The sequence below is a fragment of the Sarcophilus harrisii genome, chromosome 1 (assembly GCF_902635505.1).
Source record: "Sarcophilus harrisii chromosome 1, mSarHar1.11, whole genome shotgun sequence".
Lineage (NCBI taxonomy): Eukaryota > Metazoa > Chordata > Mammalia > Dasyuromorphia > Dasyuridae > Sarcophilus > Sarcophilus harrisii.
Window position 1 is genome coordinate 135052215 of NC_045426.1, and position 72089 is coordinate 135124303.

General features: G+C 33.6%; 2 protein-coding genes across 10 annotated transcripts; both read right to left on the reverse strand.

Moving 5' to 3' along the window:
- Nucleotides 1–7631: 7631 nt before the first annotated feature.
- On the reverse strand, nucleotides 7632–22015 carry TMEM267 (transmembrane protein 267). Of its 6 annotated transcripts, XM_023496107.2 has the most exons (5): nucleotides 21879–21964; nucleotides 21412–21452; nucleotides 18625–18741; nucleotides 15154–15541; nucleotides 7632–9779 (listed from the first exon to the last, which is right to left on the reverse strand). In XM_023496107.2, exons 4-5 carry the CDS (start codon nucleotides 15463–15465, stop codon nucleotides 9447–9449), a joined length of 645 nt encoding a protein of 214 aa, XP_023351875.1. In that variant the 5' UTR covers nucleotides 15466–15541; nucleotides 18625–18741; nucleotides 21412–21452; nucleotides 21879–21964; the 3' UTR covers nucleotides 7632–9446. The 6 variants fall into 6 exon arrangements, with proteins under 6 accessions (XP_023351875.1, XP_003759953.1, XP_031820589.1 ...); XM_003759905.4 differs by lacking the exon at nucleotides 21412–21452 and having other exon boundaries at nucleotides 21879–22015; XM_031964729.1 differs by lacking the exon at nucleotides 18625–18741.
- A 1313-nt stretch (nucleotides 22016–23328) lies between these two features.
- Nucleotides 23329–56506, reverse strand: C1H5orf34 (chromosome 1 C5orf34 homolog). 4 transcript variants are annotated; one of them, XR_002769360.2, is made up of 15 exons: nucleotides 55986–56504; nucleotides 51571–51846; nucleotides 51319–51408; nucleotides 43832–44463; nucleotides 42440–42529; nucleotides 42124–42247; nucleotides 39905–39996; nucleotides 38766–38835; nucleotides 37060–37215; nucleotides 35829–35923; nucleotides 34909–35010; nucleotides 31921–31961; nucleotides 29319–29514; nucleotides 28733–28831; nucleotides 23329–26855 (listed from the first exon to the last, which is right to left on the reverse strand). XR_002769360.2 is itself a non-coding variant. In XM_012541408.3 (14 exons), the coding sequence occupies exons 2-14, from the start codon at nucleotides 51763–51765 to the stop codon at nucleotides 28801–28803; spliced, it is 1914 nt and encodes a 637-aa protein (XP_012396862.1). In that variant the 5' UTR covers nucleotides 51766–51846; nucleotides 55986–56504; the 3' UTR covers nucleotides 28366–28800. The 4 variants fall into 4 exon arrangements, 3 of the variants coding, with proteins under 3 accessions (XP_031820612.1, XP_012396862.1, XP_012396863.1); XM_012541408.3 differs by lacking the exon at nucleotides 23329–26855 and having other exon boundaries at nucleotides 28366–28831; XM_031964752.1 differs by lacking the exons at nucleotides 23329–26855; nucleotides 34909–35010 and having other exon boundaries at nucleotides 28364–28831; nucleotides 55986–56506.
- Nucleotides 56507–72089: the final 15583 nt, after the last annotated feature.

The window sequence follows — 72089 nt, forward strand, 5'->3', positions numbered from 1 at the left end:
TAGTTTCCTTTGTCTCAGTTTCCTTAGCTGTTCTGTTAAATCCCCTTAGTCATAAAAACCCACTCTAGTCCATTAAGGTTGGGAACCGTTTACTCTAAGGTTATAAATTGCTAGCAAGATAAACAAGAGAGCAGAACTCCTGTCCTCAAGAATTTACAATATCCCTCTAAAATATTCCAAGATACCTCACTGACATCTTTATCTCTGGGTATTCAGACATCCTGTCTCTAGGCTTTTAGGAGTTATGGTCTCCCCCCAACCTGACAGAAGCCTTCGAGCCTTTTTTACCTTCTTTGTCTCTAGGGTTATTTAAAGGAGGGGACCACTCTTATTCTTTGCTTCATTCTTTGAGATGACAGCCCTGGGACCAAAATGGTTTCCTTGGTCCCAGTATATCTTTATCTTTATCTGACTGGATAATTTGAGATGAGAGTCCTGTCCAGTCAATTATACTCTCCAATTAATAAACTATTGAAAACTCTCTAATCTCTCTCCTGCCTCAGTTTCTCCGGCATTACACTTAATAAATGTTATTTCCTTTTTTCCTTCTTTGTATACCACATATCAGCCTGAAAGGAGTGAATTAGGACTTGGAGCCTGCAAGCAATATGGAAAGTTCTTGGTCTGGTTTGTTTTAGACGGAAAAGGCTATATAAACACTTTTTAAAGGATTGCTATCATTACTGGAATTTATTGGAATTATTGGGACACAGTAAGATCCCGAACTAGGTACTTTGGAGACTAATTATTAACTAATTTCTTAGGTCAATGTGAACACACTCAACAAAAGTGATCACTGGAATATTCTCAGTATTTTGTGGGAATCTAGAGAAAATAAGTATACAAGAGAAGATAGTTAATTGACTGAATCTAATAGAAAAATAGAACTAAATATGGAAATGGGACTTTAAATAAAGTCAAGGATCATTAAAATGTCCAAAAGAGTAGCTAGGACAAGTCCATTAGTAAAATCTTCTAAGGAACCAAGGTGCATAAATGCTGGGACCAGTTCAGAAGACAGCCAACAATATAATAACTACAAAATTTGGCTATTTTCATCTTAATGATGGAATAGTATAATATACAGTATTTGGATCATATTTCTTCAATCTAAAATAAATACTTGAAAGTTCAGCTGGCAGATATTTAAATAACAGGAAAATTAAAAAAAAATACAAATAATAGCATAGTACCAGGAAGGCAAATTAGAATTCAACAAAATCAGCAAACCTAATGGCTTCTCCAGAAGCTACTAGAATGAAATAAACTCAAGATAACCTTTATTTCAAGGAATTGAGATGTAAGTAAAATTCTGTGACAGTTTGCTCTAGGAAGTGATGAAAGCCTTTCCTTTAGAGATCTTTAGACTAAGACAGAAACACATCTAAAGGTAGTTTAAATTGCACTGCCTCCATGCAGGGAGATATTTAGGCACCTCAAAGTCATCTGACTTTGCATTTTCTGAGGTGGATGATGAAAAGAGGAAATCTTTAGTGGATAATTAAGAAAGGAACCTCTTAGGCTCTTGCTTTGCATCTTTGTGTACCACTTAAAAAAAATCAGATCACCATTTTCTAATCTTGTGATTCAGGACTAGAGGAAACACCACAGATAAATTAACTAAAACATCAGGAGCTTTTATTCAAGTTTTGGACAATGAGCTCTATTCAGTAGCCCCTAAATCGGGCAAACAAAGAGCAAACTTTCAATCCATCTAGAAGTGAACTAGTAAAAATCTACAACTCTTAAAAGATTCTTCATTCAACTTTCTGGATGAATAATGATAATAATTATAATATAACCAACATATATAAAATATAGAAATATAATAGCACCTACAGATTGTTGTGAGCACGAAGTGTACTAACATGTAAATAATAATAGCACTCATTTCATATATACATAAAATTTACATATGCACACACATATATATGTAAAATTAAGCTATATTTAAATATTTATCTACAGAGTAATACAAATAGATAACTTTTTTGGTATCTTTTGATAGTCTAATAAGGCTTTTTAGAATCATATTTTTAAAGGCATAAAATGAAATACAAAGGATGACTACTAACAGACATTAAGAGCTACCCTTTACATAGCATTGTAAGATCTGCATAACACTTTACACATATTATCTCATTTAATTTTCACATCAACCCTGTGAAGCAGAAGCCATTATTTCCCCCATTTTACAGATGAGGAAACTGAGGCTGAAAGGTTAAATGACTTGGTGTCTTATTGAAGAGACAGTAACCAAAATATTTTTGAAAACAACTTCATGGGCCCCAGGTTAAGAACTCCTGATATAGTAATTTAAGTAATTGTAAATTGCTTTACATAAGCTATTTCATACATATGTTTTTTCAACACTTCAGTATGATCACCAAGATCATTCATCAAAAATGAAGACATTTTTCTGCCCCATTTAAATCCAAAGAAAATGCAGGTTGGAGAAGATGATGAGGTAATTTCCACAGGTAAATAGATTGGATACAGACAGGCTATCATTTGGAGTGAAAGATCACCTGAAGGGTGCAGGCTCCTCATGGGCTCCCCAAGTTTGATAGCTTTGTGCAGGCTGCCTCTACCCACCCTGTGTATTGTTGAGCTGCCATTTAAGAAAAGAAGCATTCAAGCTCTGGGTACACCATTGCATCAGAACAGATTCTCATCAGTTTTAAGACAACTTCCTTCTGTGAGTTTAAAATTCAGCTTGTATAGACTGGAAAAGCAAAGTTGTTGTACTTTATCAACTTCTTATTTATTTATTTTACTACTTTTTAATCAGTCCAGCCCGGTATTGACTGTATGATATGGTATGACTGTAAAATAGATTGGACTTCTGGAATGTTTGTCTTGTGGAAAGAACTTAAAAGAATATCCCATGAAGTGGTGCCCATACTTATCAGACTGCGGGAGTAATAAAGCATGGCACACAGTCCACCTAAAGGTTCTGCAGAAGGCCATACAGAGGGATTTGAGACGGTCACCTATTCAATCAGCCAAATATTTACTTAGTTACTATAAGATCATACCACATACCTCTAGGAGCAGCAGAAATTAGGAGAATTCTGTTATATGTAAACTTTATACTTACATTTCTATTCAAAGAAACTTCTGCTTTCTTGTTTTAGGCAAGACCTGGAGTCAGACCCAAATTCAAATCCTGCCTCAGATAGGTCCTTGCTATTTGACACTTACTCTCTCTCAGCCTCAGTTTCTTCATTTGCAAAATGGGGGGTGGGGGGTGGAATAGCACCTATTTTGCAGAATTGTTGTAAAGATCAAACAAGATAATATGTTAAAGCATTTTGCAATCCTATAAATTCTAGGTATTTTTATAATTCTCGGTAATAGACAATCAAGTGAAGATGTAAAGTTTCTCTATGTTAGATCTTTACTATTTGTAAAGTAATTAATCAGCTGGGAGGACTTGGGCATGGACCAAAATAAAAAAGAAAATTGAACCCCAAATGACCTTTAGAAATCCTAAGAAGAAAGACTAAACTGAAAGGGACTTAAAGAGGCCATCTAGTCCAAACCTCTTATATCATAGGTGAGGTAAAGGAAAGTCCAGGAGAGTGAGACTTACTGGGGATCACACAAGCTAGCAGGCTCCAAAAACAGGAGTTGAGCCCAGGTTATCTGACTGCATAGCTCTTTCCGTCATACCATGCTGCTTCCTAAGTATTCCTCATCCATGATTTCATGAACTTTAAGGTTCAATATTAAAATTCACAGCAACTACATAGTTCAAACTTGCTAAATTCCATGGGCCAGATTCAAAATAGACTGTAAAATAAGATGACATCATAATTTTGTTGTGGTTGTTTTAGATCTACAATTTCTTTGTTGTAGGCAACTATTTGTTAAGAAACAATCTCTTCCAATGCAATTTATAAATGTAGAGTTGTTTTAGGGAACAGAAAGGCTAAATGATTTGCTGTGACAGAAGCCAGATTTGAACTCAGCTATTGCTGAGTGATGCCCAACATTTATACTTCTGTAACTTGAAGAGTCTGTTTTCTTACTATTGGAGATATTCACTATATATTGGTATTGTGACTTTTCACCTTATGGATGTTTTTTTTTCTCCAAAAAAATTCTCTATTATTAAGTCCCCTACTATGTGCCTGTTTTCAATGTCTCTTGATTTTACTGAAGAGGATCTGGAAAGTCCTTGGGCTTGGGGCATTTTAGCATAATGTCATCTAGCAGTAAAGATTTTTGTAGAAATTTGTCATTGATAGAAAAACTCTTATTAGAACTCTATAGGTCATCCTCTATGACACTGTCAAACAACACAAATGTTTTATGACTTTTTTGATGCTGACATTAATTGGGTCATTAAATGGTTTTTGTCTATTATAAAGTACATCTTCTCATGCTCATAGCCATCACGAACAATGGTGAGGGTTGGGTGAGAGTGAAGTCTAAACAAACAAATATTGTTATTGATGCATGTTATCCTGCAGTATAATACTTAGGAATTGAAAATAATGCCAAAGAAACTGATGGAGAGTGAGCAAGATAAAATGATATTGAAATTTGGGTATTTCATTTGGTTTATTGTTTCTTCTGGAATATTCTGCTTTACTTACATGTTCTTTTGGGAATTCACAGGGTCCTCTGTCTGGGAAGTATCAATTAATTTTCCTTTGTCTTTTAATATTTATTCAGAGATATTTGTTTTCATTTAGATTTCTTGAAAACTGACTTCTTATCTTTCCTTTTGGTTTATCTTCTTTTGCTTGTGGTTTTTAAATGTGTTTTATTCCTTTTGAGTTCTTCAGTAACTTTAGTCTTTTTGTTCCTTATATTCCTCTTTCATTCACTTTCTAACTCCTCCCCTTTTAATGGAAGTTCTCCTTGAAAAATTCTATATAAATATCCCAAAAGTCTTAGTGCAGTGTTAAGCTTTAATTCCAGAAGAATTAAGAATGAAGAATGAAGACAACATTTATTAAATCCTAAGCTAAGGGCTGAAGTTATGGAAAGAAAGTTGCATAACCGTTATGAAAGAGACAACACATATAGAAGGTTTCGTCTTCAAGTCAGACAGAAAGCACAGCTGCCAAGCAAATAGTAACGAATGTTATTTCTGTATATATATATCTCTCTCTCTATATAGTTATATTGGTTTATGATGTTAAACCATTTGACAAGGCCAAGAATTTTGATTGCAAGAACTTTCTTTTCAGGATCTTCAGTATCCCCCACCCTTACCCTAAATGTGGGAATAATTTAATTTGCAAAAACCTCAGACAAAAGAAACACAAGTTTGTTCAGTCTTTTCAATTGTGTCCAACTTTTCATGACCCTATTTGGGCATTTCTTAATAAAGATACTAGAGCAGTTTGCTAATTTCCTTCTCTAGCTTATTTTACAGATGAAAAAAGATTAAATGACTTACCCAGAGTCACATAATTAGTATGTGTCTGACCTGATACTCATTCTATTGCACCAAACACAACAACCAAGGAGACACAAATGATGAAATAAATTATCATAAAAAGGAGGAAAAAAGCTATAGACATTGTGAAGACGAGTTAGCACCCTGTATACCTTAGAATCAGCCAGAGTCAGGATAAGCAAAAGTCCTTGGTTTTTAGGGGTAGAAGTGAAGAGAATGGACACAGGATCTCCACGACCTTCCTTCTCCCTGTCTATTGCCAAAGAGTGACTCTGGCTAGTTTTACTCCACCCTCTAATCCTTCCCACAATTCTCTGTATACACCAAAAGATTGAACCAGCACAGAATAGTGGGAAGGGCCATTTTCCAAGCATATGATAATAGAGTATTGTCCAATCGCTAGTTAGGCTTAAGTGCTCACTTGTCCAACCTCAGTGCATCAACTCAAGAGTTTCAGCTCTTTACAAGACATTTATTGGGTTAAAAACAAAGAAATAACAAAAATAAATCTGTTAATGGATCCTTTGTTAAGAGTACACAAAGAGACAAAAGTGAAAACAGAACTCAAATAGAAACAATGGGGGTGAAATAGGCCAGAAACATCATGGACTAAACTTACCAAACATCTTATCTACAAAAGAATTGAAATTCTTTATGGAACTAAATTTCAAAATAGGAAGATACATAAAAGGGAAGAGGAAAACATAAAGAGGAATGTGTGATGTGGCTCCAAGTCAATGGTAAACAATGAAGGAAAAAGAAATGTTTTAAGTATTTTAGGAAAAAAGGGGACTTACAGGAGAATAGGTTATGTGACAAAGGGAGGAATTAAAGCAGAGAGAAAGAAAGGAAGAAACTCTTAGTTCAGTGTTGGGAGAGGGTACCTATAAAAGAAATTCTCATTGTGGGATAAACACATTTTTAAAAAATAGCTTTTTATTAAGATGCTCCAAGTCATTATTAATCAGAGAAATGCAAATTAAGACAACTCTAAGATACCACTACACACCTGTCAGATTGGCTAAGATGACAGGAAAAAATAATGATGATTGTTGGAGGGGATGCGGGAAAACTGGGACATCGATGCATTGTTGGTGGAGTTGTGAATAAATCCAACCATTCTGGAGAGTAGTGTGGAACTATGCTCAAAAAGTTATCAAACTGTGCATACCCTTTGATCCAGCAGTGTTACTACTGGGATTATATCCCAAAGAGATTATAAAGAAGGGAAAGGGACCTGTATGTGCAGGAATGTTTGTGGCAGCCCTTTTTGTAGTGGCTAGAAACTGGAAACTGAATGGATGCCCATCAGTTGGAGAATGGCTGAATAAATTGTGGTATATGAATATTATGGAATATTATTGTTCTGTAAGAAATGACCAACAGGATGGTTTCAGAAAGGCCTGGAAAGACTTACACGAACTGATGCTGAGTGAAATGAGCAGGACCAGGAGATCATTATATACTTCAACAACAATACTATGTGATGACCAGTTCTGATGGACCTGGCCATCCTCAGCAATGAGATCAACCAAATCATTTCCAATGGAGCAGTAATGAACTGAACCAGCTACGCCCAGAGAAAGAACTCTGGGAGATGACTAAAAACCATTACATTGAATTCCCAATCCCTATATTTATGCACACCTGCATTTTTGATTTCCTTCACAAGCTAATTGTACAATATTTCAGAGTCTGATTCTTTTTGTACAGCAAAATAACGTTTTGGTCATGTATACTTATTTTGTATCTAATTTATATTTTAATATATTTAACATCTACTGGTCATCCTGCCATCTAGGGGAGGGGGTGGGGGGGTAAGAGGTGAAAAATTGGAACAAGAGGTTTGGCAATTGTTAATGCTGTATAGTTACCCATGCATATAACCTGTAAATAAAAGGCTATTAAATAAAAAAAAAAAAAGCTTTTTATTTACAAGTTATATGCATGGGTAACTTTACAGCATTGACAACTGCCAAACCTTTTGTTCCAATTTTTCACCTCTTACCCCCCACCCCTCTATGGGGGTGCTCTATGTCTAACCTGCAAGAGGTCACAATTACAGCTTCCAAAGTGATTAAAGGAAGAGACTATGTTGGACAGAGAAATCAACCCCAAACTGCTTTTAATTAGTAAAATTAAATCACTTAAATATATGCTATATTTAAGTTATTCCCCTTTGCCCAACTAATTTAAGAAATAAGAAAGAAACAAATGCCAATGTAATATTCTTTAATGACATCCTGTATTTTGATTAAATTCCAACCTGGTTTGAAGAAAAAAAATTACGAAGCATTTTAAAACTTGATTAAAAAGAAAGTAAACAAAAGACTAATACTTCTTTGATTAATTAATTTTTAAAAATAGGTTATTTTTTCTATTTGGAAACAAAAAGAGAATAAAAAGTGTCCTTCTTCATTGATGGACTTGAATGAATTAGTCAGAGCCTGTATAGAACTTAATGACAATTTACTGAACATCAATTCAGTCTGATGTAAAAAAAAAAAAAAAAAAATCTCTTTTTCTCAAGTAGACTTCATGAATCATTCATAATTTCTCACAGATTAAGGCACACATCATTACTGGCATCATAGTTCACATCCGTAAGAAAATATAAATAACATATGAAGACAATGGATTTTGTGTGCAGTAAAATATAACATGTGACGCTGAATACATTGATCTTCAAGAAGGTAGCTTTAAACTGTATGTAAATCCAAGAGTTATAATTGTTCATTTTTCCTCTAAACTTGGCCATTTTAACAGACATTGATTTAAAGGACTATAACCAAAAATAAGTTTCCTTAAATTAGCTTATTTGGGGAAAAGTTACTTTTCCTTTTAAATAGTAGGCAATTTAATTGTTTTTAATCATTTGACTGATACATTATTTTTTGACAGAGCATATAAACAAATTGATGGCAATTGAAATAATCTTAATGGCATATATGTGGATCCTATATTTGTTATTACATTATTAGTGGTTATGTTTGTAGATCAAAGGTCAATTGAAGTTCCACTGACATAACCAAAAAATCCTTTTAATTATTATTCTGTAAATAATGTAGACATATTCATATCTAGTAGTAGTAGTAGTATCTTAAAAACAAAAAACAAAACAAAAACAGATAAAATTCCAATGCATGGGATTCATGGGCAAAACGTCTAGATAGAAGACACTTTGATAAAATATTATTATAAGCATTATATTATAGCTAATACTTTATTATAGTGGGAATGTATTTCCTGAAATAGTAAATTTGTTCTAACATTGTTCTAACATAATAAATTCCACCACCAAACCACTTGATGTCAACCACCAAACCACTCTCAATACTCTATTTATATAAACTAATTCTGTCCTAAATTAACTATTAGCACCTGACAAATTGTATTTTCAGGTTAGGTAAAAATTCAAAATAAATACTAGCAGTCATTTTTACATATGAATAGCATTCAACTTTAGTTATTTCAATGCTTCAAGATTCACAGGAGTTAAGCAGCTCAACATAATGTTAGCTGTCAGAACTTGGGCAACCTAAACCTTGAGCTTCTTTTCAGAAGGAAACGGGCTGCTCAAAAGTATATAATACTCCAAAACTTCAAATCAATTCAACTCAACAAATATGGAAGATTGCTTGGAAATGGCCCCTTAAACTGCTTTTTTGGAAACAATCATGACCTAAATAATAAATAAAACCAAAACCCAAAATGCTGATGGTGAAACAAGAAAAACTGAATAAATGTATAAAAAAATCTGAGTTAGAAGAAATGAAACAATTTTTGCATATACATATACATGTGTGTGTATATATATATATATATATATATGACTAAAACTGCATTAATGACATTCTTCCTATTAAAATAATTTTGTTTACCATGCAAAACAATTCTATAAGCAAAGAAACTAAATATTAGAACTACAATTGCTGCAGAAGTGACATGTATTTTAAAATTCACTTCAATGATGAGTACATTCAATGATTACTTTTAAACAGTGTTCTCCAAAAGTTGTCACCTAGTTCCCTTAAACATCGATATGAATTCCATGTTTTATAGACATCTCTCTGGTTCTTGCTAAATACATAATGAATGAACTTAAATGAGGTAAAGATGCTGTGATTGTCACATAGAGCCAATATGGCAGGGGAGAAGTTTTTCCAAAAGGGCAAATCCATAAACCATGACGAATTCCATCCCGAACATGGTGAGAAGTCCAAGAAATAAATAACATCCAGGGAAGAAAGCACCATGAGTCTTTGAGCTGGAAAAGGTGCATAATCAACTTTAGTGCCAGTACCACAATAGGTATCAGAGTAGAACAGTGGAGAAAAGGCCTATGTGGTAGGTTCAAAGCAGCCTGGGGAGGAAAAGAAAAAGAAATATCAAGTATTGTTTCTATGTGGGAAGGGGAATTTTTTTTTTTAGATATTTACTGGTCATTTTCCAGTTTTTTTGACTGAAGTCGCAAGTAAAATTTTTCTCTATTGGCTTCATTCCAACCATTCCAATACATGAATCAAAACAACTATATCCAAATAAAGGTAGGTGATATGTGTAATAAGAGCCATTTTCTTACTTAAATAATCAGAGTTGAGGAATCATATTGTTAATAATCACATTTTACACTTAAAGTTGGATTTAACAGAAAATGGTTGACTTTTAAAATACCTTCATTATCTCCCCTTTGTTTTGTGTCAACACAAAACAGGGAATCAAATGTCATAAAATATTAGCAAAATGATTATATTATCACTTTATTTTTCCTCTAAGTTGCCAGAACCATGTAGCAATATCATGCACATTTCTCCAATATTTCAAAATATCTGTAATTTTATTAGTGTGGGTACTCTTTCCATTAATGGAGATTAAAATCTTACCACCCATTAGGAGACCGGTGTCATGGGTTGCTAAAGCAAAAAGGAAAAGAAAATCAGCTTGCTGTCTAACCTTAATCTGGGTCCATACTTTCACACCTTTCCAATCTGCTAACTTCAAAAGCTTGTATTCAGTTGGCATAAACAAGTTACTATATTATACTCAGAACAAACATGCTCTTATTCTTAAAAAAAAAAAATAAATAACCTAAACAGTTAGGAAGAATAGATGCATCTGTGGTAAGGTACTGATTCTGGAATCAAAAAGACCAGAATTTAAAAAAAAAAAAAAAATCTTTCTTCAGACATTTACTAGCTGTGTGACTCTGAACAAGTTGCTTAACTTCTGCATGCCTCAGTTTTCTCTATAAAATGTTGATAATAATAGAACCTACCTTTAAGGACTGTTGTGAGAATCAAATGAGATATTTGTAAAGTGCCTACAGTGCCTAGAACATAATAAGCACTATATAAATGCTAGCAATGACTATTACTATTAACAGATAATTAACAAAGTAAAATTATTTTGCAAGTAAGTTAGCTCTGATCATCCCATAATAAAGTAAAATACAATTTTTTACAGTAGAAAATTATTTAAATCTTGGACAGAATGTCACAGGTACATAAACAGATTCTAAAACATCTATCTCTGAATTGAGCTTTTCTATAGAAATTAATTCATTATTTTTATATATACAGAGAGCAGAAACTCTAAACTTTTTTTTAAATCAGAGGACCTCTTTATATTCTTACAAATTATTGAGTCCCCCAAAGAGATTTTATGTGGATTATTTTTATTTATTTATTTTATTATAGCCTTTTATTTACAAGTTATATGCATGGGTAATTTTACAGCATTGACAATTGCCAAACTTTTTGTTCCAATTTTTCCCCTCCTTCTCCCCATCCCCTCTCCCAGATGGCAGCTTGACCAATACATGTTAAATATGTTAAAGTATAAATTAAATACAATATAAGTATACATGTTATTTTGCTGTACAAAAAGAATCAGACTTTGAAATAATGCACAATTAGCCTGTGAAGGAAATAAAAAATGCAGGTGGACAAAAATATGGGGATTGGGAATTCAATGTAATGGTTCATAGTCATCTCCCAGAGTTCTTTTGCTGGGTGTAGCTGGTTCAATTCATTACTGTTCTATTGGAACTGATTTGGTTCATCTCATTGCTGGAGATGGCACGTCCATCAGAACTGATCATTATATAGTATTGTTGTGGAAGTATATAATGATCTCCTGGTCCTGCTCATTTCACTCAGCATCAGTTCGTGTAAGTCTCTCCAGGCCTTTCTGAAATCATCCTGTTGGTAATTTCTTACCGAACAATAATATTTCATAATATTCATATACCACAATTTATTCAGCCATTCTCCAATTGATGGCCATCCACTCAGTTTCCAGTTTCTGGCCACTACAAAAAGGACTGCCACAAACATTCTTGTACATACAGGTCCCTTACCCTTCTTTAAGAGATTTTATGTGGATTATTGCAATATTTAAAATATTATAAGTTTACATTAATGCCACATTAAACTAATAACTAATTTTTAAAAAAGCAATAATAAACCTATTATATGTGAAGACAAGTAGCATTAAAAAAAATTTCCAAAATGAAAAAAAAATGAGAAAATGGCATTGTTTTATACATTTTTTCAAATCTCTTTAATGATGGTTTAATAAAAAACATTTGGGTTCCCACATCTGTTTCTGCATTTCATCTGTTGCAATATGTTGTTGTATTGAAGTACCTGAAGAAATCTGTCCTCACACAGATGTGTATTTGGAAAGGGGAAGTTTAATAGGTAAATAACACTTTAGTATTATTACAAAATTAGTTTTGACCATGAAAATCCTTTGAAAGGGTCTTGGGGATTTCCTGAAATCCTGGGACCATATTTTGAGAACTACTGATTTACAGCATGAAAGATATAATTAAAAATTCTAGTTTAAATCACATACAAATAGTAAGTGATATCATTTTATTTGTCTTCTCAAAGTTTAGGGAAAGACTGGAGAGAGGGAGAGAATTTGGAACTCAAAAATTTTTTAAAAATAAATGTTAAAAATACCAAAAAAAAAAAAAAAAAGTATTTATTTATTTGCTGAGGTAATTGGGGTTAAGTGACTTGCTCAGGGTCACACAGCTAGGAAGTGTTAAGTGTCTGAGGTCACATTTGAACTCAGGTCCTCCTGACTTCTGGGCTGGTGCTCTACCCGCTGCACCAACTAGCTGCCCCAAAATGAATTTTTAAAAAAACATATAAATATGGACTCATAGAATTAAATGGGAGATTGTATTTCCAATGGGAAGTAAAAGTTACCCTTAGTGTGAGAATAAATAAAAAATCTGGGCCAATTACTATGTAACTATATAATCATAGGGTTATGTTGGACATTTCAGCTATTCTATTCAACTACAATTCTATCAACTACTTAGCTTCCTGATGTTTTATAGCCAGAGATGGCAATTTTCTAGGACTATTTAAAATTTGTTGTTATTGACTAGCCTTTCATTTTAAATGTTGGATACTATTAACAGGGTATGAAAAAAAAATAACAAGGAACTTATTTCTAGGTTTCTTGCTAGAATATTAATATACAACTTATTTATAGACAAATTATGAGTAATTGCAGACTGCTGCAAAAATAAATATGAAGACCACTACTCAAAAACAACCAAAAAATTTTTGCTGATATTTATTACTGATAAACTATGCCATCTACTGGTAAATGTAAAGTAAATTATTTTCAATAGTCTCTGAGGAACTGAAGGACTTACATAGTATTTAACCTGAAGAAAACTACTTGCTAGATGAATCATGGGCTTTATGATGGTTTTAAACAAAAACAAAAACAAAAAAAAAACTTAAAAAAAACTAAACCAACATTTGAATATTTGCTTGGTGCAAAGTATTATGACAGGGATTACAAATTAAAAATAATTTCTCTAACATGTAATTATTGTGAAGTTAATCTATCATATTAGTTTTAAAAAGAACAAAATCCCCTCATCTCTCAGTTCTTTGAAATATATTATAAATTGGCTATCATCAAAATAAGTATTAGACCAAAAAAAAAAAAAAAGAAATCTGTGAGACAGAACAAAGATATCAAATAGATAACCAAATGTATATAAAAGATTAGTCTTTGATAAATTTTAAAAAAGATTGAAGAATTCATTATTTAACAATTATCTCTGAAAAAAATTGGTTAATAACTCAAAATGTGTTTAGATATATCTTTTGTTTCACATGTTAGTGAATTTTAGCTGGATAATAGACAACTTTTTAAAAAAAAACTATAAAATTTGAATAAACAATTCTGCATAATAAAAGCAAAATAATCAAAAGAAAAAGATTGTCTATTTAAACTATAACAAATGAAAATCTGAGATCTAAAATATATAGAAAGGTGTCAAAATATACAAAAGTAATTAACTCCAAGTCCAAAATGGATACTCACAGGATATAAGCAGACAATTTTCAAGAAGAAACACAAAATGACAAACATCATTTGAAAAAAATTCAATCTTACTAATAACCAAAGCTGTTCATATGGAAGGGGAAATGTCAAGAATTTCAAAGAGAAATAATGAAAAAAACCAAGAATGATGGGGGTCTGAAAATGTCAGATTTCAATTTATATTATAAAGTAATAATTATCAAAAGTCTTTGGGAACTGGTTAAAAGCAGAAACAACAGATTATTCTATGACACCCAGAAACAATACAACATAGTATTATTGTGTTTGAGAAGTCCAAAGACATCAATTACTAAGGTTAGAATTTAAAAGATGCTGGGATAACTTGAAAGCAATCTGTCAGAAATTAGTCTTAGACCAACATATTATGTTGCAATAACTCCAAACAGATATATGATTTTCTTATTATAGAAAAATTAAGAGAAGAGATATTTTTTATCTAAACTGCGTTTGCTAGGGACAGAATTCTTACATTACAAAGAAAATAAGTGATCACAAAAGAGAGAATGAGTAATCTGAATTACATTATTAAAAATGAAAAGCTTCTATACTAGCAAAATTAGAATCAGAAAGGGAATGATACAGAAAAAAAAAAAAAACAACTTCACAACAAATTTCTCTGATATATGTGGAATTTATATGAATACAGAAAACAAGAGCCATTCCCCAGTAGATAAAGGGTAAAAGAACACGAAGAGAGTTTTCAAATGGAAAAAAAAAAAAATCAAAATAACAATATGAAAAATAATCATATATTTAAAAAGCTCCCAATCAATGTGAGAAATGAAAACTCTCACAACATTTAGAAGACAAATACAACAAAAGAAGAAAATAGCAGATGTTAGAAGAGTTTTGGAAGGACAGACATAGGACTGCTTTAGAATAATGAATTTGTCCCATCATTACTGAAATTAATTTGGAGTGCTATCCAAAAGTTACTTCACTGAATGTACATATCTTTTGATCCACATATACTAGTATTTTGTATATACTCAAAAACTGAGGGAAATGACCCATCTAGTACAAAAAGGATTTTTAGCAGTACTTTTTGTTGCAGCAAAGACTGACTAGGAGAATAGCTGAACAAATTGTGATATGTGAATGTAACTGAATATCATTGCATTATAAGAAATTATAACTATGACAATTTCTGAGAATCTTAGGAATGTCTATTGCAGAGAAAAATGATTAGGGCTTTTACAAATGCTACGTTGTAACAGTTTTTATAACTGCATGTCAATATAAAGTAACTGAAAAGAAAAAAATAAGATAAGTGTTAAATTTTTAAGAACTGATGGGAAGAATATTTGGCTGAGATTATTTGGAAAAACAACAAGAAAATAAAATATGTTTCTTACCTTTAAAGATAGAGATCCAGCTAGAAAAAAGTGGTCCACATCAATAAAAGAGGCTAGAAATCCAGCCAAAATTATTTCTCCAAAATCACTTTTCTTCTTGAGTCCAATTACTATTGCCCATGACCACATTCCAATTATACCATGCACTGCATTATCAGAGAGGGCTCTAAGCCAGTCATTTTGCTGAATGGAAGAAAACTGAAAAAGTCTGTCTGCTACAAAGCAGAATAAACCTAAACCAAGGCTAGAAATAACAGACAGAGTGCTAAATGTCTGGAGGAGAGCAAAGGTCTTTTCCGTCTCAGTTGCCATCACAATTGAAATGTTGCTGTATTTTAAATGCCATCAGAGAACTTATAGTCTATTGTAGTTTACATACTCACATATCCTGTAACAGAATGTATAAAACATGATTAAGATTTGGTCCAATATTCACTACTTACACATAAGATAATATTACTAGGTTAATCTCACATGTGAGAGAGGCAACATGGAATATAGTAAATAGAGGGCCAGTTCTGGGAGCTAAGAGGCCCTGGGTTCAAGTTCTGTCTCTGACACATAGTGACTACAAGACCCTGAATATTTTTTTTTAATCTTAAAATGTAATTTTAAATTTAATCTCTCAGTGCCTTCAGGAAACATTCGAAGACTATATATACTGCATGGTTGTTGTTGGTATGCCTTGATAAAGGCAATGTCCTCACTGGAAGCTCCTTTTACCAATGAAATTACAGGTCCATTAAAAAATATTCATATATATGAAATATATACACCTATTATGAGCCTCTCTATTGTCCTCTGAGTTATATTCAATTTTATTTTTCAAAGATATTATACTCTATATTTTATTGCCACATAACAATACTGATTAATACTAAACAGATAGGTCTTTACTTTCCTGGAAAATTCAGGGTTAATAGTTAAGATTTATAATTACTAGAAGGTAATCTAACCTATTCTACTCCTTCCTTCTATTCAACTCTGGACTGAACTCATTGTCTATCCATGCCACTGTCCCAGATTTACAACAGGCTTTACATATTGTTCATCTATATATATGTTGATATAACATATATTCATCCAGCTGGCCTTTCTTGTGTGAATTAAGAGACCAAATGACTATAAATATGTATAATTTTCTAGAGGTACACAGAACTCTTGGTCCCAGCATGCAGAGTTTAGGAAGAGCACTGAGAGTAACATACTTACGAGACATTCTTACAAAAAGGCAGCATAGTATAGTGAATAGGAGTGGAAAGAAGGAAGGCAATAAGCATTTATATAATGCCTACTAAGTGAAAGGAATTGTGCTAAATGCTTTTATTTTTTAAACAAATATCTCATTTGATCCTCTCACCAACCATAAGAGATAGGTGCTATTTATTATCTCCATTTTTATAGCTGAGGAAACTAAGGCAAACAGAAGTTAAGTTGGTTAAGTGTCTGAGGCTGAATTTGAACTCGGGTCTTCCAACTTGAGGCCCAGGATTTTATCCATTGAATCACCAAGGTACTGCATTTAGAATCAGAAGAATCTAGGTTTGCATCTTGCCTCTTCATATGTGACACAAGTACTTAATATATGACTAAAAACTACTTAACTTCTGAGACTTTATTTTCATTATCTATAGAGTGACAACATAAATTAAATTAACAACTTACTGAAGAGTAATAATACCTGTGTATATAAAATACTTTGTAAAATTTAAGGTACTACATAAATATCCCTGGTGATGACTCCTATTTTCTTTTTTTTTTTTTTTTTTTTTTTTTTTATTTTTTATTTTTTTTTTATTTTTTTTTTTTTATACTTTTTTTTTTTATTTTTTTTATTTAATAGCCTTTAATTTACAGGATATATACATGGGTAACTTTACAGCATTAACAATTGCCAAACCTCTTGTTCCAATTTTTCACCTCTTACCCCTCCCCCCACCCCCTCCCCTAAATGGCAGGATGACCAGTAGATGTTAAATATATTAAAATATAACTTAGATACACAATAAGTATACATGACCAAAACATTATTTTGCTGTACAAAAAGAATCAGACTCTGAATTATTGTACAATTAGCTTGTGAAGGAAATCAAAGATGCAGGTGTGCATAAATATAGGGACTGGGAATTCAATGTAATGGTTTTTAGTCATCTCCCAGAGTTCTTTTTCTGGGTATAGCTAGTTCAGTTCATTACTGCTCCATTAGAAATGATTTGGTTGATCTCGTTGCTGAGGATGGCCTGATCCATCAGGACTGGTCATCATCTAGTATTGTTGTTGAAGTATATAATGATCTCCTGTTCCTGCTCATTTCACTTAGCATCAGTTCGTGTAAGTCTCTCCAGGCCTTTCTGAAATCATCCTGTTGGTCATTTCTTACAGAACAGTAATATTCCATAATTTTCATATACCACAATTTATTCAGCCATTCTCCAACTGATGGACATCCATTCAGTTTCCAGTTTCTAGCCACTACAAAAAGGGCTGCCACAAACATTCGTGCACATACAGGTCCCTTTCCCTTCTTTATAATCTCTTTGGGATATAATCCCAGTAGTAACACTGCTGGATCAAAGGGTATGCACAGTTTGATAACTTTTTGAGCATAGTTCCAAACTACTCTCCAAAATGGTTGGATTCGTTCACAACTCCACCAACAATGAATCAATGATGACTCCTATTTTCAAATACCATTAATTTAGGTTAAATATTGACAAAGGGCTTCTGCATACTTTGAAGATTAATTCATTCTTTATCTAAAAACCTTAGAGTTTATCATTTCTTCAGATTATGTCCCTGGCTTTTATTTCAAATTAAATCAGAGTAATTATATGTTGTGAATATAACTAAATTTGAAATATGAATGCATAATGAAACCAGGAAATATGTAAAAGTTCCATTGCATATATGGAAAGTTCATGATACTTTCAAATGGGTATCAGAGCTTTAACTACAAAATTTTTTCACCAGAGACAAAAACATTTTGGGGAATGGGAGGAGGTGGCAGCAGTAGTATCACAGAGGACAGTCTTACTAAAGGAGAGTTGTATCAGGAGATAAGGCAGTTTAGTTCAAGTGTCTTAACTTGTGTCTAGAGGAGTGCTGTCAAGGAAAGGAAGAAGGGTCAGAGAGGAATAAGGAAATCAGGGATTTTATGGTGATGGGACCTTGAAAATGAATGGTAAATAGGAACAGTGAAGGGAGTAGGGTCTTGTCAGGTAGCATAAACCAGCACAGAACCATGAGGCTTGGGGACAGAAGTGTCTAGATCTTCAGGAGGAGAAGAAATTTTTCTCCATGTCAGTGACCAGAGGCAAAACCTCAGTTAATCCTAGCAAGATCTGTAATTTATGTTAGCCAAGCAATTAAAAAAAATATGATAAATTTGTAAAGTAATCGCACAAATCTGTTTCATTTCATTTTCTTTTTACTATCAATTATTTAACAAACTACAAAACTTATCATACTAACCTTATATATGTGTGAAGGTTGCAGACACCAAAAGGGTCTGGTAGCCGATGTGATGTCATGAGGGCATGAATTAGAACATCATTTACCATAAGAAATTGAGACCCAGTTTAATGGGAACTAAAAACATAAAAATGCTTATTTATAAGAACTCAGTGACAGAAGATAGCTGATATCTGTGTTTTATATATGGAGATAGAAATGGCTTTTCCTTGCTTACATTGGCTGTCTACAATTTTTGTTGGCTGCCATTAAGGTGAACAGAAATTCTAAGTAGCTTTAGTTGGACTGGTTAGAGACTGGCATTATTACTGGAAATGACAGTTCTAATAACATAGGAGTTATTTAAAAAAAAAAAAAAAAAAAAAAAAAAGGAAGATGTTATCTTCCTTTTGCCCCAACTTTCTCATGGATGGGATAAGAAAAGTGAAGGATACTAGGAAATTGGGGGAGAGATCTGAATACCTGAATACCTGTCAGAAAGTGTGAAATTACAGCTGTCAAAAGAAGACACATTAACTACTTATTAAGTATCTACTCTCTGTGATGGGCTGTTAGTAGTTCACAGAGAAAATTAAGGCAAAGCTTGGGCCTTTAAGTACCTTATAATCTAAAAGTAGACACTAATTACTATATATATGTATATGTGTATGTGTGTATATATATGTATATACACATATACATGTAGAATAACTTGCTTTATGATTTTTAGTGTGGAGAAAAGTTACCTATTCAATCCTATTCCTGCCTTTTCTCTTTGAAATGGTTACTGACTTAAGACAGTCTTTCTGTGACTTTGAAAAACTCAGAAAAAAGTATTGTAGTAAATTTATATGAGCCAAAATCTCTAACCCATTAACCAAAGTATCAGGCATGATAATCTTATGTATTTTTTTAAAAGACCATTTATTCAAGAATCTTAAAAATTTTTCCAAAGTACCAATTTAGGCAAAATGAGAAATTATGGCTGGGGAATTTCCCATAACATAGCTAATCATTAACTATAAAATAGTAAAAATAAATTAATTTGTTTTATTTTCATAGAATTATAAAGCCAGAGATTTTTAAAAAATCCTTATGATTGATCTGAATTCCGATTTCTGATAATTTAACATGTCTGATTTTGGGGGATATGTGTTTCTCTGAAAAACAAGGTTAATACACATTTCCTCTACCATGAATTGACCTTGTCTTTTTGACATTAGTTCAGCAATACATCTTTTTCTCCTCTTAGTCTCTATCATGCTTTTTCTCTTTATAATTACTCTCTAGCTGATCCCATTACCTACCATGAGTTAAAATATCAACACTATTCAGATGAATTCTATATGCACTCCTAAATCACTGTTGAATATTTCCACTAGGATTTCCCATCAGCATCTCAATTTAAATGTTTAAGATGGAATTTCCTTGATAAAACTGCCGCTCCACATTTTCCTAATTCTGTTGAGAGCATCACCATCCTTCTAGTCATTCTAGTTCACTTCATCAAGGATATCCGTAACACTGTTTTTTTTTTTCATTGATGTCCTTACTCAAACAGTTCCTAAGTTTTTCAACTCTATCTTCTCTTGCAACTGTCATCCTTTTCTTTATACTCTAAGTCAATCACCCACCCTAGTTCAAACCTTCATTACCTTTTTTTCTGGACTGATAGAACAGTCTCTAATTTGTTTTCCTGCTTTTAAATACTCTTTGCCCATTCTAATTCGTTCTTCACATTACTGCCAAAATAATCCTAAAGTAAAAATCCAATCATATATAACTCTATGCATGAATAGCTTCCTATTGTTTCTAGAATAAAAGGCAAATTATCCAGCTTGGCACTGAAGACCCTCCAAAACTGGATCTAGCTTTCTTTCCCAGATTTATTTCAATTATTCCTCTTCACCAAATCTACCTTCTGTTCAAACCAGGCAACATTTTTTTCTAAAGAAAAATTACCTTGTACTTATTTATACATTACAGCTCTCAATAGAATATAAGCCTTTTGAAGTCAAAGAGGAAGGCAGCATAGTATAATGTCAGTACAGGACATGCAGTCTGAGGATCAAAAATGCACCTCTGATACGTATTACTTGTGTGACCTTGTGCAAGTCACCTAAACTCCCAAGGCTTCAGTTGCCTTCTCTGTAAAATGAAGGAGTTGGGTGAGGTGGTTTTTGAGGTCCTTCAATTCTAGAGAATCTATAATGCTATTGGTTTTTTTTTTGTCTTTGCTTCTCCAGTTTGTAGTAGTATTTAGCATATCAAAGGTGCTTAATAATTGGTGAACTGAAGTTTATAAATATCTTTTTCATCAGTTGCTCCCAAAGGAATCTGAAAGAAGGTTTTTTGGATCTAAAAATTTGATGAACATGTCATCTATGTACCTTTACTAAGTTATGCACAGTGTCCCAAAAGTCTTAGTGCAGTCAAGCTCGAATAATTTTAATAGTTTAAAACTGCACAAAAACTTTCGAAACACTCTGTATATAAACAGCACAGGGTCAAATACAATCCTTGGGAATTCTGACAGAGAACTCCTTCCAAAATATCCCTGCTAGTCCTAAACTGCTTTCAGCTGATTCCCGTGAAAGTAACTTAAAAGGATATTTATAAACTTTGTGATAATTCAGAGTGAAACAAATTCTTAAAGTCAGTCCTCCAAAACAGCACAAAACTTCGATAACCAAGTTTGTTTGTTTTTAAAAGCCGGTGGGGGTGTGGGAGGGGGGACACGAGGAAGTGTCAGGATTCAATTAGAATTTGAGCTCCTAGGAGAAAAGAGGACCCAGGGGGTTCCCATACCTTGTACTCAGCCAATTAACTTCTGCAGCTTCTCCCGCAGCCTGAGGGGATGAGAGGCAACTGGAGATGGGGGAAGGGGAAAGTTTTTCCGAACCCACCCCCCACGAGGCTGGAGGAGGGGTGGGGGGTGGGGGGGGAGGAAGCTCCTTAAGTGCTGGACAGCTCCCGGGGACCTGAGGAGCCCAGCCCGCTCGGACCCGAGCTGGACCCGACTTAGACCTCCTTCTCCGAGAGCAGAGCCGAAAGAGGAGGAAAGGCTCGGATGCTGCCCCGCGCCACAGCCTTGGGGCTTTCCCGCCCTCCCAACCTCGGGAGAGGCTCCGGGACCTCCAGCTCCAACTTCTCCACCGAACCCCCCACCCTCCTTCCGCCTCCCAAGAGCGACCTCCGAGGTCGCCCCAGGCCCATCCAGCTCAGAGTTGACGGTCCTGTAGGAGCCGCCCGCCCTCCCGGCCGCGCCCACCGACCGAATGACTCCGGCGTTGTCGGTCCGTCTGTCTGTCCGCGGCCCCGGGTGCGAGAGCAACCTCGAAGGTGCGGAGCCGAACCCGCGGCTCTTCAGCTGCCCACCAACGAGACGTGCGGAGCCGGCTAGAGAAGCTCCAGCAGCAGGCTGACGCTGCGCCGCCCAGGGGCCGACGGGATACCTGGCGGGACTCCAGAGAGGGAGGAGGCAAGTGGTGAGCGAGTGGGAAAGGAGGCAGAAATAGAGGTAAAGGAGGAGAAAGAGGCAGAGAAGAGGAATAAGCTGAAGAACAGAGGGATAAGGAGGAGAGGAGAGTAAGGGAAGGAGGATGAAAAAGAGGAGGAAGAAAGGAAAAGACTGTCTGGTGGAACGAACTCTGAGAGCCTAAGAACTTTTAACTCTTCTTTCTAAATCACGAATCATGAATCAATAAATCCTCCTGTGCCCTTTGGAGAGTTTGGAGCGTCTAAGCGGCTACAGATTTGACAGTCCACTCGAGCATCTGACTTCTCAGTTGGGGGAATGCTCTCCCAAAATTCATACCAATGAAAGCTTCAAGATGTTATCGGCCGTCTTGGTGCTTCAGCGTTCAGGGACTCTTTGGGACCGTGATGAAAGCAGCTCTGCTGGCTTTATTGTAGTAGGGAAGGCTTTGAGAACCTGAGGCATTGATCAGCAGTATTTTTTTAAGTGCTGCTCTGAGCCAGGCACTCTGCCAAGCCCGGGAGATTCAAAGAAAGGAAAATAAAGTCTCTGCATTTCTACCTCTTTTAGTTTCAACATATTGGATTGTTTTCATTGTTCAACCCTTGGCGCGATATTTTTGGATCTGTCATCTCATATGTTAAATGTAGTTTAAAAATCTGACGAGCATAATATCTAATATGCCTTCATTGAACTCGCTTGTTAAAAAAAAAAGAGCAAAGGCGTAATCCTCTTCCAAGGTAATTGGATCCATTTAACCAGTTCCAAAATTATCTCACTGTACTATCACCCAACCCACAACTTTTCTTGAAATCTAGACTCTTAAAATGTGTCAGATATGTAAACCTTGGTTAATGTGATTTGTATACCAAGAGACCTGATAGCCTAATACTTTCAGGTTATTTTAAAAACGACTTTTCACGTGGTCTGAGCCCTTATTCAGAAAACAATGATTTAGTTGTACAGTCCAAAAAGCTCTTTTTTAAGCATCCCAGGCAATGTACCAGGCAGGTAGTTGGCAAAGTGGATAGACTGCACACCAGGCCCGGAGTCAGGAACACTTATGTTTCTGATTTCAATTCAGGTTTCAGATACTTAATAGCTAGCTGTGTGACTCTGGGCAACTCACTTAACCCAATTTGCCTCAGTTTCCTCATTTGTAAAAAAGAGCTGGAGAAGAAAATTATACATCACTCCAGCATATCTGTTAAGAAAACCCCAAATGGAGTCACAAAGAGTTGGGCAGGATTGAAAAAACAACACAACTACAAATAAAAACAAAGACAGTTCCTGCCTTAAAGGAGCTTGCAAACTAATTAAGACAAGATACAATTTTAAAAAAACAGCTTAAGGGAAAATTCCAAAATTAGCACAATATATTAGGATGTAATTTTCCTCCAAGGGTCATTTATAGATGAAAATCAACAGCTTCTACATACCAACCTTCCATGTGTTTCAGTGTCCCCTTGTTTGATGGCTTTTTAAAAATCTTCAAGTAGGGGCTTATTCAAGGCCAGTCTTTTTGTCCTTACAGAACAATGTTCTTTTTGTCCTTGTTTTGTCACTGAGTTATGTGTGTGGCTGGGTGGGAAGGGTGGTAGGTTATACAGATCCTGGGCCCTATAATCATCTCAACCTGGTATATCCAGGTGATCTATATATCACATCTTACTCAGATATGTCCTCCAGAGGACCACACTGATTCTATAAGAGTTGCCAGACCACCTCAATTCTCAGTTTACTTCCATGAAATTCTGGGAATATTATATAAATAAAACAAATGAAAATAATGCTTTCTGATAATCACTTATAGACAGTTACTCAGAAACTGATATCTCAAGATGGGCAAAAAAAAAATAATCTTAGCCTGCCCCCATTGGGTGAAGGTTGACTTCTAATAAAGATTAGGATCTAGCATATAACTCACTCTTTTCAGGAAGAGGAAATCTTTCTCCTTCCATCAATTACCTAGATATTGTCTATCTTCTCTGGGGAGGGAGAAAGTTTCTTGGAACACCTCAACAAAGAACCAAACATAGTAGTAAAAGCTTCTTATTCTCCAAAGCCAGATTCATTGTGGCTCATGATTAAAGGGAACTTCTTTACTAGACACTCCAGAGTTTGCCCTAGGAAATTCAGACAGACCTTATATGATCTTGGGTACAGGGACAAAGTTATCTCTTATAGATGTTGAGCCCAAACTCTTAGGCTTAGGTCAGATACACAAGTCTGTGGGTGTGGAGGTGACTTTTTATCTAGCTGTCTACTCTATGCATGTGGCATTTAACTGTTTAGCTGGAAGTTCCCCGATTCCCCACCTCCAGTTCTGAGAATGATTCCCTTCATCTTCAATTCATCCAAAGAACTCTGGCATACATCTTCAACAGAAACAGCTTTCACCAAGTCATTAATGGCCTTGGAAACTTGTTCTTGCTTACACAAATCTGAACTCTCCTGTCTTAGCTCTGCCAAACTATCAAAAAGTATCATGGTTTAGTGGAAAGCTGTTAGTCAGGGAACTTGGGCTCTCAGGGCTGTCACATGTGCTACTTTGGTAAAAATGTTTCTACCTTTCTAGGTCTTCATTGCTTCATTGCTAAAATCAGAGTTGAACTATATGATATCTAAGAAGATATCTTTAAGCTCCTCATGTATGATCTTATGATCAAGAAGAATTTAATCCTCAGCATGTACTCTAGCCTATGGGGTTGTCCTTTTTCCTTGGAGGAAGGACTCTGCTCATGCTAATGTCATCTAACTTGGCAGGGACAGCCCAAATCAACCCCTTTAGGATGCCTTCTTTGGTTCTCCATTTCTCAATTCAATAATAAATTCTGCCTACTATGTATAAGACATTATGTTAGATTAAAAAAAGATATTGCCTTTAATGAAAACTCATACTGTAAGATCCTTAAGAAAATTTGAGCAGGTTATTGCTTTTAGTTGGGGGAGGGAGGCGTTGAGATTAGGGAAGACTTAGTTGGAGGAATGACACCTGCACTGGGTCTTGAACAGAGAGAACTGTTTTAAGAGGTAGAGATGTGGAGAGTGTTTCACATTAGGAAGACAGCCTGAATACATTTATAGTAGTGGGAAAATACAAAAGATAAAGCAATAGTTAATAGTCCAATTTTGCTAGATATAATATGAAGGGTAGTAGTCCAAAATTAAGACTAGAAAGCTAGGTAGGAGACAGATTATGGAAAACCTGAAATGCCAGGCTAAAATGTTTGCTACAGGCAATAGGGAAGACACTACAGGTTTTTAGTGGTGAAGTGACATGATCAAACTTGTGTCTTAGAATATTTTGGCAACTATTTGAAAGTCAGACTGATGGAATGCCTAGAAGCAGAAAATCTAGGGGAGTAATAGTCATATTTGACTGGGAGAGAATTGATAAGTGCCTCAACTAGAACAAAAGCACTGAGAGGAGGGAAGATGGGGAAATTTTTTATTTTCCCTTCTCTACTCTTAAAGAACTTAGTCATCTCCCTAGATACTAAATTCTGTCAAAAGACTTTGTCTTCTCAATAACTCAGAATGCTAAGCACCTACCATGGTAGGTACTCAATAAATACTTTGATCAATAGACAAGTTCCAAAGGCAACTGAAAGAAAAATTGCCTCTATCTGTATTTGTCTACAATGTGCTATCAAGTTCTTCCTTTCTAAATGACAATTAAGAAAATTTTTACATGTGAAGGAGGAAACAGATTCAGAGGTTAAAAGTCAATAGAATTCAGAAAGTGGAAGTGGATGCAGCAATTATAATTAGAATAAAAAATTTAAGAGATGAATGGGACATTGGAGAATTAGAACCCGTGTTCTTCAAGTGCTACATTACTTCAGGCAATACTGACTTAAGAGGTCTCCCCTGTTTGGCTGAATTTCCCTTTCAGGCATGAAACATCATTTATTGCTTGTTTATTCCTTGGTTTTCTGTCAAAATCAGTTTATTCTGTAAAGAAAAAAAAGTCAAGCATAGAACACTTTAACTTAAACAACTAAGTTGAAAAAAGTCTTGGACCAAATTCCAATTTGGAATTTATTAACCAGAGTATGTACTTACATGCTAGGGATAGACAGAGACAGAGCTAACTTACTAAAAAACATTTTCATAATCAATTTGTCACTAGCCTAATGGCAATTTGGCATGATAACTATTAAGGGTAAGGAGGCTGAAACTAGAAAATTCCAATTGAATTTGAGTATCAAGTCCAGAATGCAAGATAGTCCATTACTGGACTTCAGAAAACATATACAATATACATAGATGTTGAGCTTGACTGCTCTTTGATGTCTTAGTCACTAGTTACCTCTGTTATCATCATAATTACTGTAGTTGCCACCCATGGGGTCTCTCTATATTGAAACTTTTGCCCCGAAAAGTCACTTTTGGGGACTACTATTGCAGTAAAAGTAACTATATGAAACTTCTGGCACCATGAAGCCTCCCTACTTCAACCAAGGAGTAGCAAGAACAGTGTAGCAGAGAAGCTGGTATCCACAGTTACTCATTAAGGATCAGGGCCCAGGCCTAAATTCCAGGCAACCTACTACATATCCAGATGCTATTAAAAAAATAACAAGATTAAAACTTATTTATGAATACTCAGTTTTCATAGGAAAGACCTTTACAAGGTTCATTACTCAATCCATGGGTATTTGTTGATTCTACTTAGCATAAAGTTTATTTCTGATCCCCTTCGTTATTTTTGTCATTGTTGTGTAGCTTCTGATTTCTTCAAATTCCTTTTAAAATTGCTTTGCTAAATCTGGAAAATAGACAACAAATTTATTTGGAAAGAATTTCCCTAGGTATTTTATCAAGATTGTGTTGTTCCCAAAATTTTAGATTTGGGAAAAAACTCAACATAAGAAAAAGTATGTATTTACCAAAAATGACAATCTAATTAGGGTTAAGTTAATGTTACAAAAAAAAAAGAAATGTTACAAAATTTCACTGAAAGACCTTAGACCCAAATGAGGTCATCTTTGCATTAATATAGTATAAATCACTTACCACATCCAAGGCACTAGAGATATAAAGAAAAAAAAACCCCTAAAGTGCTAAGATTTTATTGAGAATACACCACATCTACAGGCAAAGGCAAGTGTTATACAAGGTAATGTAAAGATGGAGAGAGTACTTAGAATGGATAGGAGTGAAGGACAGTCAGGAAAGGGTTCATGTTAAGAGTATACCTATTCAGACAGTCTCCAAAGAAAATTAAGGATTTGCAGAGGAAGCTATGGTCGAACTTGTATCCTATGAAGATTATTTTAATAATTGTATAGATCACAGACTGGAAAGGGGGCAAACTGGAAGCAGAGAAAATCGATTAGGTTATTATAGAACAGATGAAAACTCATAAATCTAAATTAGAACAGTGGTAGCATACAGATAGAAAAAAAGGGATAAATGCAAGGGCTACATAGGTAGAATTGATAGGACAGAGCAGCTGATTTGTTATGAGCGAAAGGGGTAAAAACAAAGATTATTTTTAAATACCTACGACATACTGGTCACTGATAAATGCTTATAACTGGGTAAAATGAACCTGAATGATTGGCAATGACTATCATGTCCACACAAATAACAGAGTTTAGAGAAAGGGAGGATAGCTTTTTAGGGGGTAGGGAAAAAAGATTAGTTCAATTTTAGAGATATGTTGTTTGAAATATTACCTTAGGGTCAACTAAATTGTGTAACTATCACTAATCTAAATGATTAGAGTTGCTGGGCCCTCTCCTCATAGGAATGCTTGTTAGCATTTCTTTTTCAATTGGTATTCTTCCTTTATAAATAGGTAATTGCTAGCTAGAAAAACACCAAGGGAAAGCTATACATTTGTGATGGGAAAAGCCACACTGTCTTTTCACTACAGAACATACCCTCAAGACTATTTTCCTAACCAGTGGTCGTTATTTAAATAAAAATAATTCCTTTATGGATACTCAAGGTCATGCTGATTTTTTATTTGTTCATTTATATAGGCAACTTTCCAATTTAAGTCCTGGGTTCTTATGATCTACTCTCGGAACAAATGACCATTTTATGTAATGTACAATATTTTTACTGGTAATCATTTCTTTTTCAGTTACTTAAATTTTATACACAAAATTTGAGTACATCCTTAAAAAAAAGAATGGAATGTTACAAAAATTAATTTTTTTAAACTACCTCCTTATGATATGAACAGACAATTTTCAGATGATGAAATTAAAACTATTACTACTCATATGAAAGAGTGTTCCAAATCACTATTGATCAGAGAAATGCAAATTAAGACAACTCTGAGATACCACTATACACCTGTCAGATTGGCCAGAATGGCCATAGGGTGTCACTGGCATAAAACATTGAGACCTCTTTAGTTTTTAAAAGGAAATAAAATTCTGAGGTATTTCATAGGGAATTTGCACAAATAGGACTGAATGGTTTTTTCTATATTGAATTCTTACCCACCGTTCTCTAATACATTTACAGAAAAAAAAAAATTCACTGGATCAGAAAAACTAGGTGTAGGTAAATAAATCTTTTGTTTTGCTTATTTTGAATAAAGAAATTTTGCAGGCTAGAAATGTACTCATTCTCCAGTCTAACAATATAATCACTAAATACATTTTCCTTATACATTTGTAAACTTACTCAAGGGCAGGAACTGTCATACTCATCTTCGTCCTTCAACATTTAGCAAAAGTACATGCAGGCTATTCTTAATAATATCTGTTGCTCCATAAACAAAATCTAAGTGGGAAATCAAACGAAATTAATTTGTTCAGAAATGTCAAAGTTACTACTTGAAACAATATGATTAAAAATGAAAATTTCAAATTTAACTTACATTGTCACACATTCATACAAAACTATTTATAAGCAGTGTGAAATACACTGACATTAAATTAGAAAAATTTTTTATACCATATAAGCTACTAGCTCAAGAGGAACAAATTTTCCTATTAATTTTTTTTTGATGAGACAATTGGGGTAAAGCGACTTGCCCAGGGTCACACAGCTAGGAAGTGTTAAGTATCTGAATCCAGATTTGAACGTAAGGTCCTCCTGACTTTAGGGCTGGTGCTCTATCCACTACGCCACCTAGCTGCCCTCCCGTACAATTTTCATGATAAATTTTGTGTACAAATAATTGAAGATAATCATTTGTATCAACAAAACACAACTTTAAGAATATGATGTAGTTAAAACCCTTTATTAAAAAAATTATTATTTTTACTTTTTGGAACTGGATATTAGAGATTCAATGTCCTGAAGGATTTCTGAGGTTTTCTTCAATGCTAATGATACACTCTTTTGATTAACTTCTTCAAAAAAGCTACAGAGTTCCGAAGATTGTGGCTTGGAACTACCAGAAGACTGCTTGTTTTTTTCAGTAGAAATCTGATTTAGGACACTATTGTTCTCCAATAAAACTAAATTGTTTAATTAAGGAACATATTCTTTTTTTCATTTTTAGAAATCTTTTGACTAACAAACTGCCTTTGAAACTTATGCTTTTAGCTGTTATATAATATAGAAACTTCAGAAAAATTTTAAAGAGGAATATATGAAATCTATATAATTTTTATAATGTAAAGAAACATTAAAACCAAAATTTTGGATTAATGATTTTTTTTAATGCAGATATTTTCTTAATTAAATGGAAAAAAATGTGTAAAGAATGTGTTTACTTTGAATGAACAAAGTCAGTATATATAGGATAAAGGAAATAATGAATTGGAGAGAGAAAAAAATCTTTGAATCATATGTTTCTGATAAGGTCTGACAGCCAATAGTTATTAGGAACAAACAGATTCATAAAACCAAAAGGCATTCCCCAATATGGATATAGTGGTAAAAGGATACGAGAAAAAAAACAAAACAAAACAAAATAAAAAACAACTTTCAAAAGACCTACAAAATATTAATAACTATATAGAACACTAACATTCAAATGTGAGCAAATTACAGCTGGCAGACCATAAATTCGCACTCAGGAGTTAAAAATGGTTTTTATATTTTTAAATAAGTCACTAATGATAGTAAAGAGGAATGAAAATCAAATCACCTTTAAGTTTTACTTTACACCAAACAAAATTATCAAGCAGACATAATATAATTAATGCTGATTTCGAACTCTGCCCAAAGGGCTATCAAATTGTGCATATCCTTTGATCCAGCAGTCTCACTACTGCTTCTATATCCAAAGAGTTCATAATCCATATCCAAAGGATCATAAATGAGGGAAATGGACCCACATGTGCAAAAATGTTTGTGGTAGCATTCTGTAGTGGAACTAGAAACTGAATGGATGTCCATCAGTTGTGGCATATGAATGTAATATATATGAATGTAATGTAATGTTATTGTTTTGTAAGAAACAATCAGCAAGATGATTTCAGAAAGATTGGGAAAGACTTACATGAACTGATGCTAAATGAAGTGAGTAGAACCAAGAGAACATTGTACACAGCAACAAGATGATTATGTGATTATCAAGTGTGATGGACTTGTCTCTTTTCAACAATGAATTTAGGCTAATTCCAATAGATTTGTGATACAGAGAGCCAACTGCATCCAGAAAGAGGAATATGGGTACTGAAGGTGGATTACAACATAATATTTTCACCTTTTTTTATTGTTGTTTGCTTCATTTTTTTCCTCTAATTTTTTTTCCTTTTTTAATCTGATTTTTCTTGTGCAGCACATGCTTCAAAATCAATTGACTTCAAGGTCACAAAAATATTTACAGTAGTACTTTTTGTAGTGGCAAAGAATTGAAAACAAGCCAAGTGACACCTATTGATACTGGAATAACTAAAGTTGTGGAACATGAATGTAATGGAATGCTGAAGAAAGAATGAATTAAATATGATAAATACAGAGAAGAATGGAAAGATTTCTATGAATTGAAAAAATGTAAGCAGAACCAGGAAAACGATGTACACAATTTACAACGATTATTATATATGGAAGAATAAAGATAAAATAAATGAATGTTGTGAAATTATACCGAGTATACCAAATAAAAGATAAATGGGACTTCCTTCCCTTGCAGAGTTGGAAGGGTATAGATGTGGTAAATTACAGATAATGTCAGATTATTCTCATGTGTTAGTTAATTTTGCTAAATTTTTTTCTTTTTAATTCTTTGTTACAAAGGAGGGGGAGGGAAAAGATAATTTGAAAAATGTAGGTAATGTTAAAAGATAAAAATTTCTTTTAAAAGAAGATTGTGCTCATTTTGGTAGTATATCCACTCACTGAAGAATAACACTTACTTCTATGAAAACGAAATGAACAGGAGAGCAGAAACCAAGTGCATGTCTTCAAGGGTGGTTTTCATCATGAAGAGTTTAAAATTTGTGTGTGAGACAAATTTATAGTAGAGTTAACTTTTACTTCTGAGTACAATGACTCTGCTTAACCTGAACCTAATGAAAGCTACATGTACTATATAGCTTTCATAAGACCAAAAAATGTCTGAGAAAAACAGGTACAATGTGCACTTTACAAAAAGAAAAGCTGTTTGCTTTTCTTTCATCAACCCTAACTAACAATGTGGTGCTGTGGAAAGAATATTGGATTTAGTGTCAAGAGTTTGTGGATTCTTCTTATTACATGTGTGACAGACAAATTACTGCTTCATCTGGACCTTAGTTTTCTCAAAAACAGGGAATTATAATACTATATGACCTTCAGAGGTCCTTTCCAAGATCATAAAGTCCAATAAAATGTTAGCATTGGCATTAGAATGGAGAGTTATATTCATAAAGTATTAACTCTTAGTTTAAAGAGGTAATAGTGATGTACAATAAAAATTTACTTTGAAAGGATACAGTTAAATTTTCGCATTTTTTCAAGTTCAGAAGTAACAGACCTGCAACAACAACAACAAAGAATAAATCAAGATCAAGTGAAGTAATAGTTGTAAATGTACTTAACACAGGAGGTATTTCATAAATGCTTTTCCCCTTATACCCTCCCCTTAAAAGTTTACAACTAAAAGGTTATGTGCTTATTTCACTAATGTATTTTTGCTCAATTTTACTAACAGAAAGCTTGCATATGTGATACTATCCTTATTTTTCTAATGAGTCATATGTACACAATCTTGAATGACAATTCTATTATCATTAACTGCTACTTAATATATCTTATCTTTCCAAGTGGACTATAAGTTCTGTGAGGTCATGTTTTTATAAGCCCTTGCATCTTCAGGAGTGATTTATACAGGGGTTTGTATGAACAATAATATGACTAGTATCAAAAAATGCATTACTTTGAACAGTAATTGGTTAAAGTGTCAGGACTTAAAAATTTTTTTTTGATAGAAATCTTTCTAAAAGGTACACTTTCTTTTTTTATTAAACAGAATTTAAGAATCTTTTTGTTCATCTTTTCAAGGTTTCAAACTACCAACTATGATGAAATATTAATGCAGACCAAAGTGAGAATTAGGGATGAATAGATACTGACAATTATCCACTTGAATTCGATTTTATAATAAACGTTAATTTCAATATTACTATTCAATTATATGCTGCTTTGTCATAAAAGACAGAATGAAGGGAATACACAATTAAGTGGGAAAATCCTATATAGAGCATGCACAAAGCATCATTTTTTCCCATGAAATGTCTTTTGAAATTAAACTTAACATTCTAGATAAAACCCAGTTTCCTGGTTGGATCAGTAAAGAAATACTGAGACGCATGCAGATTGTAACAATATTGAGACACTGCCAAGGAGGCTATTTGTCCTTAACTTATGCAGAAGAGATTTCTTGTACAATGTTGGTGACTATTTGCCTATTATTTCTCTCTGGCCCTCTAAAATCAGCAATAGGTATGTTCTTAAAGCAATTATTTGAGTAGAAATTCAGGCAGCCATTTGCCTACATTGTATTTCTTCATTGATTCCTCTCATGTTTCTCCACAGCATACAGCTGGTACCCCTCATTGCTGATCCCCATACTATACATTACTGTCATCTCTAAGACAGCTAGGTAGTGCCAGGGGATACAGCACTGAGCTTGGAATTAGGAAGGCTGAACTTCATGAGTTCAAATCTGGCCTCAGACACTTACTAGCTGTGTGATCCTGGGCAAATTACTTAACAGATTAGTTCCTCATCTGTAAAATGAGTTGATAAAGGAAATGGCAAATCACTCCTGTATCTTTGCTATAAAAATCCCAAATGGGGTCAAACAGAATAAGACAGCGCTGAAATAATTCAACTATGAACTGCGATCTCTGCTCATTTTTTTTTTCGAGTTCTTTCCTTATCCCTTTTGCCTCCTGTAATTTTTCATTATGTGCCCGCCTAGTATCCTTCCACAGGTAATTTAAAAAAAAAAAAAAAAAAAAAAAAGACTTGGTCTTTTAAACTAACTTGAAGGATTCTTTTTCTTTTGAATGAAAGAAATTTCTAATATTTTGGTTGTAATCTATGGGTCTATAGTTTTTGTTTTCATATTTTGTTGGTTGCTAAGGATGGTGATGGGGAAAAAGCAGGTTTGTTTGCTAACAAAAAGTTCTTTTCCCCAGTCACCTCTGGATTCACAGAACCTGCAGAACACTGCATCCTGAATAGCCAAGGTTTTATTGAGTGAAAACTCAATAAACTTGTTAGTTTTTATTTTGATCTAATAAACATATGGAAAGAATTATGTCTTGTTTGCACTCACTATCACTACTGTAGGCTAGGTCCAAAGAATCTCACACTTGAATTACTGTGTAAAACCTTCTACTTGGTGATGTTGAATTCAACATCACCATTACAACTCACTTTTCATTCTTCTGCCAGAAAAATTTTCAACAACAAAATCTTCAATAACAATAAGTTCATCTACAAATATCACTCTTTTGCTCAACAAACTATACTGATGACATTTCATTCAAATCTCTATCTTACTTTCAACAAGGTTTTCCATCATCTGGAACAATCTTTTTTACTTAATTTTACCTCCACTATGATTTGACTCCAGTTAAATTCTTCACTTAAGTGTTACTCTTATAAGGCAAGCTCATCTTGTTCCTCTTACTTTCAAAAGAATCTTTTCCTCTCCATCTATTAAAATTTTATCTTCAAGGCTAAGTGAATTCGCCATAAAACTTCACCCAATTAATCCACCACTGATTTCTCTCCCCTCAATTTCTAGTGCACCTAACTTTTTTCTAACAGTTCTATTCGTGTTTGTCTTGTTTTTCTAACTGGAAAAAACGTGTAAGAAAGAGGACAGTAAGAAGGACTCTCTCCTACTTCTTTTGTATCATTGAAAGCTCCTATAAAAATGTTGGGCAAGGAGTCCAATACTTGTGGATTTACCAATTTATTTTAGATAGGACAATCACATCAAAGTCTCTAAAAACACATGGTACTTCAGCCTATATTTAGGATTTCTCTAATGCAGTCACAACATATGTAAAATCATATGATCATGGGATTTGGAACTGAAAAGAACTTTAGATTTCTGGTCTAAAATCTTGGCCTACAGATTATTTTTAAAATTTTGGCATAAAAATGATTACTGGGTTATGTCACATAGTTTTTTGCTACCAAGCATTTTAGTCTGAGGACTCCACTGCTAAATTATATAAAATATCATTAGTAACACTTCTGTTTAAAACTCATTCTATAGTTTTTAGGTTCAATGAACTATGAAAAATGGTAAGACAACCACATTTAAATTACTCTAACAGATAATTTATTCAGGGAAAGGGGGTAAAAAACTTTCTCTAGATTCACAAATGCAGCTTTTCAAGCTTTCACTATTGATTATGTTCCCTACACACATAAAGTAGGTAGAAAATTATCAAGAATACCAGTTTTCTTCAGTAATAGGTGATGATGGAGGATATGTGAAAATCTCCTGAAGATTAGTCTGAGTAAGACTCTTGCACCAAGCTACTACTGTTGTCACATACCTAGGTTGAACATAAGTGATTAGGAAAGGAAATCATTTAAATCACCTATTTCAGAGAAAAGAAACCTACTCTTGCAGTCTATTGGGGAAAAGACTAGTAATAAAAAAGCAGATAAAGTGTTAAGTGGTAACTTATCTAAATTTAATTCAACTTTCATTTTTATGCCACAATAAAAGATCCTTATTCACCAGGAGGAAAAAAAAAAAACAACTTGAAATATTCAACAAATTTAAAATAGAAAATCCAAATTCATTTATAAGATCATCCTCCCCAAATAAAATGAATTTCAACTTAATCGCTTTTTAAAGAAATGTATTTTTATAAGTTTCACACAAAAACTTTTAATAAATTTTAACATATATCATTATGTGTATGAGATATATATAGATTTTAAAAATTAAAATTTTAATCAGTATTATATAAATATCGAAAATGCCTGCTTCAGTCAATTTGTCAAATAAATGTGAAAGTTGTGGTCTTAAAGGCTGTCTGGATAAGGTATTAAACTTGTCAAAAAAGTAATGGCATCTAGCTACATCTTTTTGTTGTTTAAGGTATGTTCTACCTTAGACAGTAATTATACTGTCAAAATGAAAGAAAACTTTGCTATTTAATGAAATGTTTTCTTTTACCAATATCTATTTTGGGAAGCTGTTAATAATTAGATGATAAAACTTGATTTTTGACAGACAAAAATTAATTTTTAGAATTATTTATATTTTTAAAGTTTTAATTTATACTTATATAACTAAAATATATTTATATTATTATTATTATACATGAATATATGAAAGAAAAGATAAGTTTTACTATAGTACCTTTCAAATTGTCCAGGATGTTCCATTTGAATTAAATGATCTTGTCCATCTGGGAGAGTTAATTTACACCAACCTAAGGTAACACCTTGATTTCTCTAAAGAAAACGTGAGGAGATTTTTTAAAAAGCCCCACAAGTCTAAAACTGATAAAATATTCCTATTTTATGCAAATAACAATAGAGAAATATTCAGCAAATAATTGAACCAACAAAGAATTAGCAGATAATTTAAATGCAATTAATACTTTCACTTGGGATGTGGACACTTTTGACAAATTATCCTTACATCAAGATAACCCAACAAAGAGAAATAAAATGAAGTTAATTAAATTATTAAAAGATATCAAGAAAACATAGTATCTTCCAGATTTGAGTATTTTATAAAGGAAGCAGAGTTAACATTATAATGTTTCTTCATTTTTTTTTTTTTTTTTTTTTTGGTATTCTGGGGAAGAATGGACATCCATATTTCAATTGCAAAAATACATAGTTCCCAACTTAGGCAAAACAATGATAAAAGTTAGCATTTACAGAACACTTAAAAGTTCACAAAATACTTTAACAAAAAATATTTTATTTGATTCTTGCAAGAAATCCTGGGAGGATGGGTACTATTATTATTATCCTCATCTTAGAAATGAGGAAATTGGGGCAAAGAAAGATCAAATCTTGTTCAAGATTATACCACTAATAAGAATATGAAGTCAAAGTTGAACCCAGGTCCAATGTACTGAAAACAATTTGTCAAAGAAATAAATTACAATATTCAGGTTTTCAAATGACCTACAGAAGAATGTTTAAGCTGTTGAAATACAATACTTTAGTTTCTCTAATAGGAATTATACCTTGGAACTTGGACTGTCCATCCCATACAGATGATGGAATTGATTCCTCTTTTTTGGGGGGGAGGTGCTGTTCAAGACAAATAAAAGGGACTCCCTCCCGCCCCCACTTTTTCCAATGTGGTAATGCTAAGCTAAGAAGGGATTCAACAGCATTTGCTAAAGACTAGGATGGCAGAAGCTAGAGGTTTTTTTGACAGGTTTTATTCAATTCTTTATCTTTATCAAACTATTCAATTCAATTTTTTGATAGGCTTTATTCAATTCAATTCAATATTGAAAAATAATAGTGGGGAAGATTGTTTATATTTTTACACATATAATGTTGAAGAGACATACCCTGTTGGAGATCCAGAATAAAAAAGGCAGATTGCCCTGAAATATATTTACCTGTGTCTTTCTGAAATTCCAAATTAGGGTTAAGGAAACACCATCCAAAAAGATAGCAAATACTTTATCATCAGAATACACAAAAAAACTTCCTATCATGGGAATGAGTGTCTCCTTCAAAAGCACTGGCATATTCCCTTTATTTGATCCAGAAACCTAAAACCAAGTAAGTTGAAAAAAGAACATAAGTTATTCATAAACAAGATTTAGCCAACTAAAAACCATTTTAAGACTCCACCCCCTCCATGCCCAACTTGGATTAAAAAATGGCCAATCATGATTCCAAAGAACTGATGAAAGTGATGGGCTCAAGATGCACAATGAAGCATCTATTTAAACACACACGCACAAAAAACAAAACTAATGTAGAAATTGGTTTTACTTGACCAAGCATATCTGTTATGAGGTTTTTTCTAGAGATGAAGTTTGTGAGACTGAAAAATTAATCTTCTATGCAATCTCCAAAGAAAAACCATTAAACTTTCTCAATGCCTTCCATAGATTATATAATGAAAAATGATGTTTCAGAAAAATCTATGTATGAACTGATAGACTGAAGATAGCAGAACCAAGAGAATAATTTATATAATAACAACATTATACATAACTTGGAAAGACTCAAAAAACTCTGATTAAAAAATGGCTGATCTTTATTCCAAAAAACTGATGAAAGTGATGGGCTCAAGATGCAGAATGAAGCATAAAAAAGTAATGTGGAAATTGATTTTACTTGACTAAGCATATCTATTACAAGGCTTTTTTCCAGCAATAAGGTTTGTGAGACTGAGAAATTAATGCTTATTTGTTAAAAAATATGTTTTTAAAAAGAGGCTTAACAACAAAAGACTGGTTACTCATGTAATACATAAAATTCAGGAGACAAACTTGTTTGGTCTCTTTCTGCTTCTACAGTGAGAATGGGGGTGGGGGGGTGGGAAGGATACTAATAATAATTCTAAGAACATCTATGAATGTTAATTTATCTTAATTTGTGACTTTTGTTCAATCACAAAATTTTAAATATAAATTATAACTGAACAAAATAATATCACACATAAATATAATGGAAAATCCAGATTGAAATTCTTGCTATAAATGAAAACCAAAGACACGAATTAGTTTAGTTAAATTTAAGTGTCACATAAGAAGTTCTTCTCTGAGATAAAGGAGTCGATAGTATTGGATTCATTGAATGTTTAAAGATAACAAACATAATTTCATGGGACATTTAACTATCTTGGAAGACAATTTTCACAATGAACTTCCAATGTACAGAGATCATAATAATAATTATTTTTAACCCAAACACAATGCCATATATCTAGAAACCAACAAGAGTTTACTGAGTTTGCCACAAAATTTGCCACACATAAGAGTCCCCGAGGGAACAGAAGGGCAGCTTATATAAGTTTCAGTTTAGCCAGGAGGTGAATTAGGTATGAGATACCTTAGAACTGGATAGAGCTATTCCTGTGAGAAGGAAGATAGGAATGGGAATGTAGTATCCTTTGACAGGACAGGCCTATTGCTGGCTAATAATAGAAAAAACACAGAAGGAATCTGAACTGGAATTGAGTACCAAGAGATTTAATTTTTAAATTATTTCCAAAAGAAGAAAATTCTAAAAGAACAGAAGAGATCAGAGGTGGTAGATGGTACTTTGAGGATTAAGGCAATTATTTTGTTTTGTTGAGCCAAGTACATACCATTTTCCAGCAGCATATATTATAATTATGGCTTAAAGAAAGTCTAATTTTGACACAATGTTGAAGAATTCTGCAAATATGAAAAAAAAATAGTTAAATATAAGCAACTCTAGTTGCACATTCTAGTTCTTAATAGTAACTTCATTCACAGGATCAAAAAATATTTCAGATCAAAATCAATATTTACTTGCATTAGAGTTTGCCATAATCTTTTATTTTCCCCACGACTGACAATTAAGGCCCAAGAAGGGAGTTTTAGTTGCTGCCTTTTCATCTAATATTTCAGTCAGGAGATGTTCCTCTTAGATTTTCATAATTATTAAAAAAAAAATGGTTTGGATCTGTGATTTCTTTAGTATGAGAAGCTTCTGATATAGAAATTCTTTTCAACAATGCTGATTGTTTACATAAATATAAATTATAGACTTGACAGTTTTCTGGGGATAATGAGAGGTTAAGTGACTTGTCACTTGTCAATCAATAATCACACAGCCAGCATCTGTTAGAAGAATGATTTGGAGTCAGGTTCCTGAGTCTTTCTATCTCTTAATGTTATGCTACCTCTCAATTCCCTTTGATAGCTGTGCTCGAGATTTTAGTTTCATCTATGAAATGATTCCAAATAGGACTGGTCAACCAGATACCTTAAGGAAGAGCCATAATCAGCTAAAGAGAAGTCATGAAGCATAGCAATGCCTGGAGACAGCGGAAATGATGTCCTCAAAGGACTTTTAACCTTCCCTATGCCAGGATTTACTTACTAGGAGGAGAAAAATATCGATGTGAGGCATAAACTGATCTCTGAGACTTGCATTGCCTTAGGTTTTTTCCTGGTTGAAGCTTTAAATGGCAGATAGAAAATGTAAAGATATACCTGTGTCCTAGGCATGTAAGTATTTTCCTATTGATATGTCTAACAATGTATTTTTTTGGTTCAAAAATATACTGTCATTGAATTTTAGAACGCAAAGATCAGAAATTAGTGACTTTAGACTTTTACTTATGGGAAACTAAAAGGTAAAGTTGCTTATTCAAGATGAAACCATTTCATAGTACCTACCAGCTCCAGATCTTATTTCCTAAATAACACAAAAATGTGTTAGTATAGTATTTCATAAAGCTGAAAGTAGATAGCTTACCTGGTGGCCTGTGTAATAAGGGAACAAACAGAATACGAATTCCCTGGTCTATCTGGAGGAAGGTTTTTTATTGAATACATTTTCTCTTCTCTCTGAAATGTAGTTAGAAATATATTAGTTCTAAATTGGCACAATTACTGACAATTAAGAAGCATGTGATTATTAGGCCATCGCACCCTCACTGAATTTTAAAGAAAATGAAGTTTTTAATCACAAATAACAAGGCATAACATTTCTATATCCCAATATCTCTTCAATTACTCAACTGGAAATTTCAAACTTCTTGCCCCAGGGACATCTCAAACTCAACATGTCCAAACTCAATTATCTTTCCCCCTAAAACTCTTACCTCTTCCAAACTTCACTACTTCTGTGGGAGGCAGCACCATTTCCATTATCCTCGGTTCTTAATTCTCCCTCACTCTTCACATACAATCAGCTGTTAAATTTAGAACTTTCTATCTCCACAACATCTCTTCTAACTGATCCCCTTTGTTATCTTCACAAAGCTTATTGTAATTATTAGACTATTGTAACAGTCTACCTAATTCAAGTTGCTTCCCACTTTTGTTTATCCAAGACTGTTAATGATTTTTGTACTTTGAGCATATTACATTTCTACTGAAATCTATCCCAGTACGTTCTTTTTATCTTTAGGAGAAAACCTAAACTCCTTTGGCTCTGAAAGACCTTCACAGCCTGTCCTGAACTTATTTTTCCAACCTTGCTGCACCTCATTCTTCAACCTGCTCTCTGAGTAGTCAAAAAAGCTTTTTTTTCTGTTCTTCATATAAAATACTATATACTTCATGTTTTCATGCTTTTGCATTGGTCCTGCCCCTATGTTTGAAATATACTCTTTTCTCATCTTGTCTCATAAAATCATCAAATAATGACAATACAGAAAATCAGCAAAAAGATTAAATTTAGATACATATTTGTCCCCTTAAGTTTTCTTTTGAAAATGTAGTTTCATTTTCAGTGCTCTAAATTTAGTGGGGGAAAATGTTATATGACATTATATTGAATTTTTCAGGTAAACATATGAAATGCTATTACAAATTCAATATATTTTTTTTTCAAGTAGCTCAAACATCATCTTCTACATTAAGTCTTTCTTGCTGTCCTTTGTTAGTTATCTTCCCAAACTAATCACTTTGTATTTATATTTTTGAATAATTTTAAACCTTAGCTTACTAAAATTCAATTATGCCTTAACTCTTTCCATTTAAATATAAAAGTAAACTTAAACAGGGAGAATAAAACTTTAATTGAACAAGAAAGCAAAATTGCTGTTATAGTTGAACTTTGCATAAAAGGACACATGTTACTATTTTACAGACTAGGATACTCCTTAGATCTGTGGCAGCTATTGATACTGTAGATAAGAGTACTAGATTTGGATCAAACCGCGCTTCAGAAACTTCCTAGCTGTGTAAAGCACTTCAAAACTTAAAAGACTACATAAATACTAACTATTGTTGTTATTATATGTCATAATAATATTTTACTTTTTTATATTGTTTACACCTTACAGGCTAAGATTAACTTAATTTTCAACTATCTCTCCCACTGGTTTTATTAAACAATTTATACAATTTTTCATTCTACTGTAGATGGTAGAAAAATTCTGTTTACTATGATTGCAAAGAAAAGTAGGACAATATAATGCTATCTCTTAAGAGAAAGATGGCAAATGTCTCTTGGGTAAATTAAAGTCTATTATTTAAATATATTTTATCATTCTATGTCCACTATAATCTTCTACCAGTACTAAGCATGATCTATCACATTCTTCATGCATTCATATGATTAGAAAATTCAAAAAGAATAATCTTATTAATATTTACTAATATTCTAAAAATTGTGCTAAAATGCTACTGGTTTATAAACTTTTATCATATGCTAGAGGAAAATATATGTTTTCAAGCAAGACTGCCCAGGCAAATCAAGTACAGTAGGGTGAAAGGATACCGTCAGTGAGCTGCCAAGAATGGGCCTATCCATGCTAATAAGAACTTATTAAAACAAAATTTTGCAAATTGGATGACAATGCAGTCTGTGCCATGACTGGGCAATATACCACTATATAATGAATTGTAAGACAATTTATTTCATGAAGTATATCTTTACAATTTAAAAAGCCAAACAAAAGTATCAGAAACATCTACTCAACCTAACAGTATTGTTGTGTGAAGATATTGATTATTAAGACCTACTTGTTCTGATTCTTTGTGTGCTGGAGAGAATGTGAAATAGTTCCCCAAAAAAGTTCCTTCTGATTTGAGAATGGATCCATCACCAGGAAAAATTTCTATTGAGTTCACAGTTTCAAGAGTTAATCTAAAGAAGAATCAATGTTAAACCAAAATTAATTTTTTTTTCTTATATACATATGAACATAAAGGTAACTATGAAAAAATACAAATCCTTTGCTCAGCTGGGATGAAATTTTTATTAAAAGGAACACTTTTCAGTTTAGTTCAAATTTAGTTTTTAAAAAAATGAACAATGTACACCATATGAATATCTTACCTAAATAATGTACCTTTATACCATACTACTTTTGCAAGTTCAGGATAGGTATATTCTTGTTCCTGCAAAGATGAATCAGAGAAATTCCATCTGTTACGAAGTAAAAACAAATATGGAATTATTTATAAGAATACTCCATATGTTTACCTGAAAAAGTCAACATAATGTTATAATCATATAATGATTTCCCCTATGAAATTTAGAGCATGAAAAAATCAAACTACATTTTCCAAAGAAAATTCCAGGAGACAATTACTTATCTAAACTTAACCTTTTTGATGATTTTCTTTATTATCATTATAATAAATTCTAATATAATTAATTATACAGTCAAGCCAAATCATGTTGGTGGAAAATTGGCACCAAAGACATGAGAATGCACCAACTTCTTTCTTTATAGAGGTGAGCTGACTAGAATAATGAATCAAACTTGGTTGAAAATGAAAATTTCCTCCCTTTTTTTGTATTCTATATTTGAAAGAATGACTCTCTGGGAGGGAGAGAAATATACAAGTGATATGAAATACAATATAAAATACAATATAAAAAATAAAAGTAGCAATAATTTTTAAGAATCAGTTTAGATGTTTTAATTATTTTAAGTTTCTTTTGATGAATTCTTTTATTCCAAGAATCTCAAAAGTTTTGGTACATTATTGTCATAAGAACTAACCAATATTTAGGGGCTTTAAAATATTCTATATTTTTTCTGCATTAAAATGATAAGTCTTCAGGATTTACCATCATTGTGGCATGTCTCTTTTAATATTGGTGATAGGTAAGACTTCAACCATCTACTAGACATCTTTTTCTTGTGAAAAGAGCACTGGATATGGATTAATTATGAACGGTATGGAATAATTGTTGGCTTGGGATTTTTTTTTGGGGGGGGGGGGGGGGGGCGTAATGGTGCAAAGCTAGAATTTTGAGGGCAGATATGTGGTTCCATGGATAGAGTGCTGGGCTTAGAATCAGGAAAACGCATCTTCCCGAGTTCAAATCTGGCCTCAGACATTTACTAGTAAGGTCTTGGGCCTATCACTTATCTCTGCCTTGGTTTTCTCATCTGTAAAATGAGCTGGAGAAGGAAACGGCAAACTTTTGCAGTAGTTTTGCCAAGAAAAACCTGAAATAGGGTCATGACATAACTGAAAAACAAATTGGACTCTAGGTTTATGATCTAAACAACTATACTAATAGCTTGATTCAATAATAAAATGAATAAACTAAAAAAAGTGATATATAAAAATGTTCCTTAAAAATAATAAATTTTATTACATCCATTTTAAGATCTGAAACTTAATATTTAAGAGTTTTAGAATTTTTCAAAATATGAATATGTTAAGTTAGCTTTTATGGTAGAATTCTTCTGAAAAGCAATTCTTTCATTACCTGTGCAGATGTGGATTATGACAACTGAGGGGAAGAGCTCTGGGAAGAACAGAAACCTCTTCATCTTCCTTTGAAATATCAGATGCTGAAACTGGGATCTGTTTAACATTTTGATCAGCTTGAAGAAAGTCAAGTGCCAAAGATAAAGGGTATTTCCATTGCTCTGGACATGACTCCATTGACCAGCACTGTTTCACCCATGTGTACACAAATGTGTATTTCTTGTGAGACAAAGGTGTCATTTCTTTTTCTTCAGATTCATTTACAAAATTATTTGCCCCCAATAATTCCTTGGATTTCAAGATATGGCAGTATGAATTATTTTCCTTATTCTGCAAAATTTGTCCATCAGAAGTTGTTTGAGACATACAGCATTTGCTTGCTTTTTCCCATTGGTGATGTACTTTTTTAAAATCATTACTCTTTTTTTCTGGCAGTACCATTAGTGAGTGAGACTTCTGGCTGATTTTGCATAAAAAATGTATAGTAAATTCATGCTGCTGTTTAGGTAGACAAAGATAAGCATGACCATCTAAAGATGAAATCTTCACAGTGCCGTCATCCATACAAATCACTGCATCATGAGTATCACGACTGGGCCACCTGACTTCTGAGATATCAGTATAAATAGACTGTTTTTAAAAAATAAAAGAAGGATTATAATAAAGATTTTCTGTAAACAATTCAACTCTTCTACTCAAGTGTTGACAGTACACTCAATGTTAGAATTAGAGCTTAGTAGACTAAAGACCTTGGCTCTGTGACAAATGATTCCTCTGAGAGATGCTTATAAAATTAACCTAAAACCAATTCAGCTTCCCTTTTAGAGCCCAAGTCACTGTTCCACTCCTGGTAATATAAGTTAGTGGAAGACAACTAAAACCTCAGGGCTAAACTCTCATGGCTTAATTATTCCCTGTACTTTCATTCCAACTGACTCCAGATCCTGGTGATATTGTCGCTCTGATTATTTATTTTTGCTTTGGGATCCCCTTCCTTAATGTCAGCACACTCTTCCATTCCTATAGTCCTTACATTTTCTTATGGTAACTAAAATTTTACTTTTCAAAAAAAATTCTCAAATCTTTTCTTATATCAAAGACTCAGAGTTACAAGTTAAAAGTGATCCAGTCCAATCCCCTATTTTACAGATAAGAAAACTGAGGATCCCATAATAACTTGAAGATAACATAATTAAACGGTAGATCTAAGATTTTAACTTGGGTTCCATAATTCCACTCTACTGTGTTATAACACCACTGGTTCTACAACTTTTTTCTCAAATTTAGCTCCTGTCATCTACTGTCTCCTGAACTCTTCAGTCTTTCTCTTCTTCCTGAACTTTGTTGTCTTTTATGGCAACTAATTTTCTCATTTCTAAGTCCCTTTTAACCCCCTGGCCTTAACTCCCACAACTGCTATCATTTCCATCATCACCTTACTTGTTCCACCCAACAAGGTAAATCACACTCTAGACTTCATTATCATTCAAACTGCTCACTGCCAAGATTTTTAACTTTGAAAATCCCTTTTCAGAGTACTACTTTTTAAAAAGTCCTTTACTTCTGAACCTGTACTTAATCTTAATCATAATGTCAATTTTCTCTATTTCTTACTCATCTCAGTCCAACTCATATGCCTAACTTCTAGCTTTTCTTCCTTCTCCCTCTTCAGTTTTAAATGGCCAATTGAACAATATGCTCTATTGTTGAACAATATTAATATTGCTTTACTCTTAGCAATAGAATAAGAGCTCTACTCTTAAATGCTTCATCCTTTGTACCATGTTTTCTTTATTGGATAACCAATTCCTACTCCGCTTCTCTTTCCAAATAACTTAGCTAATATTAGAGATATGATCCTATCTCTTTTTGTTTCCTCTGAGCCTTTGCTTTTCTGTCTCTTTCATTTTTAATTTGTCAACTCTTTACTAGCTTGTTCTATTCTGCCTATCATATATAGATGATGAAGGTAAATAAGACATATTAAAAGCAAGGAGACAAATCTAACCTCATAGATATGAATCAGCCTTAGTGGGACGGGACTAATGAATGGAATATGGCCCTGGAAGGCTTATTCATTGGGAGCAGAAAAAAAGGCGGAGTGGAATAGAACTGAGTAATTATTAAACGTTTCTGCTCATATGAGTAACTCAAAAAATTCAAGTACCAGTGAAAGCACTTGGGAGAGGATCAGCAGAAGGAAAACTACAAATGATACTGTTCTGATAAAACCACCAAGATAGAAGGAAGAAATATACGTGTTTAATAAACAGATCACAAGCCTGCATAGAGATATGATCTAAAAGTGACTGGATAATTTCATTTTTTCAACTTCTGCTAAATTATGCCCTAAACAACTGATTTTCTTTAAATAACCGAGGAAATGGGAAGGGGAACAAGCATTTATTAACTACTATGTGCCAGGAACTGTGCTAAGCACTTTACACACACTACTCATTTGCAGTACTCAAAAACTCTGTGCCACTATATCATATCTATTACATATACTATCTTTTATGATCCTCACAAAAATTCTGAGTTATAAACTAATATCTGAGCCTAATCTAGTCTGAACTAGTACCTGAGGTTGGATCTGAACTGTTCTTCATCTGCTTTAACTGATATTCTCAGACCAAGAAGGAAAAAAAAAAAAAACTAGTTGATGAAATAGAAACATTAACAATAGTTGGGGGAAAAGGGGTAATAATCAAACCATATTATAGTTCATGAAGGAAAAAGAAAGAAAATCCTAGTCTGAATATGTATCCTAGATTTTTGGGAGAATGGATTTCAAAGGGTATATTGAAAGGATAGTTAAAACTCCAATACATAAGATTGTATAAGGGAAATCAATGAAGAAAGGGCAAGAAGCTCTCAAGAATTAAAAGTCGGAATAAATGGAAATAATTTCAATAAAGAAGAATATGGAGATGTGTAAAAAACTGATATGCATGCATGCAGAAAGTTATTAAACACTGGAAATTTTTAAAAAGACTGAAAAGACAGAAGCAAAGGAAAAATGCAAAAGCAAGGTATGGTTATATAAGAATGTCTAGAATACTAAAGTAGAAATTGGTGATGAATGCTAAGGACAAAGAGAAGGTATTAGATTTTTTTAAGCCTTATTGAGGCTTGTTGAGGAAAAAAAAGGATCAAAAGGGATAGCAGAAATTTTGGTAGATATAATGATAAAACAGACACAAGTCATAATAATTGCTATTTTCTCTGCCACAGAGAATGAGTATCAGATTGGAAATGACAGGACACAAATGGCTAATAGGGAATTGTAACTCAAGATAGTTAATGATAGTGAGAGAAGACTTTATCTAATCCTAAATAAATTTGTTGCCAAGTCTACATCCACAGATATGGAAAGAACCAGCAGACATGATTCCTTAGGTAATCAAAGTAATATTTACAAGACTGAGTCATTCTGGACTTATTCATAAAAACTTCCAGATCTTTTCTATATGAACTGGTATCTTCATAAGTTTTTCTCATTTTAAATTTGTTGTGTTTTTTGAACCTAAGTGTAACTCTTTACATTAATCCTTATTAATGTCTTTTTTTTTTTTTTAAACAGCACTGTGGTTTGTAGAATTCTTTTGAATTTTGATTCTGTCACCTATATCCACTACCCAATCTAGTCTTTGTACTTTCTACAAATCCAAGTCATTAATCAAAACATTAATAACGGATTTGAAATATTTCACTAGAGGCCTCTTTCCAACCTGGTATTATACCAATTTTTTCAGAAAAGTTCTTCTTTCAGTCATGGTACTTGACCTACAGAATACAGACTATACTCACTTCTCCTCTCTCCCCTTTTAAAGTCAAAACACTTGCTCTGCAACATCTATCTCTTCTGTTCTCTAAGATTTTTCAAAGATTACTGATAGTGGCTGGACAATCACATCTGTTAGAACTTTTAGTAACTTGAGATAGTTCATTTGCAGCTAATAGCATGAAGTTATCAAAAAACATGTTGCTAATTCTCCCCCCCCCCCAAGTTTAGATCTATCCTACTTTAAAGCAAAAAATTTGTTTAAAAACAAAAAAAAAACCCCACCTCTTTTTATATTTGATGCCACTTTCCCCCCCCCCCCCTTCATTTCTGACCTTTTACAAAGACTTGTTTACATTTATTGGATCTGCTTCCTTAACACTATCCCAAATCCTTGTAATATGGGTTCCAGCTACTAAGTAAATAACTTTCTATAAATTTAGCAATAACCACCTGAAATACTAGATTTAAAGGCTTCACGCTAGTCTTCATCTCTTTGACTTCTCTACATGTGCTATTATGGACAATTCTCTTTTTTGGTTCTCTTTTCTCCCTTAGGTTCCAAGACTTTGCTGCTTCTTGCTTCTTTTTCTTGGTGAGTTATCTTTTCAAAGTCTTTTTCTGATTATTATTCCTTTCTCCATAGTACTGTTTGACCCTGTTCTGTTCTCTGCTTTCCAACCTTATCTGTTTTTTACAATTTCAGTATTTAACTTTATAGTGATTAACCTCAAATTGATTCCTATTGCCCATTCTCCCAAGTACTAGTCTTAATGTCCAACTGTCTGCCCTGCCTACGCATATGTACCTCTCCCTATCAACACTTTAAATTAAATGCTTAAAACTGAACATCTTTTTCCCCCTCAATATCTACTAATTCTTTAGTTTCTGTTAAAAGTATCATCACATTCTTCTAGGTATCTTGCAAATAAATTTTAGCATCATTTTTGACTCACAACTATACCTTCCCTTCTCCCCACCAATCCAATTAATTGCGTAAGTCCAAAACAATTGGTTTGAGTCATACTGGCCAACACTGTGGAAAGAATAAGAAAGAAAAGGGAGAGCAATCAGGTTAGGAGTGAAACCATCAACAGAGGGGCAGGACCTTTAGGGTATAGATCCAAGAGACAACACAGGGGAGAATCAAATAGGAAGAAGAACCTGTGGAGAATAGCACAATTTAGTTGCAAAGGGCAACTGCTATAATGGGAAGAGTTGCACAGTACTGGGGTAGGAGGTACAGGATCCTTCAAGCAAAAGGTGGGTTCCAAGGGGCTCTTTTGTGATGATGTAAGGTGTGGGAAGCATAGGGAGAAGTCCTTGGGAAACTGCACAGTAAGGTAGAATGGCTTCTCTACCAAATTACAGATAAGACTATAGAAAATGGCCTAATAGTCTTTTGAACAATTCTTCTTAATACAGAGAAAAATAGCATGAACAACAACAGAAAAATCCAAAGTATATTCAACAGATAGGGGTGGTCATTTGAGCTGGCATGTAGGCTAAATGGAAGGGAGAAATAAGAATGAAGGAATATTTTTCTCTCAGAAAATACTAATGAGTTAATCTCTAAAAATAATAAGTTAACTATAATGTAAGCAAGAATCACATTAGACCCAATATCCCTGGAATAAAATCGTGAATAATGAGTGATACAAATGTCTATCTCAGTGGCCTTCTAGAAAATGCATTTTTTAACAAACAGTCTCTTACATTTTTCTTTTGACAGGCCCTTTGACATTTCATCATAATTTCACTAACTGCCTACTGTTGTGCACATTCAAATTTAAGGGACTAAATCTCAAACCAACATGTCCAAACTGAACTCATCTTTGCTTCAAAATATACCTTTTCTCCTGACCTATTTGTTTATTCTAATTCTTCACCTACAATTTAAATAGTAGTTATCTTTTCTTCTTTCTTTCCCATATCAATGGACCAAAATATATGTCCTTTTTCCTCTGTATCTCTTGCATCCAACTGTTTCTTTTCATTATTATTGATATAATCTATTTCATAAAGTTACTGTGAGGCTCAAATAAGAATATATGAGAAAGGGCTTTGAAAACTTTAAAATACCATATCTCCATATCAACAGATTAGACATATACAGATGGATATATATCCATTAATAATTATCATTACACTGGCTCAATTCCTTGTTATACCTCTTGCTTGGACCACTGTGCTTCCCCAACTCAAATCCATGCCATTCACTGATACCTAATTTAACAGATATTTCTAATTATCATTACTCTGTTTAAAAGCTTTAAAAAATTTTCTGTTTATCAAATATTAAGTACAAACTCCTCTGACTGACATTCCAGGACCTATACAATCTAACTCCATTATGGACTCAGATTCAGAGGACCCTAGGTTTCATTCCTGGTTTTGTAATATATTGTCTGTCTATCATTTTATTTTTCTGGGGTCAATTTCTTCAGTTGTAAAATGAGTAGTTTAAAATGGAAAATTTCTATAAAGGTCTTTTTAAAGCTGTATTTGTAGTCTCTTCTAGTTTTAATTCTAGGACATTATTTTTATTTCAAACTACTCTTCTTTCCATATATTTTGTTTCAGACCTAACAATGAACCATTCAAACTATCTCAAACTAGTTGTGTTCTATACTATTTCCATGTTTTTAGCTTTTTTCCTAATGTCTGGAATGAACTTTTCCCATCAGCCGTTGCAGAAATTCTACTTAATGCCCATATGCCACCTTCTTTGTGAAACCTTCCTTGACCTCTTTTCGGAACTCTTGTGGCATGTTGTACTCTCGCACATTTATATGGCTGTAATCATATTATATTTATTTGTGTCTATTTTATTTCCCCTACTAAATTGCAACTCTTTATAGGAAACAGACTATCTCATTTGTCACTGGAATATTCCCAGGGCCTTCTTCAGCAGATGCAAATTAAGTAATTGTTCCACAGAGATCAAATTGAATATATAAAGTCAATACTTTCTAGAGAAAACTCACTGTTAAAAATTTTAAAGGAACAAGAAATATTAAGATTGTAAACATCTTTTTAAATGTCTATTTTACCTCAAAAGGCCTTACAATTCGCAGTGATTTTTAAGAATTAAAAAGATGGTCATCTCTTGTGAAAAGTTAAGGTTTGGCCTGAGGATAGGATGACAGGTCACATACCTCTTCTCCTAAATATGGAAATGCTTAAATCTGTTATTGCATGGAAATATACAGGTTTATATAAGCCACACTCGTGATTCTATTTCCAAGGGCCACAACAATGAACTAAAACAATTAATGTAAAGGAATGATATCTAGTTTACTTTTTCAGGTTATATTTAAGAAAATCTGAGTCAAAAAACCAATTCATTGAATTCCCAATCCCTATATTTATGCCCACATGCATTTTTGATTTCCTTCACAAGCTAATTGTACAATATTTCAGAGTCTGATTCTTTTTGTATAGCAAAATAACGTTTTGGTCATGTATACTTATTGGGTATCTAATTTATATTTTAATATACTTAACATCTACTAGTCATCCTGCCATCTGGGGGAGGGGGTGGGGGGTAAGAGGTGAAAAATTGGAACAAAGAGGTTTGGCAATTGTTAATGCTGTAAAGTTACCCATGCATATATCCTGTAAATAAAAGGCTATTAAATTAAAAAAAAAAAAAAAAAAAAGAAAAAAAAAAAGAAAATCTGAGTCAAATAAAAGCTTACCTGTTTTCTTTCAGAAGGTATAATGCTTTCAGGTAAAAATGGACAATTAGAAAAGCAATTTCTAAAATCTAGGGCCTGTAGTAATTGCTCCTATGAGAAAGAAAAACAAATAAAATCATTAATTTGATACATTTTTTAATGGAGAGAATGACAATTATCCAGAGATTGAATTATCTTATATCTTCACCAACCTCCCTCCATGGGATCTGACAGTATTATAAATAATAATCAGAATGTCCCACACTCACTCACTCTGTAATTACTAATAACAAATTGGGTCCTTTGACGAATTCTTTCTGGTTGCTGCAAAGGATGTGCGGAAATAGGAGGTGCCTTTTCAAATAGGAATTCGGAGCCACATGGAGAAAGTTGTAATTTGGAGCCATCAAGATAGTGTACTTCTACTGAATCATCTTCATAAAGTACCATGCGCTTTTCAATCTCCATTGCTAATGAATATAAGTTTTCCAAGAACAACCCTATATTAAATAGGTCATAACATCACAGTTTTCTCAATGCATATTAAACCTGTTAAAATAAAAGAACAGATTAGTTTTATAGATTTAGAGCTGTATAAGACCTGAGATTATTTAGTCCAGCATCTTCATTCTTTACAGATTAGGAAACTGAAGCCAGAGAAATTAACTGATTTTCCTGAAAATACCAAGGTAATAAATGGCAGTACCACAAAGAAATCAGATACTCTGACTCCATTTCTACTGTACTATAAGAACTATATTCAAATTAGAGATTAAAATTTTCCATGGAATTCCTTATTTGTTCAATCTTTAAACATGGAAATAAATAAATGGAACAGAAGTTCTAATGAGTTGATCAGTAAGTATTTATTGAATGCCAACTAATATTCCAGGTCACTCCGCTATATATTAAGGATTTAAAAAAAGACTGAATCTTCATTACTATGTATGTTTACATTGTTACTATCTCTCCCAACCTTTTTGCTTTTTTTTTTTTAAATATAAATTTAAAACTCAGAAATTTTTTCTTTCTCAGTGAGGTAGAAACTTTAAAAAACCCACCTGAACATCAATTAATTTTTCAGAACTTCATCATATTTTTATCTCCCTATAGCTGTCAATTATCAAAAACAATAGTTTTCTGAAATTCTGTATCATTTTTCACAGAATTTACAGGTATGTGAAATGATATAAGCTGTTTTCTCTCAAGGGTATATGCATTTAGGTGATCCCAAGTAGTTTGCTCTTAAAGAACAGCTTTTCGAAAGTACCTATTATTCCAGCTGAACTGATTTGGTTTATTCCACAAAGCAGATTCTTTTTCCTCTATATTTATTTGAAAACACACACACACAAAACTACTATTGGGGACCTTTACAGGACACATACTAGTTTATGCATTTCTTACTAGAGCAGTCCTAATCATCATTTATTACAAGAAAATCTAAGAAACAAAATCTAATATATAACCCCAAAACAAGATGAGTGCCCATTGATCGGGCTGAAAAAACTATGGAATAAGAACTGTAATGACATTACTGTGCAGTAAAAAATAATGAATTTGAAAAAACATAGCACTGCAGAAGAAAATAAGAGAATAAATACACAAAAACAATATAAAAAAATCACTTAAAGGTAATCAAACTGATTAACTGAAGGTCAAGGAACACAGATAAGAAAAAATACCTTCCCCATCGAAGCAGTAGTGAAAGTACATTAGATTGTAATGTTGTATAAATTGATGTGGTTACTATAAATTTTTTTTTTGCTTCTCTGACTCAAGGGAGAGTTCAATATAGAGGATGGGTTGAAAGAATTATGACAAAAATTAAAAAGGCATCAATAAAACATCTTTTAAAAAAGTAATTAACATTTCATTTAGGTGTTATCTGAGACTTGAACCATTATCAGAGTTTGATTTACTTTGGGGATAACATCCCTCAAATAAGTACATTTTCCTGGGGGGGAAAATATTTCTGCTTAGTTCACCTGGCAATAAATAATGTTTTACAAATAAGTGCAAATACAAATATGACATACAATAATAGGCAATTTCCATGCCAGGCCGCTTTTTTTTTTTTTTTTTTTAAAGTGCTCCACAAAATGTTTAATGAATAGCATAGATTGACCACAGACAAAAGTGGAGACTGGGTATAAAAAGACAGATTAAGAAAGGAGATCTCCGACTTACACGAACTGATGCTGAGTGAAATGAGCAGGACCAGGAGATCTTTATATACTTCAACAACAATACTATATGATGACCAGTTCTGATGGACCAGGCCATCCTCAGCAACGAGATCAACCAAATCATTTCCAATGGAGCAGTAATGAACTGAACACCAGCTATGCCCAGAAAAAGAACTCTGGGAGATGACTAAAAACCATTACATTGAATTCCCAATCCCTATATTTATGCACACCTGCATTTTTGATTTCCTTCACAAGCTAATTGTACAATATTTCAGAGTCTGATTCTTTTTGTACAGCAAAATAACGTTTTGGTCATGTATACTTATTGTGTATCTAATTTATATTTTAATATATTTAACATCTACTGGTCATCCTGCCATCTAGGGGAGGGGGTGGGGGGGTAAGAGGTAAAAAATTGGAACAAGAGGTTTGGCAATTGTTAATGCTGTAAAGTTACCCATGCATATATCCTGTAAATAAAAGGCTATTTAAAAAAAAAAAAAGAATTTCTACTACTCTTACTAATTTTAAATACTGATTCTTCAAGAAGTATCTCTCACATAATATCCATATACTGTACTTATCATACTTTTTTTATTTTGCTTGTCTTTTTATGAGTTGTAGGCTCCTGTTGCACTAAAAACTCCTTGAGGGCAGGGTCTTGGTATGCTCTGATTTTTTTTTTTTTCATTTTCTCTGGGGCCTAGTATAGTGTTATGCACAGAGTAGGGACTTAAAAAATGTTTATCTGAATTAAATAATCATTCATTTAAAAAAAAAAAAAAAGAAAAAAAAGGAGATCTCCAAGCTGGAGGGAAAAGAGTGAATGCTAACCCACTCATGCCTCAGAACAGTGAATGCCATTACATAAATATTTAATCCTTAAACTAGCATGTTTAAAACACAGCCACTTCTGCATACTTTGTTTTGATTTGCTTGGTTATAAAAAGAACAGTTTGTTTGGGATAGGAAAGAGGAGTATATTTTGCAATGGAGATGATGTAAAAACAAAAGATAATAAAGATATAGTTTTTGAAGTGTTGTGATAAATCTTAACAAACTTGTAGATTTAATTAACAAATGCATAAATAAATAGATTTAATAAATCTAAATCAAAGGCAATTAGACTACATGGAGAAAGCATTCTGAATTAGTGCATCAGTTTTAATGTTTAGTAAGTTATCTATATTTGACAAAATTGGGTGTCTCATTTCCATCTGTAAATCATTAATAAAATATGCCATATTTCATTCAAAAAGTTGTAAAAATTAGATTAATTTCTCAGACCTCTTTTTCTCTATCTATTTTACCTGGCTTCAACTATCCATATTTATGTAATTGACTTAATTTGCACGTTTGATCCATTTTCAAACGTTTATTGAACAACTTCACATGTAAGTCCAAAATGCCTCCTTTCCCCTCCTTCCTGTGCATTTCCTCCTAATTAAGTTATTTTTGTAATTGCACTACCTCATTTCCAGGCACATGGGATAAAAACCTGGGAGTCGCCTTTGTCTCTTCTTAGCATCAAATTCTGTACCTTTCCAGAACTGTAACAGTCCTTCTCTTTGACACCAAAACCTCAGTTTAGCCTCTCGTTAATTCCTACCTGATTTGTTTGCAATAATTTTTTAATTAGTCCCGGATAAAATCCACTCCTTCCTTATCCTGGTATTCATGACCTTCACCACCTGGCCCAAGCTCATCTTTTCAAACTGTTTAATCCCCCTTGGAAAAAAGCAACACAATTCTAAGTGCTGCAGTCCAGTGAATACAACTCTCAGCATTTCTTAGTCAGGGGCCCTGGATTGAAATTCCCGTCCTTACAACTCAGTATCCCTGTGACTATGTGAGCCTATTTCCCGCACCTGAATCTTGGAAATAAAGCCGCTGTTGGGTTATTGGTATTAAATCAATGTGAGTTAGGAAAAACATCCCTTCCCCAGTTCTCACGGCTTCCCTCTTCCCTACTATCCCTCTAGGGTCCCGCGTGCAGGTCCTGACCCCTACAACGCCACCTCCCCACAAAGCCCCACTTTCCCCCCCAGGAAACAATCTTTTCTCGCCTGGTAACTCAGAATATGTTGCTGGAGGAAGGTTGCTGCCAGTTAGCCTTTACGTCGGTCGTTTTTAATCTGGGGTTCGCGAACTCAGTATTTTGTAGTTAATTTTTGTTGGTTTTATTACGGTGTAATAGACGAGCTTCGTTTACATTTATAGACGCTGCCTCTCCTGCCCGCCACTGGAGTCTGGGTCACGCGACAGGCAGAGAAACAAAACCCCAAACAAAGAAAACCAAGTAGTTCCACTATCAGCAGGAAATAACGATAGCGGCCAAACACCCCCAACCCCAAGCAATGTGGTTACGAGAGCTCCACTCCCACATCCTTCTTGCATTCCCCGGAACTTCTGAGAGACTGGAAGGAAGAGGACGGGATCACGTGATTTCTTTCGGCCTCGGTTTCCTTCCCTGATAGGGAAGGCTGTTCTGCCTACCGTTCCGGGTCATCGATAATACTTCTTTGAAACAGCTTTGCACGCCAGCATAAACAGAAACTACTGGAAGCTGGAGAAGGATAAAACCACGTAGGGAGGACGGGGAGTAGCGTCGACTGAACAACCTCCAGAGGAATAGGAGCTTCCGACTTTCCACGAAAGGATTTAACCGTCCCGGGGTTGAAAGCAGGAAGTCCCGCCTCCTTGGAGCTACGCTGCTCATTGGCTAGCTCGAACAAGAGGCGGAGAAACACTCCGGGGCAGACGCCGCTCCGTGGGAGTGGCCAACCTAAGTCAGGTAGGCACCGGAAACACCCAACGTTCCGCCACTCCCTTTTCACCCTCCCTGTTTCCTGATCGAGTTTATGCACTTTGCTCCAGCGGGAGCCTTCCTATATTTTCATTCTGGCGCCCTCAAGGATCACTGCAAGTGTGTCTAGCAGACCATGATAAATGTATAGTGTTCACGAGTGGGAGTATGCGGCTATTCCACCGAGGAGAATCACGGGTAAATTAAGTAATCAACATGTTTACAATAAAACAATAGTCCATTTCTTCTTTAGAAGCTCAACAATGTAGGCATCCTAATTATAAACCGTGTGACTTTCTCATCCCGAGTAATGAGTATAGCATTCTGAATAAAAACCACATTGTGGCAACTCCTTTACATTCTTCATTGAGAACAGCATCTACAGAAATCTGAGGGTTTAGTAAAACTTAGAACTCTTGTCTCAGATACACCCTTCATCCAAAATTAAACAATGCATTAAAGCAACAATAAGAGAAATCCGAAGAAATTACTGGGAAAAGTTTTTCCTATTATTATAAATAAACCTCAATTTCTTTTTAATTCTGCATCAAGGAAAAGGGGAAGTCACTTCACTGCAACTAAAACTTTCTCATGTATGAATAGGTCTTGATTAGTCATCAGGATGTAGGAGGAAGTGACCTGAGCCACCTTATTTAAAGTGAAGAAGGCAGTAAATAGCAGACCTGAGTTTCTTTTTTAATTCTGTTTTGAAGTCGGATCTTCTGACTTAAAATCTAGAGCTGTAGGATTGTTCTTTCCCGACCTGAAATAAATACATAATGGGTGAATATGCCATTGTCCAGACTATGTTGGAGGGGCAGTTTCTAGTGGAAAATTTACAAAAAAGCCCCATTTACCAAGTGAGTTGTAGGTATATCCTGCAACAGATGATGTGTGATGAACTGGATGCTGTGTTGAACTGAGAGAGAAAGAATGTACAACTAAGAAATCAAATAGTACTGTCAATGAACTCTAGATTTTCCTCAAAATAAAAACCTCATCTTTAAATATGAATATTAATTCAGTGCTAGGTGGAATCATGGAATAGAATTTCAAAGGAATCAAAACTGCTATCACAAGGCAAGGTAGTCAGAGACACCCAGAGGGTATAAAAATGCTGCAGTATATGTCAATGAAAAATTATGTCACAAAATCAAAGAATTGTGTGACCAGAGAAGAAGTGGGTTGGGCCTGAAGTAAGGCTTTTATTTACAAAGTTACAAGACTTGAGGTTATTATCAAGGACAATTATGTGTATTAAGTTTTTAACAAAAAAGTAGAGGGAAGATTCTAGAAAGATGTTGGAAATTTCAAGCTCTCCAGATTTTCCCCACAAACAGAACAAATTTGATCTCAGGATGAACATAGGCCAATTCAAAACAAAACAAAACAAAACAAAAATCAGGATCCCCTGGGGACACCTGGAAAAGACCATAAAAAAGGGCTCAGGAGGGTATTAACCTGTGTGAAGTGCAAATACTTCGAGACTAGCTCCATAGAAATAGCAAGCTGGAGCATCTTTCTGGACAGCACGGAAAATCGGGGTCTGAGTCTGGAACACTGAGGAAAAGGCCAGGCCCAGCTGTGCTGCTGAGATGTGACCCTGGAGAAGGAACCAGCATACTGGTGAATGCAGAAGCATTAGGACAGGGATGCTGCTGGCACTTGCAGATAGGTGGAGCTTTTAGTTTGGGGTTCTAGGGAGAGATCCAATTATAGAGATTTTTAAAAAAAGGAACAGGCAAAGGAAAAAGAACACAATCATAGAAACTCATTATGGGAATGGGAAGACCAGGGTTCATCTTCAGAGAACAATGGGGGGGAAAAAGCCTCCAAAAAGTAATGTTAAATGCTATTTGCCCAGAAAATTTATAGTACTCAAAAAAAGGCTTTATAAATCAAGTGGGAGACTTCACTTCTCAGAATGGTTAAGATTGAAGGAAAAAATGATAAATGTTGGAAGGGATGTGAGAAAACTGGGATACTAATGCATTGTTGATAGAGTAAAATGATCCAACTATTCTTGAAGAACAATTTGGAATTATGCCCAAAAGGCTATAAAATTGTGCAAACCATTTAATCCAACAGAGTCTTTACTGCGTCTGTATCCTAAAGAGATCATAAAAGAAGGAAAAGGACTCACGTGTGCAAAAAATGTTTGTAGCAGCCTTTTTTGTAGTGGCAAGGAACTGGAAACTGAGTGGATGCCCCTTAGTTGAGGAATGGCTGAATAAATTATATTATATGAATGTAATGAATATTATTATTTTATAAGGAATTATAAGGAGGTCTATTTTAGAAAATCCTGGATATGAACTGATGCTGAGTGAAGCAAAACCAAGAGAACATAGTACACAATAACAAGATTTTGTGATCGACTTGGCTCTTTTCAATAATAAGGTGATTCAAAGCAATTCCAATAGATTTGTGATGCAAAGTGTCATCCACATCCAGAGAAAGAACTATGGAGAGACTGAATGTGGATCAAAGCATAATAGTCTTTTCACCTGTGTCGTTAGTGTTTTTTTTTTTTTTTCCCCTTGTGTTTTTTGTCTTTTGATCTGATTTTTTTTTTAACACCTGATGAACATGGAAATATGTTTAGAAGAATTGTATATGTTTAATCTATTTCGGATTCCTTGCTATCTTCAGGAAGCAGGAGGGGAGAGGAAAGGGAGAAAAATTTGGTTCACAAGGTTTTGGAAACGTGAATGTTGAAAACTCTCTTTGCATGTATTTAAAAAATAAAATACTATTAAAATTTAAAAAGTGAAAAAATAAAAAGAATGTTTAAAATAAAAATTTTCAAAAGGAAAAATAATCAAGTGAGAGAGAATGAGGAAAAACTAAAAAACAAAATAAGAACCATTCAATAAAATAAGATTATGAGAAAAGAAGTTAACCAACTAGAAAAGGAAGTAGAAATTTCAGGAAGAAAAGAATTCTTTGAAAATTAGAATTGGGGGAGGATTCTGCAAAGATGGCGAGTAAATTGGTAAATTTCACTCTCCAGATTTCCTCCACAAATGGAACAAATTTGTGCCTCTGGGCGAACTTAGACTGGTGAAAAAAATCAAGATTTCAGGCAGAACAGGAATCCTCCAGGTACAACTCAAGATCTGAAGAAAGCCTCCAGTGGGTGATTAGCCCTTGTAAAATGCAAACACCTCCACCTAACTGTATGGAAACACCAAGCAGGAACCCCTGGAGCTGTCTGGGTGTGAATGGAGTCTCTGCAGCAGCCACAGAGACTTTCACCTCTTGGACTGAGTCTGAGTCCAGGAAGACAGCGGGAACCGGCTAGGTTAAGATCACTAGGCCCAGCTGGAGGCCCAGCTATGCTTCAGAGATGTGACCCTGCATAAGAAGGAACTAGCACACCTATGAATGCAGAAGCCGTGGGGGAAGAGAGGTTGCTGGTTGTGGGCACTTGCAGAAAAGTGGAGCTCTTTGATTTTGGGTTTTAGAGGAGAGAGAGCTGAAATGAAAGTTGAAGCACCATCCCTCACACCCCATGATTAGAGGTGTTTATAGGATTACCTCTTATTAAGGAGGGGAGGGACGGGAGGAATTGACAAAAAAGAAAGAACCCCACCACAGAAATTTACTATGGGAACAGAGAAGACTGAGGTTCATCTTCAGAGGAGGACAATGGAGTAAAAAAAAAAAGCTTCTACTCCAAAGAGTAACATGAAATGAGTCCTTGCCCAGAGGGAATTTATAGATGAACTCAAAAAAAGAATTTAAAAATTAAATGAGATTCACTGAGGAAAAACTAAAAAAAATATACATATACACATATAGTAAAAACCATCCAAGAAAAACAAGATTATGAAAAGTAAGTTAATCAACTAGAAAAGGAGATACAGAGTCTCAAAGATGAAAAAAGTCTTTGAAAATTAGAACTGGGCAAGGGGAAGCCAGTGAAACAAAACAAACTATAAAGAATGACTAAACAGAATAGAATGTGACACATCTGACAAGAAAAACAACAGATCTAGAGAACAAATCAAGAAAAATATAAGAATAATTGGACTGCCTGAAAGTTGTGTCCAAAAAAAAAAAAAAACAAAAACAAAAACCTAGGCACAATAATGCAAGAAATAATCCAAGAAAATTGTCTTGAAATGATAGAATATGAGGGAAAAGTAGAAATAAAAAATATCCACCCATCACCACCTCAATGAAATCCTTTGTGGAAACATAGAAGAATATTATTGCTAAATTTCAAAACCTCCAGATCAAAGAAAAAATTCTGCAAGAAACAAGAAAAAAACAATTCAAATATGCTGGAGTTACAATTAGAATTGTACCAGACTTATCAGCAGCAGATAAAAGACTGCAGATCCTAGAATCATATCTACTGACAATCAAAAGAACTAGGCCTGTGGGCCAAAAATATATCCAGTAAAATTATAATATTGAATTGAAAAAAATGGATATTCTACAAACTTAAAGATTTTCAAGACTTTCTATTAATCAAATCCAAATCAATTTCAAGAAACTCAACACAGATAAAGCAAAAACATTTTTTAATATGGGAAATGTATACCATATGTTTAAGACTGACATCAGCAATAGGGTAGCTCAAAAGAAAAAGTGGGACAGAGTTAAGACAAAAATAATAATCATTTTATGCAAATGAGGTACAGAGGAAGAATAGAGTCATTAGAGCAAGGAGGAGGGCCCATAGTTCTGAAAACCTATTCACATCAGGAATGGACTAAATAGGCAACAGGGTATAGCATCCTCCAAAATCTATAAAGAAATAAGAGGTAGAGAGATGGGCAGATAGAGAAGTAAAGGGTGAGGAAGGAAGCCAAGGGAAGGATCCATGGGTGGGAGGAGGTTAAGTAATAGCAAAGCAAGTTAGGAGTAGAATTAAAGCAAAGAGTCAGCAATAGGAAAGATGTGTGTGTGTGTGTGTGTGTGTGTGTGTGTGTATGTATGCATAAACATATCCTTTTTTAACTATAATCTGCTTGGGGATGGTGATAGGGGACAAAAAGGGGGGAAAAAGAATAAAACAGTTGCACAGCAGAGAACAAAAGAACAATTTACAAGGAAGTAAAGAAAAAACAGACACTCATGAATATAATTTCTTCTACTAATATATACTTTCTTGAACTGGTAATTTGTTGTTATATATTTTGAATCCCCCTGATGTTCTGCTGGACACATGATAACATTCTCTTTTGTTTTATTTTACTTTTTTATTCCTTTTCTGTTTTTCTTTTTTCTTATTTTGTTTAATAAAAAAAAAAAAAAAAACAAAGAAAAGAAAAGAAAATCAGAATTGGGCACAGGTAAGCCAGTGAAGTAATAAAAGACCAAGAAATAACAAAAGAAATTATAAAGAATGGAAAAAATGGAACAAAATATGACACCTGACAAGAAAAACAACAGATCTAGAGAACAGTTCAGGAAAATCTAGTAATTAGACTACCTGAAAGCTGTAATCAAAAAAAGAACTTTGACATAATAATGCAAAAAATAATCAAAGAAAATTGTCCTAGTGATAGAACAGGAGGAAGGGAAAGTAAAAATAGAAAAAAATCCATTGATCACCACCTCAAAGAGATCCTTTGTGGAGAACACATAGATATTACTGCCAAATTTCAAAATCCCCAGATCAAAGAGAAAATTCTGCAAGAAATAAACAATTCAAATATGTTGCAATTACAATTACAATTATATAGAATTTATCAGTAGCAACAATACAAGATTACAGTTTTTGGGATAACATATACCAGCAATCAAATAAAACTAGGCCAACAGCCAAAAATATATCCAGCAAAACTAACTAGAATATTGAATTTTTTAAAAAATGGGCATTCAATGAACTTGCAGATTTTCAGAATTTTGTTTCAACCAAATCCAAAACTTAATAGAAAATTTAACATACAATAGCCAATATCAAAGATTAATTTCAAGGAATTCAACATGGACAAATCTTTTGTGCTTTTTTTTTTTTAAACATGGAAATGTGTATCATATGTTTAAGATTGATATCACAGTAAGTAATTGAGTAGCTCAAAAGGAAAGACTGGAGAAGGTTTACTATGATCCGATTCTAAAAAGTAAAACTGTCTAGGAAAAATTGTTGTAATTATGTTATACAAATGAAGTGCAGAGGAAGAACTGATACAGAGGCATAAAGGGGAAGGAAAAGTGTAGTTCTGTAGTTGTATAACATGATTATTATTTTTATCTTAACTCTGTCCCACTCTTTCTTTTGAGCTACCCTATTGCTGATGTCATAAATATATAGTATACATTAACCATGTTAAAAAAAAAAATTTATTTGTCTATGTTGAGATTCTTGAAATTGATTTGGATTTGATTAATAGAAAGTCTTGAAAATCTGCAAGTTTGTAGAATATCTGTTTTTTTCTACATATATATATATATATCCTCCAAAATCTATAATTAAGGAGGGAGGAAATAAGATAAGGTAGGGTATAGAAGGTGTTTATATTAATAGGAGTGGGATAGAGTATGTAGATCAATGGAAATATAATAAAGAAGGATCCATGGAGAGGGGGAAGTTAAGTAATAGTGGGGGAAGTTAAGTAATAGCAAGGCAAGTTAAGGAACAGAATTAAAATGGCAGCCTTAACAGGGATAGGGAATAGGAGTTATATACAAACACTACACAAGGATCAGGAGTAGAATTTATTAGGAAAAAATGTAAGACTAATAATAATTGATCTTAAAATCAAACTTAAAGATACAGTCAAGAGAGAAATCTACATTTTATGTCAACCACATTAATACTGTTTTAAATGCATGTTTACATATGGGTAAATGCATATGTACATATATGTATTAGATTATATGTGGATATGGATGCATGTAGATGCATGTATGAGTATATAGATCTATATTATGTGAATGGACATGAATATATGTACACATACACATAGATAAAAATATAACTATGTTTAAACTGTAGCCTGCTTGGGGGAAGTGGGAAATGAAAGGGGGAAAAAAGGGAGGGATAAAGTAAAACGCGCACAACAGAGGACCAAAGAACAACCTATAAGAAAGCAAAGAAAAGATGGACACTCATGAATATAATTTCTATTACTTCTTATGCTTTCTTGAAATGGAAACTGTTATATTTTTTGAATCCTCCCTGATGTTCTGCTGGGCACATGACAATGTTGTATTTTATTTCTTTATTTTCCTTTTCTGTCTTTGTTTTTTCTATCATGTTTTTCCTTATTTTATATTTTGTTTATTAAAAAAAAAGGAGAACTTTGATGGATTACATCTATCTATCTATATATCTTAAGTAGAAGAAATATCTAACCTTTGTCAGGTTATTAAAAAAATTTCATACAGGAAAAGAAGAAAACTGTTTGCTTCAATCTAAAAAAAATTGAGGCTTTTTCTAAAGAAGAGGAACAGAATGTTCTGAGAAAGAAACAGATTGTTCTCCATGAAATGATAAAATGGAGTCATTGAAGCAGTTAAATGATAGATCTTTCAAAAACGTTCAAAAGAAGAGAAATGGTAGCTAGTCATGCCCCCAGTGAAAAATACTTAAGCAGCTATTAAAAAAATTATTTTTTATAATATCATAAAAGTTTTACTTTCCTGGGTATATATATCTAAGGCATAACAGAAAATTTATCAAAGCTTACAAATTGATGATTAAATAGTCATATGGGACTTGATAAATGACCAAGACTTGGGAAATAAAAGTGAAGGGCAAAGGGGTAGAGATGGTGTTTTCCCTAAAGCTGCCTTCTGAAGGCAAGGAATACAGAGAAGAAAATTTCATTGTACAGAAAATAATTATGTCTAAAAAAAAAAAGTGACTGAAAATAGGTTTGAGATTTCTGGATCACAACTTAAAACACAAATTATAGGTTCCTGCAGAGATGTAGTGCACCTAACAAAGGCTGAGACAACATATTTGTTTGGTTTCTTGAATAGCTATTCTAAAGAGTAACAAAAAGGAGGAAATGACTTTTATTGATTCATAAAACTAGACACCTTATAAATTTAGAGTAGCTAATTAAGGAAAATAGTTACGACACCAGTAAAGTCTACACAATATCATATGTTGATAAAACACAAAATTCACAAAGCTTAGGCAACATATAAGGCCTGAATGCAAGGGGGCAAACCTGACCTCAAGAATCACCGAGACTTAGTGTGAAAAATGGTTCTGGAAGGGTATATACCCTTTTCAAAATATCAGAATAGATTAAGGGGAGACTGTATACTTGTAAAAACCTGTCCAGAAACTAATAGCAGCAAACATCTAGTGAAAACAATGGAAAGAGAAATATAATCAGTTTTACCAATATCTTTACTACAGCCCTTCTGCACAGGAGAAATAAATAGGTTCTGAACCCATCAGTCTTAGAAGTCTGAGAGAGGCAGTACATATTAGTGATATGAAACTTGAATTATCCTAACATCTGTGGGAGTGCTCTAACTAGTCAGTAGGAATTTCCTGGCTTGCCACTGAAATGAAATTTGGCATTTTCAATCTTCAAAACCAAAAAAAAAAACAGGCAGAAAATTCTATTATGGATCAAAATATCACTAAATATCAGTAAATAGGTAAAGTAGGCTGATGGCTGGGACAAAAATGGGGGAAGCCATTTCTGGAAGAATGTAACTATTATTTTCTATAGACACAAAAGCCTATTATAGCCAAACTTGTGCCCTAGATTTTGGGAATGTGAATTTAAAAAGGATTTTAAGGGATTAGAAATATGGTGTTCACATTCAGATTACTTGGAACAAGTAGTATTTTTGATGGTTTATTTTTGTGATAAATTTTAATTTTATGAGAGTCATGTTCATGTGCTTCTGACATTAGGCTGAAACAGACCTGGATGAAATGAAACTGGATTGAGCTAATTTCTCTGTCTTTAATTAGTTCCATAATGTGAGTGCAACATTTGGCCAGAGTTGCATGCCACTATAAAACTGTGAAACAATCTAATGAACCCATCAGAATATAAGTGAAGATCTTTGAAGACACCTGGCACTTGAATGTTAAACAATTTCTCTAAGTTGCATACAGGTTTCTTGGAGCTGGAAAAAGCAATACTTGGGAGGGAGGAGGCAGGAAGAGCTGCTGACCACTGATATGAAACAAAAACACAAACACCTGTCACAGCCAAACTATCAGGCTAGAATACTGAAAAATGAAAAAAAGTGATTGTTACTGAGGAAACTCAAAATCACTTTTTCAATCAAGGCCACATGCTAACAGTCAGAAGTTGTTTTGAGTAAGCTTATAATATCTAAGAATCTTCAGATTAAAACATACAGCTCCAAAATGCTTGAGACTTGACTTCAAGTTACTCTGGAAGTTATGTTCCCATTGAGGAAATTATGAACTTGGATACACATATTGATATACTGAGCAGCTAACTTATAGAAATTTCCAAATGAAGATGAAATGTTACAAAATTTAACATGACACTTATTTAAAAAGTTTTCTCCACAAGATAGAGATAAACATTTTTCAATGGTAAAGGGAATTCATGTGATTTAAATCCTAATTAGAAAACTCTTCAAAAAGAGATTTGGTATCTAATGTGATAGAAGTATGGCTTCATGATGAAGAATTTTAAAATGTGTTAAGTATCATGAATTTGATCCAATATCATGCAAAACAAGTGACCGTAGCAAAAGTATAAAGTTAGTTGTGCTATAATTGAACATGTGTTATTAAAAATCACCCTGCTATACAAAATCATTCTATTAAAAACTACAAAGCTAATGGGGAAAATGGAGTTATAGAAGTGCAACACTCAAAAACTTTGAAACACATTTAAAAAAAAAAGATAGGATAGATTTCTTGGTCATGTAAGCAACAAGATAGAGGTTTGAGCATTTTTTTCTTGATTCCCATAACTTTTAAAACCCCTTCTAGACAAAAATATATAGTAAAGGTAAAGCAACTCCAGCTATTTCCATGCTCCAACATACCCAAAATACAAAAACTTAGACACATACACACACAGATTTTTACTGATCCTGAACTCCCTTAGCACTTCTCCTTTATCTTCTACAATACCATCAGTGATGGGTCTAAAAATATGACACAGGTTAATAATAAAATCTACCTCCACGTACTGTCCCCCTTCCTTATTTCCAGTTTTGTGAAAATCCTTTTTCCAAGTTTGCAAAAATTTGTCTTGGACAATGACAGCAAATCGGCACAGCTCTAGTTCTTCAAGAGCAAAAGTCTATTAGAGGCTACAACCCTGTAGAATCAGTGCATTAAAGCTCTGAACTGCTAGTATTGGACCAAAGAAATAAAGAACAGAAGGAGTGGGATAGGACAACATATAGGGAGGGTTGCATGTGGAACGTGGTATATGCAGCACTGGATGGAAACAGCACAGCATGCATTTGGATCTAGTTCTGACCATTCCAGTGTTATTTGGGGCAAAGACCTATGCTGGTGAACTGCCCAGCAGGGGAGAAGGTTGAGAAGCTTTGAAATTAAGTCCTCAAGGAAACTACAAGCACAGGAGAAAGACAGAAAGTGGGCTAAGGGAAGATAAGGGAAAAAAGACTGAAATAACTAAAGATCTCAGAAAGAAAACTCAAAGACCTTGAATATAAACAAATCAACAGGAAAAACACTAACTATAGGAGAAAATATGGTTTCTAGATCTAATAAATGAATCCAAGCATCTGTGAATGAAAACAGGAAAGTGATTTCCACACCTGAAGGGATAGAAGGTCTTGGGGAACTTTAAAAGAACAGAACTACAACACACTGTTCCTAAAAAGAGAAAATTATCAGAGCAAAATTTATGGCCTGCACAGCAAACATAATGGGCAGAATAAAAAAAAAAATTCTGGAATGGAAAAGGCAAGCCTCAACAAAAAAAGAAAAGGGAGAATAAGCTGAGAATGAAAATATACACAAATGTACACAGAAATGAAGGACATTCCAGTATAAGGGAAGCAAAAAAACCCAGAAACATTAAAATAAAATATGCTCAACATGCAAACAAAAGATACTGATCCTTCTGGAAGACAGGATGGGTAGAGATACAATCTAAGGATAATAGAAGAACCAGACACAAAAGGACAAAAAACCTTTAAAATTATAATGCAGGACTTACCCAGAACTTCTAAATATAGAAAAGCAAATGCCAATTTAAAAAATTCACAGCTTACCTTCAGAAAAACAAACTCAAAGCTTCAAATTCTAAGACACATAGTAGTTAAATTTAACAATTCAATTCATAAATAAATTCTACAAGAGATCAGAAGAAAAACCTTCAAATACAAAAAGAAAAGATATCAAAATAATGCAATATTATTCTGCCCTCACTAGAAAATGTTGGAGGGAATCACTAGAAAATAAAAGAGGTAATGAAATAATATGCTCTGAAGAGCAAAAGAGATCAAGATGCACCTTAGAGTGATGTAGCTTTCAGATATAAGCTTAACCATACATGAAAAAAGATGAATAATCAATAATAAATTCATTTTGAAAAACAAAAAATTAAAATATAAAAGGGAAATATAAAGAAGTGGGGATAAAGGAATAAAAAACTGGATTTATAGCATTCGGGGGAAAACCCTAACCTGGAAAAAAAAAAGCCCTAACAAAACAACAAACCAATATCAGAGACAGAGAAAAATTTAACAGCACTTCCAGACCTTACACTAGATTTTAAAATAGCAGTCATCAAAACCATCTGGTGCTGTTTAAAGAATAGAGGAATAGATCAATGGAACAGACTAAACAAAGGTGATTCAGAAATAACAGAACAACCCAATATTGACAAGTAGAAAACATAAGTTACCTAAGAATAAACTGCTTATTTAATAAAAATTATTCAGAAAAATATAAAGCAATCAGGTAGGAATTAGGCTTAGACCAACATCTCATGCCATTTTCCACAATACATTCTAAATGGATGTGATACCTTAATATTAAAGATCATTATGTAAGAATGAGAAATGTATCATACTTCTCAGAGTTTTAGGTAGAAGATGTATTCCTAATTAGAGCTTTAGGTAGAAGATGTATTCCTAACCAAACAAGAGAAAAAAGCAATTACAAAAGACAAGTAGATGGCTTTGATTACTTGAAAATACAAAACTTCTGCACAAAAACTTTACTGGATCTAGAATAAGGTAATCTAGGTGCATCTAGAATAATACCAAGGAAAGCAGTCAAATGAAGGGGAAAAGTCACCAGCAATTTCTCTGATAAGGATTTGGTATCTTAAAATATAAACAATTTGTAAATATATAAGACTAATAATTCCAATAGATAAATGGTCAAATGATATGAACAGCTGTCAAAATAACTATAAAATATTCACAACTACAAGAATGCTCTGAATTATGAATAATAAAGAGAAGTGCAAATCAAAACAATGCTAATGTTTCACTCATATCCTGTAAAATTGGCAAAAATGACCTCAAAACGTCAAGTCACTGCTTAAAGTTTTGTGGAAGATAGGCACATACACTGTTGGGTGAAGCCATGAAATGGTGAAACTATTTTGGGAAGCAATTTGGAATTAGGCAAATAAAATGACTAAAATGCCCATATCCACTGAACCAAAGACTCCATATTATTAGGCTTATACCTCAAGGAAGCCACTGATAAGGAGAAAGTCCTCATATATTCCAAAATATTTATAGCATCACTTTCTGTGACAATCAACAATTATAAACAAAGTAGAAACAAATTCCCATCAATTGAGAAATGGTCATATAAACTCTGATACCTGAATGAATGGAGCATTACTGTGCTGTAATAAATAATGTGTAATTAATCCAAGGATGTTTAAGAACCAAATCAGGGTGAAAGAGACAAGAAAACAATATGTAAATGGAAAGAATGACACACCAAAAAAAATCAAAAGTAAATGTAACAAAATTATAAAGAATCAACAAGATTTGAAAAGATGAGAAGACAACTTCAAACTTTCCTTTTCTGGACATCTATAGGTATTACATATTATTAAATAGCTGTGTTGATTTTTTTGTCCTATCCAAAAAATAGCTGCCATATGAGATGGATCTCTGGGAAGGGAGTGGGGCTGATTTAAGGGAAGATACTTGTGACAATTATGATGATGTAAGAAATAGAAAATATCAATAAAATAGAAGTTTTATACATGTTGAAATAGTTGAATGAAACATAAATATAACACCAAATAGTGGCTATGTTTTGGATCTTATGCTATGGGATGGGCCTAGACTAGCAAAATTAAGGGTATAGTTATAGGTGAAAAGGAATTTCAGTAGGGCAACTATGAGGGGCAAGGGGCAGTTATGTATGGGTATGGACTAGCCCCCCTCTCACCACTTCTACTGCATCAGAAAATAAATGATAATTAATGACCTAGAAAAAATAACAACAAAATTCATCTGGAAGAACAAAAAGTCAAGAATTTCAAGGCAACTAATGGAAAAAAAATCAAATTAAGATGGCCTAGCTATACCTGATGTAAAACTATATTATAAAGCAGTGGTCACCAAAACCATTTAGTATTGGCTAAGAAACAGACTAGTTGATCAGTAGAATAGGTTAGGTTCACAGAACAAAATAATCAATAACTATAGCAATCTAGTGTTTGACAAACCCAAAGACCCCAATTCTTGGGATAAGAATTTACTATTTGACAAAAACTTCTGGGAAAATTGGAAATTAGTATGGCAGAAATTAGGCACTGACCCACACTTAACACTGTACACCAAGATAAAGTCAAAATGAGTTCACGATTTAGGTATAAAGAATGAGATTATAACAGTCCCATCTTAGAAAAAGAAATAGAACAAGCTATAAACCAACTCCCTAATAAAAAATCCCCAGGACCAGATGGATTTACATGTGAATTCTACCAAACATTTAAAGAACAATTAACCCCAATGCTATATAAACTATATGAAAAAATAGGGACTGACGGAGTCCTACCAAACCCTTTTACACAATACATGGTAATTGATACCTAAAACCAGGTAGGCTGAAAAACAGAAAAAGAAAATTATAGACCAATTCTAATGAATATCGATGTTAAAATCTTAAATAAAATATTAGCAAAAGATTACAGAAAATCATCACAGGCTAATACACTATGATCAAGTAGGATTTATACCAGAATAGGGCTGGTTCAATATTAGGAAAACTATTAGCATAATTGACTATATCAATAAGCAAACTAACAGAAACCATATGATCATCTCAATAGATGCAGAAAAAGCATTTCATAAAATCTATCATCCATTCCTAATAAAAACACTTGAGAGTATAGGAAAAAATGGGCTTTTTCTTAAAATAGTCAGGAGCATATATTTAAAACCATCAGTAAGCATCAATGCAATGGGGAAAACTGGAATCTTTCCCAGTAAGATCTGGAGTGAAGCAAGGTTGCCCATTGTCACCATTATTATTCAATATTGTATTAGAAACACTAGCCTCGGCAATAAGAGTTGAGAAAGAGATTAAAGGAATCAGAATAGGCAGTGAGGAAACCAAACTATCACTCTTTGCAGATGATATGATGGTATACTTAGAGAACCTAGAGATTCTACGAAAAAGCTATTAGAAATAATCCATAACTTTAGAAAGTTGCAGGTTATAAAATAAATCCCATAAATCCTCAGCATTTTATACATCACCAACAAAATCCAACAGCAAGAGATAAAGAGAAATTCCATTAGAATAACTGTCGACAGCATAAAAATATTTGGGAATCTATCTACCAAAGGAAAGTCAGGAATTATATGAGCTAAATTACAAAAACTTTCCAACAAATAAAGTCAGACTTAAACAATTGAAAAATATCAATGTCCTGGATAGGTCGAGAAATATAATAAAGATGACAATACTCCCTAAACTAATCTATTTATTTAGTGCTATACCAATCAGACTTCAAGAAAATATTTTAATGATCTAGAAAAATAACAACAAAATTCATATGGAATAATAAAAGGTCAAGAATCCAAAAGAATCAATGAAAAAAATCAAATGAAGGTGGCCTAGCTGTACCTGGATCTAAAACTATATTATAGCAGCAGTCACCAAAACCATTTGGTATTGGCTAAGAAATAGATTAGGTTGATCAGTGGAACAGGTTAGGTTCACAAGACAGAATAGTCAACTATAGCAATTTAGTGTTTGACAAACCCAAAGATCCTCACTTTGGGGATAAGAATTCATTATTTGACAAAAACTGCTGGGATAACTGAAATTAGTATGGCAGGAATTAGGCATGGACCCACACTTAACACCGGATACCAAGATAAGATCAAAATGGGTCCATGATTTAGACATAAAGAATGAGATTATAAACAAATTGGAGGAACATAGGATAGTTTATCTCTCAGACTTGTGGAAGAGGAAAAAATTTGTGACTAAAGACGATCGTACTAGAGACCATTATTGATCACAAAACAGAAAATTTTGATTACATCAAATTAAAAAGCTTTTGTACAAACAAAACGAATGTAAACATGATTAGAAGGGAAGCAACAAACTGGGAAAACATCTTCACAGTTAAAGGTTCTAATAAAGGCCTCATTTCCAAAATATATAGAGAGCTGACTCTAATTTATAAGAAACCAAGCCATTCTCCAATTGATAAATAGTCAAAGGATATGAACAGACAATTTTCAGATGATGAAATTGAAATCATTACCACCCATATGAAAGAGTGTTCCAAATCATTATTAATCAGAGAAATGCAAATTAAGACAACTCTGAGATACCACTACACAGCTGTCAGATTGGCTAAGATGACAGGAAAAAATAATGATGAGTGTTGGAGGGATGGGAA

Bases quoted from the DNA above. Each gene is read 5' to 3' on its own strand.
- TMEM267 (XM_003759905.4), bottom strand. From the start codon at position 15,465: ATGGCAACTGAGACGGAAAAGACCTTTGCTCTCCTCCAGACATTTAGC. The intron at 9,780-15,153 runs GTAAGAAACATA...TTTCCTCCCCAG, and splicing joins CTGGATCTCTATCTTTAAAG to GCTGCTTTGAACCTACCACA.
- C1H5orf34 (XM_012541408.3), bottom strand. From the start codon at position 51,765: ATGGAGATTGAAAAGCGCATGGTACTTTATGAAGATGATTCAGTAGAA. The intron at 37,216-38,765 runs GTATGTACTTGG...ACTTGGTTTTAG, and splicing joins ATATATGCTGCTGGAAAATG to GTTTCTGGATCAAATAAAGG. The intron at 31,962-34,908 runs GTATTCTTGATA...TTGTTGTTGCAG, and splicing joins CCTATTACTGAAGAAAACTG to GTCTGTTACTTCTGAACTTG.